This window comes from Zingiber officinale, chromosome 2B (genome assembly GCF_018446385.1).
Source record: "Zingiber officinale cultivar Zhangliang chromosome 2B, Zo_v1.1, whole genome shotgun sequence".
In the NCBI taxonomy this organism is placed as follows: Eukaryota; Viridiplantae; Streptophyta; class Magnoliopsida; order Zingiberales; family Zingiberaceae; genus Zingiber; species Zingiber officinale.
Genome location: NC_055989.1, coordinates 114,706,897 through 114,778,985, shown reverse-complemented (window position 1 = coordinate 114,778,985; position 72,089 = coordinate 114,706,897). Strand labels below are relative to the sequence as shown.

The window sequence follows — 72,089 nt, the reverse complement described above, 5'->3', positions numbered from 1 at the left end:
TCGTAAGGAGCAAGGCAATTGGAAAGTCCAAGTGTGATCTTGGCAAGTGAGAAAGTCCTGGTAAAGAGCTAGGCAATTGAAAAGTCCATGTGTGATCTTGGCACAGGTTGTAAGTCCAAGCATGTGGTCTCGGCAAGGTAAGTCCTAGTGTGACTTGGCGAGGAGAACTCGATAATTAGGATGAGGCCGATGGAAGCTCTTGAAGGCAAGGCGTGAAGGATGGGGAGATATCCGAGGGAAGCAAGGCTGATGGAGGAGGCTAGAAGGCTAGTTCGAGGTTGGTCGAGTGTGGTGGTATAATCCGACAACTAGGATGAGGCCGAAAGAAGCTCCTGAAAGCAAGGCGTGAAGGATGAGAGGTATCCGAGAGACGCAAGGCTGATGGAGGAGGCTAGAAGGCTAGTTCAAGGTTGGTCGGGTGTGGCCAAGTGCTAGGCATGGAGACCCAATAGGTCATGGTTGACCGGGAGTTGGGTTTGGGAATTTGGACTTGAGTTTGAGTCAAGTTCAGGCTGGTCAATCGATCGGACAATCGATTGAGCCAGAGTCCAATCGATCAGTGGATCGATTGGAGTGTGCTGCGATTGTGGGAAGGCCCAATCAATTAGTCGATTGATTGGAATGTAAAATCGTGAGAACATAAGCTTTCCCAATCGATCGGGCGATTGATTGGGAGCTTCCCAATCGATTGGTCGATCGATTAGGAAGGGGAGTTCTCGCGCGATCGCGAGAACACAGAACGCTTCTGAATCGATCCACCGATCGATTCAGATGTTCCCAATCGATCGGTCGATCGATTGAGATTCGACTGTTGGGCAGGATACAGGTGATGGACGGCTGAGATGAAGCGGTGCTGACGTGACAATCTATTGGGGATGAATTGGATCGATTGGGAGCACTGTTTAAAGCCTGGGCGGAGCATTTTCTTTGCAGATTTTTGCGATCTGTATTCTACGATTTTCAGCGATTCTTCATGAGCTTTCTTCGATCTACTCACACCAGTTCTTGAAGGCACTTGGGGAGTTTCTCCAAGGTTTAGAGGCGATGACAATCACAAGTAAGCAAGAAGAAGGGTGTATTACATTGTATTTTTGTTTCTTCTTCTTGTGTTCATGTTTGTGTTTGTGTGTGAGTATTGTACGAGGCTTCTCCGCCTCCGGTTGCGACCGAGAAGGAGGTTTTCATTAGTGGATTGAGCGTGTCATGTGGATCCTTGGATTAGTCACCTTTTCTTGAGGTGGATACCAAGTAAATTCATAGTGTTAGCGTTGTGTGTGTCTTGTGTTTATTTCCGCTGCACATTATCAAGACGAAGCAACCGACAAGCGCGACGAAACGCTATTCACCCCCCCTCTTGCGTGCATCAAGGTCCTAACAGTCAGTTGGTATGAAACCAATGTGAAGGTCATCACCAGTTCCAATGGCGGGTCATTGTGGTGGTAGTCGCGGTTGCAACAACAGGCAAACTTTGATGGAGGAAGCAAAGCACCATGGTCGTAACATCCATGACAAAATGACGATTGGGGATTTACAGAGACAAGTTGCAGAGTTAACCCAGTGTCTAGTGTCGCAGGATCTCGATGATCATGGATCTAAGTCTTCTTTCAAGACCATATCATAGACGGGATGCGCCTCAGGAATGTCCTGCTAGAGACTTCAGATTTTAGGACCTACCCGAAGTTTCTAGTTCATTGCGAGCAGAGGACTTCATTGACTGGATCAATGAAGTAGAGCGAATTCTGATGAGCTGATGCCAGAGGATCTTCCTTCTGGGCTATCGCCTTTGGGAGATATCCCGCATCAGATTGACCTTATTCCGGGATCAAGTTTGCCTAATCGGCTAACTTATCGCCTTAGCCCTAAGGAAGCTAAAGAATTATAATATCAAGTGGTGCAGTTTCTACAAAAATGAGACATCCAAGAGAGCATGAGCCCCTGTGCAGTTCCTACCTTACTAGTGCCAAAGAATGACGACTCGTAGCGTATGTGTGTTGATAGTAGAGCTATCAACAGGATTATAGTAAAGTACTAGTTTTCAATTCCTCACTTGGATGATATGTTGGATCAGCTATCTGATTCTAAGGTCTTCTAAAAAATTGACTTTAAAAGAGAATATCACTAGATCAAAATAAAGTCTGGTGATGAATGGAAGATGACATTCAAGATGCAGTATGAGCTATATGAGTGGATATTCATACATTTTGGACTATCTAATGCACACAACACCTTCATGAGGTTTATGCATAAGATCTTGTGGACTTATATGGGAAGCTTGTGGTGGTATGTTTTGATGACATCCTCATTTACAGTCCAACATAGGCATCACACTTTAATCATCTCCGTGCTATATTCGAAAAGCTAAAAATGTAGTGCTTATTTGTAAACAAGAAGAAGTGTTATTTCTTTACTACATTGATAACTTTCCTCTACTTTACTGTGCCTACTAATGATGTACACACAGATCAAACAAACATAGATGTAGTCTTGGAGTGACCTCAACCGAGGACCTTGCATGATGTCAGAAGTTTCCATCAGAAATTACAGTACTCTGATTGCTCCTATCACCAAGTGTCTCAAGGGAAGGAATTTCAATTGGTCTGAAGAAGCAGAGGCTAACTTTCAACTAGTCAAACAAAGAATGACCGAAGCACCGGTCATGTTGGATCGAGATACATGTGAAACGGAGTGAATCATGTGGTTTTAGAAAACTTTATTTTTTTAGTTTTGAAGACAAAGTTCGTAGCAAAAAAATTAAACACGAAAACAAAGCAAAAAAACTTAAACTTGGTCGATTTTACTTGGTTCGAAGTTTTTGGCGACTCCTACTCCAAGACTCTGATCCCTGGATCTATCAATGAGTAATCTATTAATAATCTCTTTCAGAACCATCGGACGAGGGGATCAAATACAATAAAAAATTAGAACAAGTGTAACACGCTACACTTTCCTTCTTTGTAGAAATTAACTAAGAAAAGAACTTCGTTATCCAACACATTCGAAGATGATCAGATCAGACTCGATGTTGGATGGCTCCTAAGTAATAGTTGGGTGCACTAATGCCATAACATAACAGTAGCACGAAACTAAGGTAGTTAGAACGTCAAACGGATGCGTAGAAGTTGGTAGAAGAATTGTGTTTGAGATGCTGGTCAGATGCTCTTTTATTGAGTGTTGAAGGCGCCTTCCATAGCACTGAAGGCGCCTTCAACCTCAAAAGTTTATCCCCACAATTTCAGCTTCTTATCATCGCCGAAGTCTTCAGCGTTATCTGACTGAAGGCGCCTTTCAAGCTCTCGAAGGTGCCTTCCATGAAAAGTACTCAAGGTGCCTTCCAATGGCTTGAAGGTGCCTTGAGTACTGTTCACCCGAGACATTTTTTACTCTTTTACCTTGCAAAATGTGTTAGTCAAATACAAACAAAATATATCCTGCAAGACAAAGTTAGCACAATAAAAATAAGTAGTTTAGTAATTAGATTCTGTCTACCCAAGATCAGGATCTAGTCATATTCTCAATTTAGGTTTCTAAAATGGACCTAAATTGGACTGACGCTTACTGTCCCTTCAACCAAGACACATCCTCATTGAGTCACTCTCCACGAGTGACTTACCTTTGTTGGTCCGGGTAGGCCAGCTGGAGAGGGTTGAGTTGCCTGAGACACTAAAAAACTCCTTTCTCATCTTTCGACTTAGATTAGTAAAGCAATTAAAATAGAAATAACAACTTAAAGGAAATAAGTAAAAGACCAAAAATTACTTTGTTACAACTTAGATGGTTGTTAATCCAAGGCAGATAAAAGCTCACTAAGAATCTCCTTCGCTGAAGGCAGAGAAGCCTTTTACATACAATGAAAGTTCAGAAAAGACTAGGAAAGTGAATACAAATGTTATTACATTTTTCCTAGGTCCAGGGGTCTTTTTATAGCCCTTGGAAAGTCTTATCCACAGGCTGAAGGCGCCATACATAGAGTTGGGAGGCGCCTCCAGCGAGGCCAAGGATAAAATTTTATCCTTTTTCGCAACGACCAGAATTGCCTAGTCGAAGACGCCTTCCATGGCCATGGAAGCTGCCTTCCATGGCTGGTTGAAGGCACCTTCAATGGCTTGTTGAAGGCGCCTTCAGCCATTGAAGGCGTCTTCTGCCTGAAGGTCGCGGAGGCGCCTTCAACTCCTGTTGAAGGCGTCTCTAGCAGCTCCATAGCTTCACTTTAGTTCTTCCGTTGCTTCGATCGCCTGGATGATTTCGATCAATTGAAATAGAGCTCACTCGAACCCAATTTCCGACCTTCTCCTCAAGCAGGCTTCTACTCCGGCTTCTCATCCCTTGAACATCGTGCACGCCCTTCTCGTCTATCGGTGTACTCTTCCGCAGCATCTCATCCCTCGGACGCACTGAGCCCGTCGGCTCTCTCCCGTACCGTCCTTCTCGCTAGCCGCGTCTTCCGCTCGACTTCCTGTGTTCTTAAGATCTTGCACACTTAGACACAGGGATCAAACCAAAACAGGACCTAACATAAACTTGGTTGATCACACTAAAAATAGCCATGGGGTTCCAACAATCTTCACTTACCAAGTGCCAAGTTATCTCCTTGACGTCAATCTGACCCACTAGGTCTTTCTGCCAGAATCGCACATCCGAACTTCACTAATCCTGAATCGAGCATCCCGACCTCCTACCAAAATTGCACGTCCAGACTTCAACCCATTGGGAATCAAACATCCCGACCTCCTGGTAGAATCTCACATCTGGAATTTCTGCCCGGTGTTTGGTCCTCTTGACCCATCAAGTTAGTCAACTCTGCACACTCGGTAATAAGGTTAGATCAACAACACATCTAAATTTATTCCATTTATCATTTATCAATACTCAAGCTTGATAACTGGTGCCAACTGCATCAATAGTTCTAGCCCTTCCTAATTTTGACAAATTATTCGAGGTCAACTATGGTGCATCTGACATAGGTATAGGAGGTGTTCTTTAGTGAGAAGCTCTCTAGGTCCAAGAAAACTTATTCTACCTACTACTTAGAGTTCTATGCCATTGTGCATTCCTTGAAGCATTGGCGACACTACCTAGTACAGAAGGAGTTCATCCTGTTTACTAATCATGAAGCATTAAAGTACATCAATGGTCAACACAAGTTGAGCATGAGGCATGGCAAGTGGGTGGCTTAGTTACAAGAGTTCACTTTACTCTAAGGCACCAAGCTGGAAGTTTGAACCATGTCACAGATGCCCTGAGTCGGTGTTCTTCATTACTCACCACCATGAGTACCAATGTTGCAGGTTTTGAGATTTTTCTAGATATATATGCAACTGATCTATCATTCAGAAGGATATTCTAGGAGGTACATGACGATCACCAACATGATTTTATTTTGCATAATGGTTATCTGTTTCGTGGATTATAGTTGTGCATTCCAAACTTCTCTCTAAGGCATAAAATTATGAGTGATCTTTATAATAAAGGGTACTTCAGATGTAATACGACGTTGACCCTCATCTCTATCAATTTCTATTGGCTCAAGTTGACCAGCGATGTGGCTCACTTTGTTGACCAATGTTTTGTATGCCAACAGTCAAGGGGATCCTCACAAATGCAAGCTTGTACACTCCCCTACCTATTCCTAAAGCTCCTTGGTTATATGTCAGCATGAATTTGTATTGGGATTACTCCACACCCAATGAACATTAGATTCAGTTATTGTTGTGGTTAACAGATGCTTCACACCCAACCCTCAAGTTCATTTCATAGCTTGTAGGAAGACTATAAATGCTTCCCGAATTGCTCATCTTTACCTGAAGGAGATCGTGCTTTACATAGTGTTCCTCCGTTCATGACTTCATATCGAGATACTAAGTTCATTAGTCACTTCTAGAAGAGCTTATGGGAAAATTGGGTACGCAATTAAACTTTAGCAATGTTTACCACCCTTAAACAGATGGACAAACCAAGGTGGTGAATCAAAGTTTGGGCAATCTTTTGAGATGCCTCATAGGAACTAAATCAAAGTAGTGGGACTTAACATTACTTTAAGTAGAGTTTACCTAAAAAAAAAATCAAGAAACAAGACCATAGGATTAAGTCCTTTTGATATTGTCTATGGATGAAATCACTTAGAGGTTCTAGACCTAGCCACTATTCCTCGTGTAGGGTGAATTAAGCCCTTTTGATATTGTCTATGGATGAAGTCCTTTATTATGTATGGAAGTGTCCCAACAAGAGGGATCATATCAAGTGACATCCTAGATGGATGATCATGATTTTTACAATGCCTAGATAGAGATGCATGATCCCTTAGTTTAGGACAAGATCAAATATACATCTCACAAAGAACTATAAGGTGACTTGTATGTGTTTTAATACACGTTAGATACAAGTGAGATGTTAGGATGGTGAACAAAACTCAAGATGTTGATTTAGTGCATCTTGTTGAGTTTTAAGTTCATCAAAACACATAGTTATGCGTTTTCCAATCATTGGGAAAGCTAATGTACAAGTCATGTGCATTGAGCCCAAGGAATATAGTTGGATATTGATTTTGAAAATGATTTTAAAATGCTTTTGGAAAACCTTGGTGAAGACTATCTTTTGATAGTGATCATCATTAAATAGTTAGACACAAACTTGAAGAAAACACTAAAGTTTTTATAATTTTTTAAATTTGTGTCAATCTTTGAAAATAAGAAGTATTTTCATATAAAACTATTTTCCCTTGATAGCATATATCCTAAGTAATATCTACAGGAAATTTCACCATTTTTGGAATTTTGTAGAATTTTTGGAAAATTTTTGAAGTTGGCTGAAGTCAACTTTCAGACATATCAGGCATTCAATCGATCACCCGATCGATTGAGCTGCCTCAATCGATCGGGCGATCAATTGAGAAGGTGTTTTACGCGAACAGAAACGCAGTAGATCGATCCACTGATCGATCCACACTGCTTTAATCGATCCATTGATCGATTGAAGTGCAGGTTTTGACTGAAAAAGGTTGTTTTCACCATTTTAAACCAACTTTAGTCTATAAAACCATTCCTAACCCCTTGAAACACCTTTATATACATTTAGGGGGAGTTTTCATGATGAAAACAAGGATGGATTGGTTAAGGAAGACTAAGTAGAGGTTTAGGTTGAGGTTTAGTTCCAATTTTGAATCTTTGAACCTCCAAACTTCTCAATTTGGGGTTCCTATATGTTTAGGGTTTCCAAGTCATTGAATGCATGATAGAAGTTTGACCATGTTTTTAGGGGGAGCTACTCCTTGAATGCATAAAAATTTAATTTCAAGAACCTTGGAAGGGGGTTAAACCTTCATGATGGATAATACTCAGGGTCGAGTATTGGGGAGCAATGGAAGATTGGTTATCTTCGTTGTTAGGATAATAAATGCTCTCGGATGAACATTGTGGAGTAGATTATTGCTCAAGGGGGAGCATTGAGTTAATGAAGGGGATCAGACCTTCATTGGTAAAGTAAAAATGCTCTTGGATGAGCATTGAAAAGAAGATTATTGCTCAAGAGAGAGCATTGGGTTAATGAAGGAGATCGGACCTTCATTGGTAAAGTGAAAAATACTCTTGGATGAGCATTGAGAAAATGATTACTGCTCAAGGGGGAGCATTGAATACAATGAATGAGAGTTTCATTGAGAAGTTGATGCATGCTCTAGGATGAGCGTTTGTTTTCAGTTTTTGATGTGTGACAAAGGAGGAGAATGGAAGGTTAAGTGAGGTCTTCATCCCAAACAGGGGGAGTTTGCCTTCTAGGAAAGGGAGAGAATGAAGGAAACCTTCATTCATGCCTTGTCATGAAGAGGTTAAGGCTATGGGATTTAGCCTTGGTATAAAGAAGATGTTAAGGTTATGAGATTTAACCTTGGTATAAAGAAGAGGTTAAGGCTATGAGATTTAGCCTAACTTAGAGGTATTGTCAAACATCAAAAAGGGGGAGATTGTTGGGGCAATTTCCCTAGGTCAAGTTTGATCAGTTTGACTAAGCTTGAGTTGAGTCAAGTTTGAGTCGAGATTTGAGTTTTGATGTTTGACAATATAAGGAGAATGCTAGAGCAATTGTCCGGTTATGGAGATGGTCAAAGGATTGACCAAGTTGATATGAATACAAGTCAAGTAGGTCAAGGTTGACAGGAGACTTGACTGAGAAAGTCCTAACTAGATGTTAGGCATTAGAAAAGTCCTAGTGAGGAGCTAGGTAGGAGAAAGTCCTGGTGAGGAGCCAGGTAATGGAAAGTCCTGGTGATGAGCTAGGCAGGAGAAAGTCCTGGTGAGGAACTAGGCAAGTGGAAAGTCCTGGTGAGGAGCCAGGCAATTGGGAAGTCCTGGTGAGGAGCCAGGCAACGGGAAGTCCAAGTGTGATCTTGGCAAAGGTTGTAAGTCGAAGCATGTGAGCTTGGCAAGGTAAGTCCTAGTGTGACTTGGCAAGGAGAATTCGATAACTAGGATGAGGCCGAAGGAAGTTCTTGAAGGCAAGACGTGAAGGATGGGGAGATATATGAGGGACGCAAGGCTGATGGAGGAGGCTAGAAGGCTAGTTCGAGGTTGGTCGAGTGTGGTGGTATAATTCGACAACTAGGATGAGGCCGAAAGAAGCTCCTGAAGGCAAGGCATGAAGGATGAGAGATATCTGAGGGACTCAAGGCTGATGGAGGAGGCTAGAAGGCTAGTTCGAGGTTGGTCGGGTATGGCTGGATGCTAGACATGATGTACCAACAGGTCATGGATTGACTGGATGTTGGTTTTATGGAGCTTTGGACTTGATTGGGCAAGTCCACAGGAGCTGGATCGATCAACCGATCGATTGGCTCATTCCCAATCGATCGGTTGATCGATTGGGAGAGCACGCGCGACAAAGGGTTCTCCCAATCGACCCATGGATCAATTAGGAGCCTTTGCTGATCGCACAGAAAGCCTCCCAATCGATCGGCCGATCGATTGGGAGCCTCTAATCAATCGACTGATCGATTGGGAGGTTGGATTTTCGTGTGATATCTCTGGAAATCGCATGAAACACAATGAATCGATTGGGCAATCGACTCAGGGGATTTCCAGAGAGCACAGAGGCGCTCTGGATCGATCGACCGATCGATCCAAAGCCTCCCCAATCGATTGGGAACAATCCAATTGATTGGGATTCGACCGTTAGCGCAGATAAAGGCATTGGCGTGCGATTTCTTCGGCAGAACTTGATTCTTTTTCTACACGAGCTTGCAAGGGCGATTTCCACAGCTTCTCCACAGCTCTCCCCGCCAGTCTTGAAGATTCTTAGAGGCACATCCAAGTCAAGAGGCAAGTTAGACAAGAAGAAGAAGAAGCTAGAGTTTTATTGTATAAAATCTTGTAAGAGTTGTTTGTATTTGGCTTCCTTTTTGCTTATTGTTGTATTGTGAGCTTGTAAGGCTTCTCCGCCTTCGGTAGTTACCATAAAAGAGGGTTTTCATAGTGGAGAGTGTGTGAGTGTGTGGATCATTGGACTAGTCACCTCTTCTTGAGGTGGATACCAAGTAAATCTACGTGTTAGCGTTGTAGTGTGTTGTTTCTTGTATTTTCCGCTGCACATCATCACAAGAAGCAAACCGACGTAAGCGCGACGAGGTGCTATTCACCCCCCCCTCTAGCGGGCACATCGGTCCCAACACTTAACTCCTTACTCAATTGATATTGATAAAGCTAATGAACTCGAGGACGAGTTCTTTTAAACTTGGGGAGACTGATGCAAGCTCAACTCATGATGAAGCCTAATATGACCCTTCAAACTTCAAAAGGGGATAATTTTTGACTCGGGACTCAGAATCAGGTTATGTGGATGACCACCTGTGCAGAATTCGAAAACCTACATTTATTATGAGTGAAACCGTAACCACCCAGTTTTGGCTCCAAATTCCACCATTTAAACCCTTTTTAGAACCTTTTTGTTATTTTTGATAATTTTTATTTTTAGAATATTTAGGATAATTTTGATATTCTTAGTATTTATAGGAAAGGATTTATCTTGATCCGTGTCCTATTCGACTTAAGATCATTCAGTAGTCCTATTTTGACTTAAGATCATTCAGTTATATATTTTTCTTCCACCATTTAAACCCTTTTCAGAACTTTTTTGTTATTTTTGATAATTTTATTTTTAGAATATTTAGGATAATTTTGATATTCTTAGTATTTATAGGAGAGGATTTATCTTGATCCGTGTCCTATTTGACTTAAGATCATTCAGTTATCCTATTTTGACTTAAGATCATTCAGTTATATATTTTTCTTTTCGAATAAAAGATCTATTTTCTTTCTTTACAATATTGGAATTAAGATATGTTAAGTGTAATTTCTTTACTTTATTTGAGTGTTAGATTGTGGTCTATATAAGAGTCTTGTTTAGATATTAAAGAATTACCCTTTATTTATAATAAAATTTCTTATTGTAGTAAAACTCAAAGAACGGCGTATTTCTTTTTATTTTAGGAAGATCCTCTTTTTATTTTCTCTTCAATCTTCCTTTCTTGGTAGCTCGTAGAATAATCACTATCTTGCCCAGCGTCAGATGTACTGAGAGGTGAACTATAGTCTCACACCTATATAATTGGATTTAAGTCTCATTATTTTCATCATTTTTCCATTGACATTTTTCTAACAAACTCTTCTATATTTTCAAATAAACATATTCCGATCCCATCTGTATATTCTTCCCTTCGCTTTATATTTGCCAAGCTAAGTCATTAAGTTTCTGTCTCCTTTAATAAACAGGGCTTAGGGTGTGATAAGATGACATAAGAGTCAAAGTCTCTGCAGGCTGGTTTCTTGCTGTTCGAAGATCTCAGAGATGACGTACCGTCCCTGATTTTTGTGGATTCAGATGTTTCCGTTTCCTACTAGTAAAGCGATGCGTGAACCTAGCTAGGACCGCATGCTCGATAATTTTTTTTCACGTTTTGGATTCTATTTTTTAACGAAATGCTTCAGACCAGATATTTGCTCAGCCGTGATTCTGAGACGTATAAATTATAAGGCATACAAACGAGCAAGGTGGCTCAAGTAACACCACAGCCAATGTGATCCAGTGAACGCAACACCAGATATCATTTACACGTCTCCCAAAAAGAACGTAAAAAAAAAAAAATCTTGTAAAATGCAACATAGTGCATTTCTTGGATCTTCCCTTAGCCATCAACGTATCTCATTCGATTACTGAAACACTAAAAAACAAAACCGAGTGTATTTTGCGTGCCGAAAGCATTGACAAGTTTTGAGTCGATAGGCAACTTCATATTGAAATTGTCTACTAATGTGCTGCCAAACCAAGTCAAAAATTACAGGCTCATCTACCGTGTTCATTGAATACAGTCCATAAGCCTTCAAGAACTGAAGGACCGTATTTTTGTTTGTTTTCCCTCGTAACCGGTTGCCAATCAACGATTTTGCTCTTCCACTCGTTTATTAATTGTGTAGATAGCTGCTAATTAAATTAAACTAACTCATTTGGCTCGCATAGCCAAATTTACTTTCTCGCTCGACTTGCCTTGCTAGAGTAGACAAGCTACGACACATTCAAACCAATCTAACCAATTTGATATATTATTTTAAAAGGAACCAAATACAAATATTCCATCCTGTAGTAAACTAAATTAAAGAATCATTATTTTTCAAGAACGTGGATTTTATATTCTAAGATGTGAATATTCATTTCATAAAAATGTATATATTTATTTTTATGAAGGAAGAAGAAACATATATCTTGCTCATAAATTGAGCCAATTATCCATCAAATCTAACGGTTAAATCCCTTTCCATCCAAAATTCTAGGCGCCGGCAGCCAACTACTGTATCTGTCTGTCATATATACAACTCGCCGTCTCGTGTACATCAGGGAGCGCGGCCTGTCCTCGTCGGAACCCGAATCTGGAGCGGCCGCGCGGTTCCCGACCCACCGCAGCTCCTGCAGACCATCTTCCCCGAGCCGGAGCAGGAGCGGCACCCCACGTCCCCGTCGGACCACCGCGAGCACAGGCACGTCACGCGACCGGTGCCGTTGCACGTCTCGCACCGCGGCCATCCCCCGGCCATCGGCCGTCCGCTCTCCATTGCCGACTTCACCATGGCGGCACCGACCAGAACTCCCAGCCCGGTCGCCAGCTGAGAAACCAGCACCAGAGGACCCATCGTCACTTCAGAAGAGGAGGAAGGCGTTCGATGAAATGCCTGGATGACAATGGGGGCGACGCAGGACGGAAAGATATTTATGGCGAGAACACGGAGAGACGTGCGCGTTCGTGGCGAGTGCAAGAACACGTTGTCGTGCACGACTGGGTCTCCGGGACTCAATCAACCAGCGGCTCCGATTCGGAGACCGCCGGATTGGACGCTCCGGATGGCCCAGACCTTTCCAATTTAATTACAAACTGTGTGGACTACCAAAATTTGACCGCGTTTTCATATCTTTATTTGGACGGGAGAAAAAGTCCGATCGATTATGCCAAGGTTGAATTGTTAAATGCCATCGTTGTTTGAATTAGGGAACTAAAATATGATTTCCCGACTCATTCAAATTGGGAATCCGGAGGTGTCGTAAAAAATGATCGTGTGCCAGACACTCGTTGACTTGCCAAATTAGAACAAGCAAACCTTTTGATTCACATATTAGAACAGCAATGAACGTGACTGAGTTGAAGAAAGATAAATTTCTAATACTAAGTCTCGAAACTCGAAACTTATTTTATATATTTTATTCGATTAATTGATCACATAGTTCTATCTGCTGAATTCAATTAGATACCATCGTGTTCGCCCTTGATTTTCAATCGACTGACCATCTTATTAGTAGATTGAATCTTATTTCTTTCCTTATTAGTTCGATTTAATCAGATCCAATCTTGTGCAATCTACTTGATCGTCTGACCTATCCTCCTGATTGATCGATTGAATCCCAAAGCTTCTTTTGCTCTCTGATCTGATCACATTCGATCGTTGGTTTCCATATGCATGTGTTCAGCCAACTAATCCTTGTTATTGGTCAATCAAACCTTTGTTTCTTTCTGAGTTCGGATCTAATCTGTGCTTATTCTCTCAAGATCATTCGACCCTTTAGTCACAGGAAACTTTATTTTTTTACAAAATAAAGTTACCATAATAAAAAAAATAATAATCATATAAAATTAAGTTGGAAACAATTATATGCATGTATGATTTATTTTGACAGTGTGATTGTGTAATCTCAACTTACAACTCCAAGAAGGTTTCTTACTTGAATCATTGCCCAAGTGCTTTGTCCCAATTGGAACACATCCTCACTAATAGTAATCCTACAAAATAAAGTTAGAAACAATTATATGTATGCATGATTTATTCTCACAGTGTACTTGTTTGATCTCGACTTATAACTCTGAATAGGTTTCTTAATTGAATCATCACCTAAGTGCTTTGTCCCAATCATAGTTCAACAAATTGATTTAAGTGATTAATTTACTGATTTAATTATTGAATCATTAAATCATAGTTCAAAAAATTGATTGATAGATAGATCTTCATTCAATGAAGAAATTTCTATAATGCAAATAAGAAATCTAGACGATTACTAAAGGGGGAAAATAGATGAGTATACTATTTATGGTTATTTGGATTATTTTAGTACTTAGTTTTTTTTCATATCTTATAGTTGTATTATTCGAGTATGAGAAAAACCTTTGACTTGAAAACAGTTAGAACGACCTACAATACAGGTGTGTAATTTCTTCTTTGATCTCTTTAGATATTTGATCTTAATGCATGATCTTCTTTCATTTATATTGATTAGGTAGCATTTACTTGTTTACCCGAACTCCACTCTATTTGTTTCTTGAATTGATGCTGAGTTGCTTATCCTTATTTTAATCTATTTAATATTCATGCAGTCTCGTTGCTGTCCATGCTATTTATTATTATTTATACATATGTTTATATGTTAGTTATATCATAGTATAGCTTGTAGAACTTTACTCTTAAATGTGATTATTACTGCACCTAGATTGTTTGTTCTTATACTCATATAATATGTACACCCTATTTGCCCACAAGATTTATTCATGGTAGCATATTATTGCGTGGAAATAGTGGTCTTCCTTATACTTTGACTGCCACGAGATCCATTCGTGATAGTATGTTGTTGCATGCAGTCAGTAGCTAGATAGTTTCCTCACCCTGTCAGCCCTTGAGACTCATTCGTGGTAGCATGTTATTGTGAGAAGCCAATAGCCACGTTTATATCTAACTGCACATGAAAATCATTTGTGGTAGCATATTATTTCCCACAGTCAGTAACTAGCTAGATAGCTATGTACACATCCTGGTTGTCCATTAGATTCATTCGTGGTAGCATATTATCGCCTGCAATCAGGACCTGTTATGTGTAGGATTTGTATTGGTTGTATGATTATTATTGTTATTATTATACTTGATGGATCAAGTTAATGACTGGTTATATTGACACACTTGATATCAGACAATAGGTTAGATAACTTGAGATCGTGTTATTTGACATACTTGGTTGATCAAGGTTGTAGACAATTACGTTGTTGCTTTTGTTTTTGTTAGTAGATGTTTATATTGATGCTCTTATTTATGTTAAGAAGTAACATTAACTGAGACTGTGTTACAAAGCCGCAAGTGCACGACCACGTCATCAGTAATAAAAAGATATCGAACCATAGACACAATTGATTAAGCACTAGTTGATTTCACAAAGCGAATTATCTAGACGATTGGAGGTCGAGTTGGTCACGAATGCTAGAGAAAGAGAGGGAGAGAAGGGGGGAGAGAGAGAGAAAAAAAAAAGAAGAAGAAGAAGAAGAGTTGGTTGAGGGAATGATTCTAGGATTTCAATTTCATTATGATGCTAGTTAATGTCCCTAGTACATGGTCACTTTCTTACCCTTAATGTTTATAATCATATAGGGATTCTTACCTAATTATAAGTAAGATATCATAATTCCAACATCATTTAGTAAAGAAGTAACTCCTGAAAGTCCGGTTAAAGGGGGACCCTCTATCACTAAGGGTCCTCCGGTCATATAATCCCTAGAGTTATCTAAGTTACTTCCTAACGATGATTAAAGGCTACACCAGAGTATCTACATCATTATCATTTAATGTTACTATGTAGGAGACGCAAGATAGAAAGTTTGGTTAAAGGGATACACGAGGAGCCCCTGGTCATACAATCGCTATATTACACAAGTCACTTCCTAATATTAAATTAGTGTAAACCCATTAATCTCTTAGTTAGCTAATCTCTTGTGGAAGGTTATCCCCCAATTCAAGGTGATAATTCGAAAAGTATGATTAAAGGGATATCCCCTATCACTCGGTCCCCCAGTCATACTATCCAAAGTACCTCCTCTACATGGTGACTAATCCCTCACATCTACATGTTTACATCATTCACACATTTTATCAAACACTTACAAAGCACAACATGTATAGAACATGACATAAACACTTTATTGAAGAAAGAAATAAGTAAATTATAGTTCATACACTAATATCACATAATAATTACTCCTTACTTCTAGAATCTAGAGGTCTACTCCATAGCAAAGAAAAGGCAAACCAAAGACACAAAATAAAATATTTTTACTACCAAAGTCTAAGAATAAAGAAGAAGAGATGCTTACCGATGCATTATCAATGTCTTCAAAGTGTTTTCTTGCTTTGGAGGAGAACAGATCAGGTGGATTGGCGAAGATAAAGCCTATAGGATCCAGGGGAAAATCCTTCCCCAAGAGGGGCCCAAGGAGAGGGGTGGAGTCCTAAACCAAATATAGAGTGAAAAACGGAGCAAAATCCCCTTTTATAGTAGGGGCACGACCCCCTCATTTTCTCCGTCATACGGTCGTGTTTCAAGACATGGTCGTGGGGTGTGTGTCGTGACCCAGGGCAGGCACGACCATGCCTCAAGGCATGACCAAGCTATGACACTTGCTAGAAAAATGAGGCACGGTCGGGCGGTGTGTCACATTGGGAAGAGAGACACGGTCGAACTGTGGGTCTTGGTTGGAGCGAGGTACGGCCTACCCATGTGGACTTCTGAGGGCGACTCTGGTGGAGGCACACGACTTGGGTTGCTAATTTGCTCTGTCACCCAATTCGCTCCATTTTTACTCCATTTTGCCTCAAAATACATCCTATAAATCAAAATTAGCAAAGAGAAGATCCCGACCAAAAGGAATAGAAGTATGATAATATAATAAAATAGGGTGCAACAAACATAGATTATATACATAAAATAAAGTAGATGTACATCAAATAATGCCTAAAAACATATAATTTACGCACATCAGTGCTTCCTTAGATATCCTTATACTATGTAGTTCATGCATTATCATTCTTATACCCGCTGAGTTGTTGTACTCACTATCCCTTGCTTTTTTTCTTTTCAGGTTAGCAAGTAGATGATATATTGTGTCGCTCAAAGGTCCTGATTATCAGTTACACTTGTGTTTAGATTCTCTTTTAAAGTTTTTTGTTTCTTTTCCACCATCTCTATTTATGATTTTCTTTTCTCATTGAATCTTTGAATTATGTATAACTTTTATCTTGTTTTGTTAATATGTTCATATGTACATGTGTATACATTCATTATCATTTAGAAACTTAGTGATTTTATATTGTATTGGTGTTTGTGTTGGATTTAATTGGTTTGATATCAATTATTTCCTATATTATCACTGAGGGGTATTGTCCGGTCCTATGAATAAGTATACCCTCAGGGCGTGATAATTTTATTAGTATTAGAGCATGGTAAGTTCGAATGATGAGTTTTGTGCTTTTGGGATTTCCATCTAGTTTTGATTTATGGTTTTTGGAGCTTGGGACGTCAGGCAAGCTAAAGAACATCTTTGAGCTATAGGAAATTGGTGCGTCTTTAGTTGTTTCTATACATTTCTATTAGGTACTAACTTACTTGGTTTAATAGGATTACACTTAGTGCGTCAACCTTATTCACAGTTGTGATTGGGGTCGACTACGGAAGCGACCATTTGACACTTTGGGACTCAAACCTAATGTAGAGATTGTAGATTATTCTCTGTGCCGACTGATACAAGTTGGAAAGCAGGGGTCAGTCTTGTAAACAACCTATTGGAGATCATGGAACACAATCTCAAGAAACATCAATAACAATATTCGCCCTCGCCACTATCAATTGTGAAATGGACAAGGCGTTCATACCAATACTGGCTTTGTTAATAGAGGATTGATATTCTCTATTCTACGGGAGACTAGTTAGATAATCTCAAAGATATATTTGGATATATAACCCACAGTGATATAAAGAAGGTGGAGATAGCTTCTTAACACTTACAAGAGCCATTTGGTATGTGGTGAAAATTATAGAAGACGATCTTCGAGGAGCAAAGTATCAATTGATAGTTATTTCAGAAGATTGTTCAAAGATGGTGTTTCTCTACTTTTGTGTAGTTCGTCATTAAGAGTTCTTGAACCTTAAGTGAGGCAACCATAGCGTAATCATTTACAAGGAGGAGTTTAGCCACTTGTGGAACATTGTCCCCCACCTACTAGCTTATGACCTTGACTATATGTTCTATTCATCGAAGGACTTGAAGGCTACATTCATATCAGAATGTTTGGATCCTTTGTCAGTACTTGTCAAAGACGCAATAGATCGAGCATTTATGGGTAAGATTAAGAGAGTTCAATAACACAATCATGTGGATTAGCTATAACAATATCATCAAGGGAAGTATTGATTTTTAGTCAAGAAGTAAAGGGTTGCTCTTGGGCTTTGGTACTCATACCCTAGTTATAGATCTACAAGCATTAGGAATGGTGGAGTTTGACATCAGTCTAGGCATGGACTAGTCAGTAACTTATCATGCGATCGTCAACTGTCGAGCCAAAGTAGTAACTTTCAACCTCCGGACCAACCATTTTGAAAATTTGTTGGGACTAACGATGAAGGAATAATTTGGTTGTTTCGACACTATAAGCCAAGCAATTATTATTCTGTAGATGTTAGGGGTCCCTACTACCATTGATATGATCTATAAGGATATTACATCACTCCTCTCAAATGTTTGCATCGTACGAGAATACCCTAACACATTTTCAAATAAACTTCTTATTTTGCCACCCCGAAGGCAATTGGAGTTAGAGATTAAGGTATTTCCGAGGATGGCTCCAATGTCCAAGACATGGATCACATGACACCTAGGGAACTTGAAGAATTGAAGCTAAAACTATAAAATATTAATCTTAGACAAGGGGTTTATATGTCCTAGCATATGTCCTAGTGTTTCCCCATGGGGGAGCTCCCGTCCTTTTTATTAAAAGAATGATGGATCGCTAAGATTGTGTATCGACTATAGGAAACTAAATGGGGTGACCATCAAGAACAAGTACCTCTTATTGCTAATAGAGATCTGTTCGATCACTAAAGGATACTTGTGTGTGCTCTAAGATCGAGTTATTATCAACTTAGGGTATAGGATGTAGACATGAAAAAGATAGCATTACACACACAGTAAGGTCATTATGAGTTCTTGGTGATGTCATTTAGACTTACTGATACTCTTGCCGCTGTTATGGATTTGATGAATCAGGTGATCCTAGAGTAGTTGGATCGATTTGTCATCATTTCCATTGGTGATACCCTGATATATTCAAGATTAGAGGAGGAGCACAAGCAATATTCATGTAGTTTTAGAGATGTTATGAAGAGAACATTGATACATGAAGTTCAGTAAATGTGTATTTTTTAGCTATCCCCCATGGATTTCTCGGTCATATGGTCTCTAGCAAAGATATTTCCATAAATTCTCAGGAGGTAGAAACTATTACTAGCTGGGAAGTTAGAGTATTTATTGTTGCCCTTGGTGGCTTAGTTGTCCTTAATCGAATGGATCAAGGGAGTATAAGTTGGTGATCAACACCTCAAATTCTATAATGAACTAGGGATGAGATTCAAGACTGCAAATATATTTTTTTTTTCACACGGAGAAGATGAGACTATCCGTTTCAAGGAAGACCTTGTGTCTCAAGACACGCCTGATTAAAGAAAACCACACTGAGAAGTGTATGGTCACAATTCACGTGTAACAACCCAAATTTCTTCATTTCAAGTCCTAAAAGTAATTTAAAAATACTTAGAAATGTTATAGGAATATTCTAGAGATTTTTAGAAATTTTTAGAGTATTTTTATGTAATTTTTTGAGGTCATTTGGTACTTTTACTAAACGAAAAAAGTTTCGACAAAAAATGTCCAAGCCGAGATTCGAACTCGTGACCTCCGGCCAAGCCAACTCTTAAACGAATCCGGCTAACCAAGTGGTCCAGCGGTCATTACTGATCAAATAGAGGATGAATTACATTTAAGCAGTAGTTAGGAACATTTAAAATAAAAGGAGAATAAAAAGGCTCGGCTGAGGATTTGAACTCGCGACCAGGGGTGTCAACAGAAACGCAGCTAGCCAACTGTTCTGCAAATATTTCATGAAAGAGTAGGGCGTGAAATATTCTTAAGCAATAGTTGATAATAAAAACCCTAGTTACAAAAGAGAGTTAATTATTCCTGAACCCTAACTCCCTTACCTCACCTTTCTCTCCCGACGGCGCCTTCTCGTCTCGGACGAAATGGCAGCAGCAAGCAAAGGTTTCTCCGGTGCCGGCGAAAGGCTTTTTCCGGCCGGTCTTCACCCGTGCATGACCACCTCGACGAGGGGAGCTCGGAAACACAAAGAAGCCACCGAGATTTGAAGCTTCTCCGAATCCTAGAACCTTCCTCTTCCGGTTGTAAGTCCCAGAAGCAAAGGTAAGTTGCTACTCACCTGTGGTAAGAGTAGTTCCGAATTTGCTTTGGTGTTTCCTTTTTTTTTTTCAAGTTTTGCCGTGAAGATTTTTGGTTTTGCTAGCTGCCGTGAACCCTAAAGAAAGAAGAGAAGGATTAGTTCAGTTTAAGCATGATTCCGATTTTGAGTTAGATTTATCTGTGGTGATCTTAATGGGCATGATCAGTTCATATGGAGTTTATGGGTTTCGGATTTTCACTGCTAGACAATGAAAATAGGTGTTATATGGGTTTTAGATTCATTGATTTCGTAGTATAGTATTTTAGTTACAGATTTCTTAGTAAATCACATTTAGCAGTAGCAAATTCTTTCCTTATGCTTGTTATGTTGGAAGTGATTCATATCACGTTTCAACTTGTGATAGCAGTAGCAATTCTGTCCTTTATGCTTTGCTTGGTTGGAATAAATTGAGAATAAGTAGATCTCCCAAGTTCTGTCCTAGTGAATCACGTTTAACAGCAACAACTTCTCTTTATGCTTTCCTTAGTTGGAAAGAATTTAGAATGTGTAGACCCATTAAGTTCTGGTTCTAGTATATCATGTATCAACTCTTTGATAGCAGTATCATCCTTTCCTTGAGGTGTTTGGTTGGTTTGTACAGAACTGGAATAGCTAGGGATTTTAGTTCTTTCCTTGCTTTCGGAACATGTTGTACAGATTAATGGGGTTGCTAGAGGTTTAAGATTAGCTCCTAGATTTGCTTGCTGCTTTAAGTTCTGTTGTAGCATGCTTAAAGAGGATTTGATGGCCCCTTTGTTATTATTTAGTTTACTTCCTTGAAGCCCATATGTAGCAAATATTATACATGGGAAAGAATTGACGTGGTTACAAGATTGAGTATCATGGAAGAACTGTGCTTCTCTGTAGAAATTAAAAAGCAAATTATGTTTTCATCATTAAAGAAGCAAGATAAGGCACCTAAAATTTAAAATGTCACTGAGAGGAATAGTGAATTTGTGAATGTTGCCGATGACAATAACTGATAAAGGTGAGATGCCTATGAAGTTCATTACACATTGAAGGATTCATTTAGAGAGATTGCTAGTTTGAGATTGGAGAGGCTGACAAGATTCATGTTCTTAACTTATAGGGTATATTTAAAGCTATACCTGATCTCTAGCTTTTAGTTACTTGATTATTTGGTTATTTATACTCAGAATTTAACTTGTTAGGAAATGACTAGTGAAAGTTTGAAGATCCCAGTAGGTTTTTAGCTTGAGTTGGGGTTTGCCGTGCAAACTGGTCATTCTTGACCATTAGGCAATGAACACGAGATGGTATAGATTTTTGTTTAAGCGTTTCAGTGTTGGAATTTGCTTAAACATTTTAGTTTTTTTTAAAAGAAGCATTCTTTTAGAAGTATTAACAAGTATAAGAAAGATAAAGAAAAGAAAAAAAAAGGTCAAGGCCTTAAGTAGATCCCAAAGTCAAGACTTTAGGGATTTTGGCACACAATATACTTATTAAAATGCCAAGGCATTTAAAGAAGAAGTAATTAAGATAATAAGATATTTTACTTTGAAGAGGCTAGTACCCGACTTTCAAGGTTGTCGTTAAACAAATCCAGATGTCCAATCCCAAGGTCTTGGCCCTGGTAGACCAAGGTCTGCTCTTTTAGGATTTGTGGCTCGCTACCCCAATTAATTAGGGAATGCGCATAAGATGGTACTACGCCTGGGCTCAAGAGAAGTTGATTACTATTTTGAAATATTATAAGTATAAGCTTTTGAACAAGTAAAATAAGTTTCACATAAATATAAAAGTATTAAAGTATAAGTTGTAAACAAGTGGAATAAAAGAATAAGTTTAGAACAAATGAAATAAGTTTCATTTTGTTTTAAATCAGCAAGTTTAGTTTTCTTTTATGCTAGCATGTTAATTAGATTAACTTACTGTTCTTTGCTATTAGAAGAGCATGAGTAGCTTTACATGTTTAGCATTTCAGCCTGTTTGATTCCTTTACTATTGGATGACCATGAGTAGTCTTCAGTAAGCATTCAGTTAGTTCATGTTATAGATATATGTACATGCATATCAAGATTTTTGTGAGTTAGATAGCGCTTACTAAGCATTTTGCTTATAGATTGCATTTCCTCTTACTGCAGATACAGGAAAAGAATAGATTTAGCAAAGGAAGGCGACAATGAGGTATTCGATGATGTGTGATGCCAAGACTATGGGAGAGACTTGGGATGTTATTGAGTTTTCCGCATTTTAGTGTATAAGAAGCATTTAAAGTTGTACTTTAAGATCTATGTCGTTTGAGATTATTTTTGTGTTAGATTGCATGCTAAGATAAACTCAGTTTAGAAGGTATGTATTTTTTGGTTTTAACACTTATTTAACTGCGTGGGTGTTTGATGTATGTTCCAGCCGCCTGTGGCTGATGTATACTATGTATGTATTTCAGTATATGGTCACCGGTACAGGGGAGATGTTGCCGAAATTTTTCGGTAGAGACTCCTCGTGGTTTCGATCATACCGGTTAAGTAGAGTTAGTAGTTAAGTAACGGTCACCCTTAGAGAGTAGTATAGTAGTGAGAAGGGTGATCGTTACATCACGGTTCGTCTGGGAGATACCCACATGTGTCAAGATTTAAAGGGCTCCTATTGGTGGAATGGTATGAAGAAGAATATTGTGGACCTTGCAGCTCGATGATTAGTGTGTCAACAAGTAAAGGAAGAATGCCAAAAACCAATAGAGTTACTTTAGAAGATGTTTTACTTGAATGGAAATTAAAACACCTCACTATGAATTTTGTGGAGGGGTTACCCAAACACGGAGAGGGCATGACTATATTTGTTATCATTAATTGATTAACTAAATCTTTCCATTTCTTACAGATATGTAAGAATGACTTTTGGATCGTTTGACAAAGTTTCCAATGAGCCATGTGTACAAAACTTCATTTTAGTGCAGCATTTCGAACGGATGGACAGACTGAGTGTACCATATAAATACTAGAGGACTTACATAGAACATGCGTGATGAACTTTGGAGGTAGCTAAGAAAGATCATCTATGTCTAGGAGAGTTCGTCTACAATAACAGATAACAATAGCTATCACTTAGTATTCAAAATGACACCTTTTGAAGCCCTGCATGGTAGGACCTATAAATTCCCTACTTTATGGAAGGAGGTTAGAGAGTGGCAACTTGTGAGCTCATAACCCACAAGATATCCATCAATACATAAAATTAGTATGAATCATCCAATACAGATAGTGGAAGACTCAAGATTGACAAAAGAGTATGCAGACCGCATACGTAGACTTTACAATGGGTGATCACATGTTCATATGTGTTTCACCCATCAAAGTAGTCAAGAGATTCCACATGAAAGAGAAGTTAGCCCTAGCTACATGACCTTTCAGATATTGAAATTGATAGGTGTAGTAGTGTACCATTTGACTACCTCCGAAGCGTCACAAGAGTGTATTATGTTTTTCATGTATCCAAGTTGAGAAAGTTTATACCACCTCCTACTCATATTATAAAGGATGTCTCAGTCTCACTATAGCTAGATGCATCCTACAATAGGATTCCATTGCGAATATTGGATCACAAGTAACGTTAGCTGCGAAACAAGATAGTCCAACTTGTGGAAGTCGGATGGCAATTCTACAGTGATGAAGAAACTACATGGGAGTTAAAAGACCATTTAGATCTTGTGAATTTTGGTGACAGTAATTAACTAGATAGCAATATCTAGTGGAAGTACAGTATACTCATAACCCATGGAGTAATGATTATCTATTTTAAAAATAAATCATCATGTAGTGTTGTAAAATACCGAAAATAGGCCAATATTAATAAGGGAATTTTTCGAAATTTTTGAAAAATTTTTGGGAATTTTTCATAGCTCGTACGGGCGAGTTAACGGGGATAAGAACGGGGCCCGGGAAAAGCCTGTTTAGGCTACCTATTTAAGAGAGGAAATGTTTATTTTATATTTCCTTTTTCTTTATTTTTCTTTCTTCTTTATTTCCCTCTTCGTCATTTCTTCCTCCCCGCGCGCCGACGCCATTTGCCCTAACCGTCCTCACCGAGCCGCAAACCGCAGATGCCTCTGCCGATTTCCTCCTCCATCCTCCCGAGCTCTTCATCCTCCACCCGACGACGCCACCTTGCTCCGCCACCTCGCCGAGCCGCGCGCCGATTTCCATTCTTTTCCGACCACACCACACGAGCGTCGGTCGATTTCTCTTTTTGCCCTAGCCGACCACCACTGTGCTTGGCTGACGCCGACGCCCTCTTCGTCTTCTCTGCCCGACGTCACCGCCGACGACGCCGGGGAACAGAGAGCTGACCAACTCCCTCACCCCTGCGCTCGCGCCACAGCCGACGCCTCTCCTTTCCCGAACTCTCCTTCCTCTTCTCTCTGTTCTCTCGCGGACGAGTTGAAGCCGACAGACCTTCGGCTATCTTCGACGTCGCCTGAGGAGGAAGCCCCCTGAGCTCAGATCCATCGCCAGCCATAGGGCGTCGACCACCCTTCCTCTGCCCTAGCTTCACTCAGCGCCGCTGCTTCTTCGATTTCGTTGTTGCTGACGTGCCGACACTGAGTCTTGATACGCTGTGCCCTAGCACCGATCTGCCAGCCGTCCAGTGCCAGCAGCCACCTTTGTATAGGCCTGAGTCTCTGGTATTAGGGTTTCCAGCAGCAACTTCATCGGGTTCTTGGTCATCGCAGGCAATTAGAGGAAGAGGTAAGGTGCTCAGGTTGTTCTGGAAATTTGGTTATTGTTTGGATGTCGATTTCTTGAGCTTCATTTTGATCCAGACAGTGCATTGCAGGGTGTTTCTTGATTTCCAACGGCTATCTCTGTCCCGACAGCAAGTTGTCTTTGCTATGGATTTGCTGGGCTATGGATTAAGGTAAGAAGTAGGGAAATTGGTTTGTATTGTTGATGAATTAGGTAAGGATTGAATTGGAGATGATATGGATTACTAGATGGTTAGGATATCACTAGTGGATTCATGATTAGTGTGATTGAATGGTTAAATGTAAGTTTTGATCTTAGATGTAGATCATGGTTGGATTGATTATAAAATGTGGAGTGTCTTGGAAAGATTAAAGGATTCATGGATGATTTGATTAGGGTTTTCCCTAATTAGGTTGAGTTGAGATTTAGCTAATTGTTGCAAATGTAATTTAGCTAAATTATAATCATGTGATTTGCAGGACTTTGATTCGAGACGAGTATCTCGATTGTCGGATTGGACCATTTCGATTGGAGGCGGGTACTTTTGACTTTATATCTTTGATATGCATAGTAGTGAATTTAACAAGTAGCAATAATTATGTTCTCTTATTTGTTTCGGTTAATCACTACCTGATACCTGTTACATGATTGGTTGATTGCTTGTTTTGCATCTCATATATTCCTTACCTGTTGATACATGTTATAGGGGTAGTGATATACCATGCTTCACCATGTTCAGGACCTAGGTTTTATACCTTCTGTGTACCTTTGATTTGATTCGTTGACCTGGTGCACTTTTATATATATATGGATTAGCTCAGGATATTTTGTGGTTAGTGTCATGCACCATTTGCATGATTGCATGTTGTGCGATAGTCCGCTTCATTATTGTTGAGCACATCGCCAGTTATATGGATCTGCACACACCACCACTCATGTGTTAGTGGTCGATTCAGGCAGTGTGTGTTGCAGCAGGGACTTTGTTTGGCTCCGTTGGTCTGCTCATGGTTAGCGTGATGCAATGTGTTAGCCGACAGGGATTCCTCCCCGTCATCGTGTACCGGGAGTTGAGAGCATTGCGCTCCCCCATTTATGATTTGGGGTAGGAGGATAAGTGTACTCCGACAGCATCCCGTCCACTCGGTCACTCATCAGGAGTAGTGACGACAGAGTGCACGGTTGTCACAGCCCTACCCACTCGGCCTCACTATTGTGTGTGAGATGATCGACTGGAGTCAGGGGTGACCAGGACGCATCATTGGCATCATATGCATGATGCATTTATTGCTTGTGTTTGTGCTTGCTGCATTTATATGCTGTATATTGTTTGGACGCCTATGCTTGACATGCATACAGGATTTCTATGCCACTCGGACTGTTTGTCCTTATACCCAAGTCCTGGTTAGTACAGTTTTTCTCCTGTTTACTTCAGTTGCATTTCATCCTTTTATATCAGGAGACTGTACGCATGATTAGTGCTAGATGTTATTTCCCTACTTTGCATATCAGTTGTACCTGCTGAGTGTTGGACTCACCCCGCCTCCATTGTTGTTATTTTTCAGGTTAATGCTGTCAGCAAAGAGTTTCAGTTGTTGGTCCCCTGTAGACCACGAGGATTTATTGACCTTTTAGTTTTTCTTCTTATTTGACTATGTTTAAAATTGGTTTATTTTGATACTTGGATAATGTATGGATTGTATTTGTCGATGGATTTTTATTCGATATGTTTTACTACATACCTGCCTGGATGACAGAAGAGGTGAGTTTGTCGGATTTGTGTTTTATAAGTGTAGTGGAGTAGGAAAAAAATCGGATTTGAGCTTTATGGGTGTAGTGGAGTAGGGTTGTTTTCGAGTCATCTTATTACTGCTCTGTTTGTCTACTATTAAACTGCATGGGTGATTGCTTATTTACTGTTATTATTCCAGCCGCATGTGGCTGAGGTATATGGATATGTAGAAAGTTTCAGATTGTTCGCCGTACAGGGGAGATGCTGTCGAAATTTCTTCGGACAGGGACTCCTCCGGGGCGTGACAAGTGTTATAAGAGAAGCTTGATCCCTAATATTTAGGGATTTTTCAAAATACTATAATGGATTAACATTAGGGATGTAAACAATGCGAGCTTTGGGATGTTCAAGCTTGTTTGATAAGGTAACCAAGTCGAGCCGAGCTTAAAATGAACCGAGCTTAAAATGAATCAAGCTTTTAAAATGAGTGTTCAAGCTTATCTTGGTTTATTTTTTATGAGCTTGAGCTTGTTTGAAACTTAGCTTGAACTTGGTTCGTTTAGATGTTATCAAACTCTTAATTCAAGCTTTGCTTGAGATTGGTTCGAGTGTAGCTTGAGCTTGGCTTAAGCTTGGTCCGAGTTTGGTTCGTTTAGATATTATCAAGCTCTCAATTCAAGATTGTTTGATTGTTTGAAACTTTTAGTTGTTTGATTAGTTATTGAGCTTGATAATTTAAATTTATTTATTTTATTTTATTGTTTATTTAACATATCAAAAAGAATTTTATTAATGAATATGGTTCGTGAACATTGTTCGTGAACATTGTTCATGAACGTTGTTCACAAACATTGTTCACGAACGTTAACGAGTTAAACACATGTGTTCAAGCTAGTTTATTTATCTTAACAAGCTGTTCAACCTTGTTTGTTTAATTAATTTTATGTATATTGAACGAGCATAAATAAATTGTTATCAAGCTAAACACCAAGCTTGTTCACGAATATTTGATTCATTTACAACCCCAATTAACATAGTATAACATATTGTCTAGTGTTACCCCTCAGATGAGGATACTTTAGTATTATAATTTAAATAGAAAATTTAGAGATCAAATTTTTATTAATAGGGAGAATGTAAATAATAATAAAATAATTAACAATAAAGAATGAAATAAATTTTTAAGAATATATAGAGTTTTATTAGATTTTTCAGAATTATAAAAAATATATAAATATTTTGGATAATATTGTTGGGGTTTGAGAAAAACTAGTTATCCTCTGATTGTATTTAAACTTAGGCTGTAATTATTAAATGCTAGGTTTTATTTATACTTTCTCTTTTCATTTCCTAGCCTCTCTCATATGCATTCGCGATGTTGTACGCTCGACCACTGCCTCCTTTGTAGGGATGATAATGGGTGGGGCGGGGCCAGATTTATCATCTCATCTCCATCTCCAAATTCTATCTCCGCCTTTATTTCTATTTTTTCGGGAAATCCTTGAACCCGAACAAATAGGATCAAACTCTCATCCCCACCCTCATCCTCACTCTCATTCCAAAATTAATTTTATATTATTATTATTATTTTACTATCAATATTAATATTAATTTTATTATTAATATTTTTAATAATAATAATAATATTATTATTATTATTATTATTTTCGGGACGGATTTAAGATGAGAACAATATCCCCATGCCCACTCTTAATCTGCCCCATCCCTAAAATAAATTTCTGAATATGTTTCCATCCTTGAATGAATAAATCAAGGATTTCTGTCCCTATTTCATATTTTTCCTTCGGACTCAAATCCGCGATATCCCTGATCCTTTGTCCCATGCCCTGCGTCAACACTGCACTGGCCGCCTCTCCCTGATCGCTGGTCGTAGCCCTGTCCACTCCCCGTCTCGTGAGCCCCACAACTACGAGTCACACTGTGTGCTGGCGACGTCGCGTGCGCTTGTTTTGGACAAATTTCTTTCCATTCGGCGCCGTCGCCGGACATCGCCTGCCTTTGCTATCCAAGCAACTCCGCGTTCAAGCCACCGACGCGGCCATACGTGTCATTGCTGCATTCAACTGTCGCTGATGCCATCTTCACCGGTCGTTGATACCGGTCCAGTGTCCACCGCCGGCGTGCTATTAAAGAAGAAAAAGAAGACAGGGTGACAGTTTAATTAGAATTTAATTTATTAGTTGATTAGTTGTACTTAATTGAGTAAATCTTGATTAATGATTTAATTAGATAATTATTTTAGAGTTTGCATAGTTATTTTTTTAAAATTGATTAAAGTGTAATAAACTGTATTAGCATTTAATAATAGGATAATAGATCAACTAATTGGTTAATTAATTGATAAATTAGTACCTGATTGATTAATTAAGTTTGGGTAATTAATTATTTTCATAGTTTTGATTGTACTAATTAATGGAATGCTAGAACAATTAATTGTATAATGTAATGATAGATAAATAAATTGTATTAGTTTCTGGATTAATTAATTTATAGTGATTAATTTACTGATTTAATTATTGGCTCATTAAATCATAGTTCAACAACTTGATTGGTAGATAGATCTTTCTATAATACGAATAAGAAATCTGGACGATTAATAAAGGGGGAAAATAAGTGAGTATACTATTTATGGTTATTAGGATTATTTGTAGTACTTAATTTTTCGTCGTATTCTATACTTGTAGAATTCGAGCTTGAGGCAGACAACTAGAGCAATCTATAAAATAGTTGGATAATTTTTTCTTTGATATCTTTAAATATTTGATCTTAGTGCATGACCTTTCATTTATATTTATTAGGTAGTATTTTCTTACTTAACTGACTCCACTCTATTTGTTTCTTGAGTTGATACTTAGTTATTTGTCCTTATTTTAATCTATTTGATATTCATACAATCTTCTTGCTATCCATAATATTTATTGTTATTTATACCTGTGTTTGTATGTTAGTTATACCAAAGTGTAGCTTGTAAAGCTTCACTCTTAAATGTGATTATTCCTGCACTTACTTAGGTTGTTTGTTATTATGCTCATTATTATATGTACACTCTATTTGCCCATGAGGCATTCATAGTAGCATGTTATTACGTGTAAATAGTAGTTTCACTTATACTTTGGTTGTCCACGAGATACAGTTATGGTAGCATGTTGTTGCGTGCAATCAATAGCTAGATAGCTACCTCACTCTGTCTGACCATAAGACTTATTCTTGGTAACATGTTATTGCGCATAGACAGTGGCAACATGTACATCTGATTGCTCATGAGAACTATTCATGGTAGTATGTTGTTGTCCACAGTCAGCAGGTAGATAACTATGTACACACCATGACTACCCACAATACTCATTCGTAGTAGCATGTTATTGCCCGCAGTTAGGACCTGTAATGTGTAGGATTTGTATTGGTTGTGTGGTTATTATTGTTGTAAGGGACGGAGCCAAAGGGGGTGAAGGAGAGACGAATGAGAGGCAACGACATGTCCGCCTCCCCTCAATATAAACACATGCCTTTTACCACTCGATATAAAATTTCTAGTTCCGTCCCTGTTGTTATTATTATACTTGATGGATCATGTTAATGGATGGATATATTGACACACTTGATATCGGATAGTAGGTAAGATAACCTGAGATCGTGTTATTTGACATATCTAGTTGATCAAGTTAGTAGACTGCTACATTATTACTTTTTCTTTTATCAATAGATGTTTATATCGGTGCTCTTATTTATGTTAGGAAGTAACATTACCTAAGACTATTTCCTTTAATCTCCTTATACTATGTAGTTCATGTACTATTCTTCTTATATCCACTAAGTCTTTGTACTTACTACTCATTGTTTTTTTCCTGACTTTTAGGTTAGCATGTAGAAGATATATTATGTCGTTCAGAGGTCCTAGTTGTCGGTTCCACTCGTGTTTAGATTTTCTTTTGGAGTTTTTGGTTTCTTTTCTACTATCTCTATTTATGATTTTCTTTTCTTATTGAATCTTTAAGTTCTGTATAACTTTTATCTTATTTAATTTGGTATATTCATATATACATACATACCTGCATTAGTTTTTAGAAATTTAGTGATTTTATATTGTATTAGTGTTTATATTGACTTTAATTAATTTGATATCGATTATTTCTTATATTATCATTAGAGAATATTGTCTGATTCTATAGACAAGTATACCTTCAGAATATGACATATTACTTGTATCAATTGCTATGGTTTGAGGAGGAGATCAACGGTTTGTAGGATATTGTATGATACATTTACATGAGATGCAGCAGATTGTGGGATCAGCGGTCTGACAGTTCGGGGATGGTTTGCAGATACTATGGGTTGACTCCTACCTACACAATATTTATCGTCGTAGAGGTCAGTACAAAGATCAACGCTATGTTGTACATCGACATCGGTGGAGGAGAGCATGGACAGATGGATGATAGGAGCCTACATGTTGATATCCTGATAGACGACACTTTAGTGGTTACTTTAGACTACCACTTACACATGGCGGTTTAGACTGTCACATACGCATAACAAACTCCGTCGATCGGTTCCTGTTGATGGTTCCAGGGGTGATTTCGGTGGAGGCTTTAGACTGCCACGTACACATGGCAGACTCGATCGATTGGTTCCGGTCCAAATATATTCCAACGTAGTTCAATGAAATAGTATTTTTAAGTCAATAGAAGCTCGTTTAATTTTTGCCCAAAAAACTAGGATCCCGATGGAAACTCCCTGCTGGTGATGATCTGATGGATAAGATGGAAATGTACGATTCTTTATTTGTAATGAGCATGCTGGGACTCTTGAAGGGCAAAGCACTAATGAAAAGGGTATTAACTGAGTTGGTTATGACCTAATATATTTGTAAAACTAAAGGGTTGAACCCTATGCAAATTAAAGAATTATCTTTTTGTATGTGATGGCTAATTTTAGTTTTCTAATTTACTCTTTTGTAATGGTATGAGATAGTCATGGGAGGATGCTAGATGGATTTCATCTATTTTTTACATAACTATTGAAAAGGGTATGTAATAGATTTTTAGATAAACTTTTAGTGGGTATAAAATATTTCATTGGAAGTCCAATCTTTCCCATATAAAAAGGATCGTTGCATTAGAATAAAATATCTTTCGTTATTTACTTATCTGTATCTAGTCATGGGGCTAAGGATATTGGATCGCTTCAGATGAATAATGTCATTTTATTTACACCACTATTGAAAAGGACACTTGGGTAATTGTTAGATACAATAAAGTAACATTAATAGATGGTGTTGATTATAAGTTAGAACTGTAATTTATCTTCATATAATTTGGAAACGGATTTTGAAAGACATCTGGGTGAGCATAATCATCTTAATTTGGAAACAAACTATGAAAAATATCTAAGTAAGCGTAATCATCTTTTCTTTCTTAATTAAGAAATTTTTTACTTTACCATTACAAAAAATATTGATGTTTTTTCGAAATGTAATGACTAGAAGAGCCATTGAGAATAATGATCCACATAAAAGAGAGACATAGCTTAATAACATCATACTTACGTGCATCATTAACCACTGAGATTGTAGAGCAGGTACTAATATTACGGATTGGTGCATTTCAGTTAAAAGACCCGATAGATGGTATTGATTGAGATCAAGGTGCACGTTAATTGAGGAAAGATGAACTATTTTTTTTTTTGTATATTAAAAAAAAAGGTAGTCTGGTGCACGAAGCTCTCACTATGCGGGGTCCCGGGGAAGGATTCATTGTACGCAATCTTATCTTATTTTTATATATTGTGTATCAAAATTTTAAAATTTAATTAATTTTTATATTATGTAATCTGATTTTATAATCTAATAAATTTTAAAATAAACAATCAAATTCCATATTCAATCCATTAAATAAATTTAAGATCAAAAACATAAAAGGGCAGTCCCAAATTAACAAAAATATCACATTGACACTCCTTTTTCCAACAAAGTCAAATGAGTAGTCTTTTTAAAAAATTGAGCGATCATTATCTTAAAAATACCCTTAGATTTAACGTTGATATTGAAGCTACTGACTAGCTTTTACATATTTGATCATGATTAAATAATAATAATTTGAAATACAATGAGTATCATGGAGTCTCCATCATTTGGTTTACTTATTAAAATATTATTTTAATCAGGTTATTACTTAGAAAATCAAAATCAAAATGATACAAAATCACCGTTGTAGAAACTAACATCTAACTTCTTCAATTACAATTGTAGAAGATATATGTTAACTTCTACATGTTGTAGAAGCTAGTTGTTAGCTTCTATACGTTGTAGAAGCTAGCAACCCACTTTTACATGGTTTAATGATCAGATAATATATTGTAGAAATTAGTTGCTACAACCGATGTTAGCTTCAACAATTGTAGAAGCTAGCTGCTATCTTTTTCACAACCGAATGATCATATAATGTAAATGTATTCTAGGCATGTCACTTTAAAAGGGGCGTAGAGAGGTGCTCATTTAACTTTAATAAAAAATGGGGTGCTTATCTAATGAAAATGCAAATGATGGATGCCCATTTTATTTTTGCCCTAAATTTAATAAGCACGATGATTTTTGACATGACATCTCAATTTCATCCGTAATTCAAAATTGAAATTATTTAAGAAATACAACATATCTTTTTTTATCATAAAATCCAATCATTGAACATAGAAGATTGTAGGGTCACCTGTCGATGATTTACTATAGCACTTTCGTGATGTATCTTTTAAAACCGGTGAAAAACTTCTATGTGGTCGAATAGTCATCTTCAAGATTAGTTGATGTGAATAAAGCAAAAATTACAAATACAATGCAAAAAATAACACATAGAGAAGGAGAGAAAAAGTTAACCATAAAAGGAGATTAGTAAATTGTATTATTAAATCTTAGGGTTTATAAAGAAAAGAGGGATGTAAATAGACAACAAAAGCAATAACAAAAAGAATAGTCCACCCTTAGATAATAATAATAAGTTATACTAACATTCCCCCTTAAACTCACTGCACTAGCAAAAAGCATAGAGAGTTTGTTAACCAAAAACTAAAAACATGTAGTGGAATGCATCTTGGTGAGCAAGTCTATAATTTACATGGAAGATAAGACAAATAGTAAGGTGATAGTGTCATTCTGATCGTGATGGTGAGTGAGACAACAATCAATAATCTTGATATGCTTGATGCGCTCATGAAAGATAAAATTGTGAGTAATTTGAATTGCACTGGAATTGTCACAATATATAGAGGCAGGGTCCAAGAGAAAAATACTCATATTAGTAAATAACCAATGCTACCAAACAATTTCAATAGTTGTAAAGGCTATAGTAATATATTATGCTTCCGTAGAAGAACGAGAAACAACATTTTACATTTTACTCTTGCAAGAGATAAGAGAGTCTCATAAGAAAATATATAATCCGATGGTAGATTTATGATCTATAGAATCACCGTCCCAATTTGCATCTGAGTAGGCACACAACTTTAAGGTAGAGGTGGAAGAATAAAGAAGACTATGAAACAACATACCTCGAAAATATCAAAGGATGCGAAGCACAACTCCCCAATGTACTGAAGTAGGAGAAGCAACAAACTGATTGACAATGTAGATAGCATAAGCAATGTCAGGTCTAGTGATGGTGAGATACACTAGACTACCAACTAAAGTGCGATATAAAGAAGAATTTGGTAAGAGAACACCATTAGTAGAAGAGTGCCATGCATAAACCTCAAGCAGAGTATCAACAATGCGAGTGTCAAATAGATGATCTTGTTCCAAAATGTCACCAATATGGATTGAGAGAGAAGATAGCCACAAGGAGAATAAGCTACTTTAATTACCAAAATATAACACAGAAGACCCAAATCTTTCATCTCAAACTCATGAGTTAAATATAGTTTCAACTTTGCTATTCCATTTATATCATCCCCTATGATAATCATGTCATCAACATAAAAAGAGAGTAACATGTGACCTAACAAAGTGCAATGAACAAAAAGAGCAAAGTTATGTTGGCTAGGAAGAAAGCCAAGAGATGCAATCACAATAGAGAACTTGTCAAACCAAGCTCGAAGAGCTTGTTTAAGGCTGTAAAGAGCCTTCTTCAGTCTGCTTTAAGGTCGTAAAGAGCCTTCTTTAGTCTGCAAACTTCACCAGGGTTGTGAGTGACACCTGGTGGAGGCACCAAGTAAACTTCTTCTTGAAGATCTTCATTTTAAAAAGTATTTTTAACATCCATTTAGAAAATGGACCGTTGATGAACTGATGCAACTGCAATGAGAGTATGAATAGAAACAAGTATTGGACCCCGTGGTAGTTTTGATGTGATCAACCAAGTTGATTAAGTCCTGCTGTGTTTGATCCCTGTGTCTGAGTGTGCAGGAGCTTAGGAGCACAGGAAGTCGAGCGGAAGACGCAGCTAGCGAGAAGGACGGCACGGGAAGGGAGCCGACGGGCTCGGTGCGTTCGAAGGACGAGAGAGCTGCGGAAGAGTACTCCGGTGAGCGTGAAGAGCGTGCGCGGCGTTCGAGGAACGTTAAGTCGGACAGAAGGCTGCTCGAGGAGAAGGCCGGGAATTGATTTCGGGTGAGCCCTATTCCGGTTGGCCGCAATCACCCAAAAGAACGGAGCTTCGGAAGCCAAAGCGAAGAAGAAAAGGAGTCAAAAGAGGCTGGAAGTTACTGTAGCAGAAGTTACTGTAGCTTGAAGGCGCCTTAAACAAACTTGAAGGCGCCTTCAAGCCTGTTGAAGGCGCCTTCAAACCTGTTGAAGGCGCCTTCAACAGGTCAGATTTGACCGTTTGCGTTGCGGATAATGTTTTATCCGATGACCGAGCTGGAGGCGCCTTGGACCCTCGGGATAGACTTTCCAGGAGCTATATAAAGGCCCCTGGAGCTAGGAATTCAAGAACAACTCAAGCATTCAATTTGTAGTGTTTCCTAGCAATAGTTCTGAGCTTTTGAAAGTGTAAAAGGCTTCTCCGCCTTCAGCAAAGGAGATTTTTTTTTTTACTGCGCTTTTTCTATTGCCCTGGATTAACAACCTCCTTGGTTGTAACCAGGTTAATTCTTCTGTGTCTTTCTTTTACTGTTTTATTTTACTATTGCACTAATTGAGTTGAAAGTACGAGGAGGGTATATTTATTTTTTCAGGAGCAATTCACCCCCCTCTTGCCGGTCTCCGCTGCACCAACAACAAGCTTGGAAACAAGAGTAAAAGTTTCCTTGTAATCCATAACATAATGTTGGGAAAATTCTTTAGCAACCAAACAAGCTTTATACCATTTAACTGATCCATCAAATTTTGTTTTGATTTTATACATTTAACAAGAATTGATCGCATGCTTCCCTAAAGGAAGAGGAACAAGATCCCAAGTACCTATTTAATACAAGCAAAAAGTTCTTTCACCATAGTCTGCTACCAAAGAGAATCAAGAGCAACCTCTCAATACGAGGAGGGCTCAGACAATTGGTGAATAGAAACCAAAAAAGAAGAGAAAAAGCCCGAATAAGTAGAATACACAAAATTATATAATTGAGTGGGCTTATAAGATCATTGAGGGTAACAAGGAGGAGGATCCACTATCCCAAGAGCATCATGGGGAGCAATAAGAGCAGGGGGATCATCGGTAATCTGATGACTAAAATCTCTATGAGTGTGAATCCTACAAGTAGCATCATTAAAAGAAAGAGGTGTTAGGGTGTCTAATTATGGGGAAACATCCGATAGCATATCATCAGAGTCAATGCAAAAGGGATCAATACGAGTGAGATCATATTTTTAAAGATTAGATATGTAAGAGGGAATGGAATAGAATGGAGTGTGTTTAAAAAAACAACATGACACAAGACATAAAATTTTTAACTAACTAGATCATAACATCTGTATCCTATTTGACCCTCTTCATAGTCAAGAAAACACAAAAAGCGAATCGAGAACTAAGCTTACTATACTAAAAATGAGGACGTAGGACAAAACATATGGATCCAAAAACACTTAAGATAAAATAATCAGGAACATAACCATATAGTTTTTCAAAAGGGGACAAACTTGATGTGTTAAAAGATGGAATTATATTGATAGAATGGAATGCAGTAAGAATAGCTTCCCCTAAAATTTGCTAGGAACATATGCAAATAATAGGAAAGAATGTACAGATTCAACAATATGTCTATATTTTATTTTAGCAACACTATTTTGATCCAGAGTTTAAGTACAAGATGTTGGTGCAGGAAGCACCAAATGATTGAACCTAAGTTTTGATTATGGTAAAGGGTTCAAAGCTAATGTTTCTTGTTATCTAACAAGTTGAACTAAGTGTGCAGAAAAGTCCTAAGTGATCTTAGGCACAGGAAAGTCCTAGTTGAGGCTAAAAAGGTGGAAAGTCATAGCTACGATTAGGCAACTAAATCTTGGTTCAAGGGGCTAGGCAAAGTCTTGGCGGATCGAGGATATTGGACGAAATATGAGGATGCTATGTGAAAGTCCTGGGGGTCGCAGACACCGGACGGAAGATTGGACGGGTCAGGGATCGGACGTCCAGCATGAAATCCTGATGTCTCAGACGCTTAACAAAAGTCCAAACGGTCTAGAGGACTGGTCTGGTAAAAGGCAATCGCTCCTGAGAGAAGTATGTGAGGAAGTGTTCCCCGAATAGAGAACAATAGGTGTTGGTTTGACCTAAAGCTTTAGAGAAACTCAAATTCAAGATCGGATAGTCCAAAAGCTGTCAAAACTTATTATGTTTCATATATTATTGTCTGAACTAACTTTATTTTATAGGAAGAAGAGGTTAAAAAAAGTTAGTTCGAGTGCCCGGAAGGGATCTGGGTGCCTGGGAAAGTTTCATTGAGGGAGAGCCCTGGGAGGGTGCCTGGCCAGGTACCCGAGCGGTCCAGGTGCTCGGAGTTGCACTAGGTGGGCAGCCAAAAACTCATCAACACGCTGAGCTGGAGCGTGATGACTGGCTGACCCTCATCAGTGGTCCAGGCGTCTGGACGCGGATAAACTTCGAGGATGAACTTTCGACAAAAGCCTGCCACGTTAGCATAGTCCAGACGCCCAGGAGGAGATCCAGGCACCCAGACGGGGCTATAAAAGGAGGCTTTGACCAACAACTTAAACACATCATTCCAAACATCTTCTATTTTTGCACGCTGCTCCAAAAAATTCTCTACGATGCCTGAAAGTTGCTCTAATGACAACTACGCTAAAGATTTCTTTCTCTAAAGTCATTGGTATTTTTTATTGTTCAAATTACTTGTAATCATTTGAAATTATACTTGTTTTCTTTGATTGATTAATGATTGGCCAACAAAAGCACTCTCACGTGCGGACCTTGGAGTAGGAGTCGCCATATGCTTCAAACCAAGTAAATCTTCGCTTTTTAGCATTGCTTTATTTTCCATCTTCTTATATTCTGTTGTGTTTTACTCAATCGTGTTTTAAATGAATGTAAAAGTCATGAACGCTATTCACACCCCCCCCCCCCACTAACGCTTTCGATCATACAATTGGTATCAAAGCAGGATTGCTTTGAATTAGTGAAACCACGGTTCAAGCATTTTTTTTATGGTATTTTTTGAAATTTTCGGAGTCGATCGGAATTGATTCTATCACCCTTTCCAATCAGTTTTTTACAATCGAGTTTTTCATTTCTCGAAGTTGGTATAACATCAGTCAAGTTCTTAGTTTTCTTTTTATCACGCACTACTAATCCAAGACTCAGTCTTGGAACATTCACTGTTTTTTTTTTGTGCAAGGTTTTCTCTCAATAGCCCACCAAGAAGGCTACAGTCCTCTTGTCCGCATCTTTTCTCACACAAGGACTTTAGTTCCTAGAAGGGCCGTATGGAATACCATCTCAAGATCCAAGTGAGAATATGGATCATAATCCAAATCAGATTCACATTTCCCACTGAAGACGGAGTTCTCATTCCTTGCGATAAGTGAGATGCACCAACAAAGAAAAAGATCGAGGATGATGCAAAAGTGACTAATATTCTCTAATGCAACATGACCAAAGAAGAGTTGAATTGAGTCAGCCCATTCTCAAGCGTAAAAGACTTATAGGAGAAACTAATCGAACTGCATGAGGGTGTTGGTGCAGTTTGCACTAACAATCTAACTCAGGTTTTAATAAATGATAAGTAAGTTAAGTTAGGTGTTTTATGATCTAATTGTGTTACCAACTGTGCAGGAATTGATAAGTCTAAAAGACCGAACACCAGACTAAAATCCAACTAGGTCCACAGGACCGGATAGATGGTACAAAGTCCAGATAGGTCAACGGACTGACCGATATCTGGCAGGAAGTCCGGTTGGGTCCGTGGGATCGGACAACCGGCAGAAGTCTAGTTAAGTCTATAGACTGGACAACTAGCATGAAGACATGGTGGGTCATAAGACTAGTCAATTGATTGCAAGTTGGTAAGTAAAGGTAAATCACTGGAGGAGAGTAACTTTGTGAGAACGCGTCCCGATTGAGGGACAGTAGGCATCGGTCCAGGTTAGGTCCATTTTGGATCCCTAATCTAAGGCATTGACTAATTCCTGGTCATAGGAGGATACGAGCTAATTACTACTTATTTTTACCGTGCTAATCTTGTTTTGCAGGTTAGATATTTTAGTTTTGGACTAACACAACTTGCAGGACAAAAGGAGCAAAAAGCCTTTAGATGAATACTATTTAAAGGCACCTTCAAGCAGTGGAAGGCACATTCACACTGTTCATGGAAGGCACCTTCAATGGCTTGAAGGCACCTTCCAAGGGATAAAATTTGGACCTCGTCACAGATAAGGCGTAGTGACTTCGGGATCATATTTGACCCATTAGAGGCACCTTCAATGCCTATGGAAGGCGCATTCCATGCCCTATTTAAGGCAGTCTCGACCAACCTTCATACAACAACTATTATACGAGCTACTACGTGTCAATTCAAGATTCTGACTGCTCCGACTTCCTGCTACGACTCTGCTGTAAAGCTGCTACATCCGACGACTGCTTCGAGGACCTCTGATCACGGTCGATAGACCAACACTGACACAAGAGCACTCTCACATCGATCCTTAAGTGTTGGTAACAAATTTTTTGTACTTAATTATTGTAAAAGGGAAGTGTAGCGTGTTATACTTCGCCTAAATTCTTTGTACTCGATTCTCTCTTCCGGAGGTACTGGAAGAGGCATTTTAGTGGATTAACCATCGATGAGTCCGCGGAACCTGGGTCTTGGAGTAGGAGTCGTCAAAGGCTCCAAACCAAGTAAAACCAATGGTGTTTTCTGGTTTCTTTTTTTACTTAATTTCCGCTGCGTACTTATTTTTCAATTTCAAAAAGAAATGAGATTTTCAAAACCACGTGATTCCCCCCCCCCCCCCCCCCCATCTCACATGTGATTCGATCCAACAAGTGGTATCAGAGCAGGTCCTGCTTTGAATTGATGCAACCACCAATCAAGCCAAGAGGAATTATTTTTATTTTCTTTTCAAATTTTAGTTTTTCATATTCAATTTGAATTGGTAGAACTTACTCTTTCAAATAATGATTTTTTGTTTAATTTTTAACTCGAAGTTGGTGCAACACCACTTGAGTTCCTCAAAATTTTATTCTTCTTCTCAAACTTTGCTAATCCAAGACCAAGTCTTGGTACCTTTCTTCATTTTTCTATCTACAGTTCTAAATGACCCAAAACGAAGGGTACAACACCAGTCATCCCCCACTCTTCAACGAGGATGATTTCTCATACTCGAAGAAATCGATGGAGGTGTACCTGAAAACTAACTTCGACCAATGGTTCGGCGTCACCAAAGGGTACAAGACACCAGATGACAATGTTGGAATTCCAATAGACCCAGAAAATTGGAATCCGGAAATGAAGAAAGCCCAGATTGATTTCAAGGCCCTCAACACATCCAGTGCGGGTTAACAAAGGAGGAGCTGAACCGCGTCGGTCCACATGAAAATGCTAAGGAGCTATGGGACAAGCTCATAGAACTATACGAGGGAACCAACGACACAAATGTAACGAAAAGAGATCTATAAAAATGTAGGAATGTGAGATTGCTAGTCAGCTACACGCGAGGATAAAAGATATTCTCAACGAACTTCACACGATCGACCACCAGATGGAGAACCAGGATCTTATAAGGTATGCACTAAACGCATTTCCTTGAAATGCACTATGGGCATCCATCGTAGATGCCTATAAAATTTTGAGAAACTTATCCAAGTTAAAGTTAGATGAACTTTTTTATAAATTGGAGCTACACGAATAGACTAATGCCAAACCCGAGAAAAGTATTGCTTTTATTACAGGAACATCAAAAGAAAATACCATAACCAAACCGGAACCTGAAGTTGAGTTTGACTAAAACTCAGATGATGAAGAATACCTAGTGAACCTAGAAGGAAGATGTTCACCAAGAGAAATAAGAATTTCACAAAAAGGGACCTGCAGAAGATCAACTCAACCTAAAACTCCAGCAACAATAAGACAAACGTCACATACTTTAGATGCAATAGAAAGGGACACTACAAGAACAACAGACCGAATCTAAAGAAAAAGAAAGACCTCAAGGCAGCTTGGGACTAATCATCCATAGAGGAATCAGATGGTGACGAACCGAAGCACACTAACTACCTCGTGCTGATAGCTTATGACCCAGAATCGGAAAGTGACTCAGACGACGGGTCCGAACCTGAATCAAACCACAAGTTCACACTCGTTTTCTGATGAGGTACAATTTACTTTAAGTAAGAAGTTTTTTAAAATAATAGCAAGTTTAAATAAAAAATTAACTATGTTTGAAAATAAAATAAATGAACTAAATCTATAATATAAATTACTTAACGAGCAACTGAACTCAAACTCAATAGTTAAGCCATTTCAACATGAACCCCGACTCAAGTTGTAAAACTTGAGGAGGATAATTCTATATTGAAAGGAAAAAATACTTCAACTAAAAGAACTACTAGAAAAAATTTACAACTAAATCCAAGTACTTTGACATGATACTTGGATCATAAAGAGCTGTATACAACAAGTTCGATCTCGGATACAAATTCAATTCGACTAACAAAACTTTTATATCACTTATGGATCAAAATAAGAAACTAACTAAAACTTGGGTTCCGAAAGCGTATCTAACCACGCAAGTAGGACTCAATCAATTTTATGTACCTAAAAATAAAATCACTATCTAAAACCAAATCCAACTAAAATTATAAATTTAAAACCGAACCTAAAAAATAATTCAAAACCAAACCAAAATAAAAAGTTAAATTCCAAAATAAAATTAAATAAATCAAACCTAAATCTAAAAGGTAAAATAAAGTCAAACTCAAACAGATAAAATAAATTCAAATCAAATAACTTAAATTACCATCAAGTCCACTATAATTATAAAAGTAATCGACATAAACTCAAAATCTAAAAAGATTAATAATTTAGGGGGGATACTCTAAATTAGCTGGCACATCTAAAATAAAAGTTTACCTGACTAGGTAATTAGGATTAGTCAAAAAGGGACAAAAGTTTAACTTGATCAATGGTACTAGTGAAGTTTTGAATGATAGTAGGTTAGGAAAATTCTATCTATGCATGTCTAGGAAGATATGACTCTGACCTAGTACATTTAGCTTAGTGGAACTAACTGAAGCTAACCTTACAAATCCTAACTGGTTGGACTAGAGTTTTGTTATTAAGTTCAGTAGATAGGACTATTTGGAAAATCTCGAAGGTATGGTTACTCTAATGATGTCTAGGTGACTCACCATAGCTTAGAAGTTTATCCGAAGAATGTCTATTTGTTAAACCAAAAGCTAAATTTGAATCTAACACAAAGTTAAACCCAATCATAAAAATTCCATCTAAACTCATCTTATAAAATTATAGGAACCCGTGATTGAAAATATAGATCAGGTGAGATGACTAAGGATTTAATTCAAAATCAATAAAATTAAATTAACTTCAAATAAAATAAAATAAAATTTAAAATAAAATAAATTAAATTAAATTAAAATTTAACTTTAAATTAAATTAAATTAAATTAAACTCAAATTCAAACAAACTTAATCTTCGATTTAGTTAATAAGTGACTCCTACCTTTTGTAAGAAACCAAGTGGATATTGGATAGTAGTTGTTCCAGACATATGATTGGAGATCACACCAAGTTCACTCATCTAACATACAAAAGCTTAAGAACAGTTGTCTTTGGAAACAATAGTAAACTCAAGGTAATTGAGATAGGTAATATCGAACTTAAAACTGACTTTATTATTAAAAAGGTGTTATTGGTTGATAACTTCAAATATAATCTACTTAGCATTAGTCAACTGTATGATTATGGATATAAGATCAGGTTCCTATTTTCTAAATGCTTAATCAAGCACTTAGATAACCCTAACATAAACCTAAAAGGGTTCAGGAAGAACAACATCTATGCAATCAATCTAACTGTCTCTTCACTTAAGTATCACTTGACACAAAAAGAAGAAACCTAGTTATGACATAGAAGAATATCTCACACAAACTTTAGAAACTTAACAAAATTAAATGGTAACTTAGATTTAACAATCTGTAATGCTTGTCAACAAGGAAAGCAAACCAAATCAACCCATAAATCAACTAATCAAATTCAAACTAATTCAATACTATAATTATTGCACCTGGACTTGTTTGACTCTCATGGAATCAAATCCATAAATGGGAGTCTCTACTGCCTAGTAATAATAGATGGTTACTCGAGATTTACATGAGTAAAATTCTTAAAAAATAAAGATGAACCATTTGAAGTATTCAGTAATTTTTGCAAACAAACTGAAAATGAAAAAGATTAAAAAAATCAAAAGAATCAGAAGTGATAACGGAGATGAATTTAGGAATCATAACTTTAATCAATTTTGCCTTGAAAATAGTTATCATCACGAATTTTCATGTCTTAAAACACCCCAATAAAATGGAGTAGTAGAAAAAAAGAATAGAACCCTACTTGAAGCCTCCAAGACAATGTTAAATGAGTATAAACTTCCAAAATATTTTTGGGCAGAAGCTGTTAGCACAACCTGCTATGTACAAAATAGAACCACAATAAATAAAACTTATAATAAGACCTCATTTGAACTCTATTATAATAAACAACCTAATATTAAATATTTTAAAGTATTCGGATGCCCAGTTTATATATTAAATGCAAGAGATCACTTAGGAAAAGTTACCTCAAAAGTAGAAAATGAAATTTTTGTAAGTTACTCACTAAATAGTAGGGGGTACAAACTATATAACAAGAATACACTAAGAATCGAAGATACCACAAATCTAAAATTTGAAGAATCCAATCTGAACCTAGAACAAACTCATATACTACCAATTGACTTTATTAGAGGTAGCACTAATCTAGGGGGAGTAACTGACGAAGAAGAGCATCAACCACAAGAACAACAAACTAGAACCATAAGGGTTAACTGTAACACCTCACCCTTCTCACTACTAGTTTGTGAGGGTGGAGCGCCACTGGACTACTAACTATGCTTAACTAATGTTGCTCACATGAAAATATCTACACTTAAAATTCTCAAAAATGAGAAACATACAATATGTAACAGCGGAAAACATAAATAACTCATCTATACATACTGCACAGGCTTATCTAATAGCAAAAGAAACAAAACATATATTAATATGATCATGCATGCAACAATAATACAACTCTATTAATGGAACTAATGTTCATAGCAATTAAAAGGAAAAGTTCTAAAACATAAAATATTCAATACAAAATCTTAATGAATTTTAAGCTAATTCCCAAGACTTCCATAGTCCAAACATCACACTTCCATAGTCCAAACATCACACATCCATCCGCACCTCCTTGTCACCTTTCTTCGCTATAGCTTTTCCTTTCCTTTATCTGCAATAAGAGGAAATGCAACTATAAGCAAAATTACTTAGTAAGCACTATCTAACTCACAAAACTCGAATATGCATGTGAATAAAAATAAATCTAAAACTGAATGCTTTAAAGGAAATACTATACATGCTCATCTGATAATAGAGGAATCAAACATACTGAAATGCTAAACATGTAAAGTTGCTCATGCTCATCTAACAACAGTATGAAAATCTAAACAACATGCTAGCATATCAGAAACTAAACTTGCTGAACTTTAAACTCATGTGAAGCTTATTTAACTTGTTTAAAATCTTATACTTTTATACTTTAAAATAATAATCTTTTGGGCCCAGGCTTAGTACCATTGCGCGCTCCCTAATAGCAACTGGGGTAGCGAGCCACCAGTCCTACGAGGGTAAAGACCTTGGTCTTACTAAGGTCGAGACCTCGGAAACGGTCACCTGGATTTGTTTAACGACAACCTCAGAAGTCGGGTACTAGCCTTCTCAAGTAAAATACTTATACTTGTTAATACTTCTAATAAAATAATGCTTCTTTAAAACTGAAATGTTTAAACAACTTCTAACATTGTAATGCTTAAACAAAAATCTGCATACTAGCTCAACAAAAATCTGCATATTATGCTAATCAAAATTCTGCATACTAAGCAAGCAAAATTCTGCATACTATACAAACAAAATTCTGCTGGTTAAAGGATTAATGACAACAGGGTTGTTCTTGCCCGTGGAAACACAAAAAGGAATGGGTTGTTCTAAGCTCCAAATGAGGCTGTTTCTATCTCATACGTAGCACAAATAAATTTGAAACCTGCTGAAATTTAAAACCCATATAAGGCAACAGAAACTTTCATAAAGCAACAGAAAATTTTAAAGAAAAACATGCTGCAGCAGAAATTCAAAGCAGAAGGAATTTCTTGAACTCCTCTTAAACACCTAAAGAATTTAATGAAACACCCGTTCTTATAGCAACAGATCTTAGGTTTTTCATATGGCAACAGAATTCTTCAAGCATGCTTCAAAAACAACCGAAACCACCATCCATTCCTCCTGTTCAGTGCTACGGCAGGAAACCAAAAGAAACGTAATGCTCCACATACTTAACTTTTCATGTTTTTTTTTTCAAACTCACGGCAGAAACTTCAATTAAACCACTGCTCCTTACAACAAGCTTCGGAAAAACAAGAAACTAACATGAATTCAAAACTACTCCTACCACAGGTGAGAAAGCACTTACCTTGCGTTCTTGGACTTACTACCCAGCAAAACGACTTCTAGGGTTTCGGAGAACTCAAGATTTCAACCCCTTTTTTTGTGCCTACGGACTCTCCTCGACGAGAGGACCGCGAGGAGGTGATAAGAACTCTCGGATTGGACCCTTGGTCGGTCGTCGGAGACGAGCCCTAACTTCCCTTTATTTTCCGCCCGAGCTCCGCCATCGCACGCAGAAGAGGAGAAGGGATTAGGTCACGAGCAAACAACTCAAACTCTCCTTTTAATACCGTTCTGTTAACCATTACTACATAAATATATTTCCGACCTCTATTTGATCAGCACGGCCCTGCTGGGTTCTTGGTCATCACGCTTCGCTTAAGACTCGGGTTGGGTCGGAGGTCGTGGGTTCGAACCTCGGCCGAACCTCTTTATTTTTTAAAACTTCTTTCTTTTGGTAAAAATACCAAAAAAACTCTGAAAATTACATAAAAATACTCTAAAAATTCCTAAAAATCTCTAGAATATTTCTAGAGCATTTCTAAATATTTTTAAGCACTATTAAGACTTGCAATGAGGAAATTTGGATTGTTACATTAACCCAAACCATCCACTTGACCAAGTAATTGGTGACATGAGAGTCTAAATTAGATCAACCTTAAGAAACTTAAGTCAAATAACTTTAATCTCTAACATCAAACCCAAAATAATAAAAGAATCATTAAGGATCCAGATTAGATCTTAGACATACAAGAGGAACTAGCCCAATTTGAAAGAAATGAAGTATGGGATTTAGTTCCATTACTATAAAATAAAAGGATAATAGAAACCAAATGGGTCTTTAGAAACAAACTAAATGAAAAGGAAAAGTTGTTAAAAACAAGGCCAAATTAGTAGCAAAAAACTTTAGTCAGGTTGAGGGACTTGATTACGATGAATCTTATACTCCTGTCACTAGACTTGAATCAATTAGAATGTTATTAAGCTATGCAGCCCATAAGGGATTCAAATTATATCAAATGGGCGTTAAGTTAGCCTTTCTAAATGGACTAATTAAGGAAGAAGTATATATAGGTCAACCCCCAGGGTTTGAAAACCTAGAACACCCTAACTATGTCTTTAAACTAAAGAAAGCCATTTATGGCCTAAAACAAACCCCTAGAGCTTGGTATAAAAGATTGACCACACACTTAATCTCAAAAAGCTTCAAACAAGGTCAAGTAGACCCAACCCTATTTGTCAAAATAGTAAATCAAGATTTCTTTATATCCCAAATCTACGTAGATGATATAATATTTGGATTAACTAATTTAAAACTCCTACAATAATTCATAACATTGATGGAACAAAAATTCAAAATGAGTCTAGTAGAACAACTAACATTTTTCCTAGGTCTACAAATCAAACAAACAAATGAAGAAAATTACGTTTATCAACAAAATATACACTTGAATTACTTAAGAAATTTGGTATGGAACACTCAAAGGAAATTAAAACTCCAATAGCCACCAATATAATCCTAGACAGTGACCCAAATGGAAAACCTATAAACCTCAAATATTACAGAAGCGTTATAGGAAGCCTACTATACCTAACTGTCGGTCAACCTGACATTCTATTTGCAATTAGTATGTGTGCACGGTACCAAACATGTGCCAAGGAATCACATTTGGCTCATGTTAAAAGAATTTTTAGATACTTAAAAGAAACATTCAACGTAGGTATGTGGTACCCTAAAATGACCAACTTTGAACTCATAGGGTTCTCTGACTCAGATTATGCCAACTGTAAATTAGACAGAAAAAGTATAAGTGATGGTTGTCAACTACTTGGCTCACCACTTGCCAACTGGTTTAGTAGAAAATAACACTGTGTCGCTTTATCTACCACTGAGACAGCATATATAGCAATAGGAGAATGTGTTGCACAACTATTATGGATGAAGCACACCTTAAAAGACATGAAAATTTTTGTTCTAGGACAAAGCATTTATGGATGTTGCCTCCATGAACACTTCCCAATTTATCCTAACGACCGATGGAAAATTTTCGTGTAGTAGGGTCGATCACCTCTAGGATTAGTCGGTTTAAAGAGATGGATACTTGGATTACCTAATAATAATAATAATAATAATAATAATAAATAAAGCAATATACGTACCAGAATCAATGGTCATTATATCCACCATTCAAAATGTAGTCCTGAATGTGAGAAACATTCGCTCAAAGTTTCAAGGTGATTCAACTATTGAAACTCAAGAAAATATAATTCTTTTGCAGTTGTCTCAAAGAATTTTGAAAATAAAATTCTTTTCTTTCTTATTATACAATGAGATGGATTTGCTCGGATATCATGTGAATAAAACAAAGAATGCTAATAGAATATAAAAGATAACACAAAGAGAAGGAGAGAAAGAGATAATCGTAAAAGAGACTAAACAAATTTTATTAAGTGTTAGGGTTTAAATTAAAAGAGAGATATAAATAGATAACAATAATAATAAAAATAATTAATCTGCCCATAAGTAATAATAATAAACTATACTAACAGTTGGATAATAAAAGTTGGACATCTTAGTTTAAAAAAATGATTAAAAAAACAGAGAGATGAACTATCACAAGGTAGGGTTAAAGGTATCAATTAGACAATGCATTGTATATCCAAAAGATAAATGATAGCTCGTCTATAATCCCTCTTAAAGAAGTGAACTCTAAGAAAGGAAAAATTCTATTCTTAAGTAATGAGAAGTCTTATAGGAGTGAACTCTAATCATGGAAAGACCCTAGAAGAGTGAACCCTAGATAGTGAGAAGTCTTGGAGAAGTGAACTATAAGCAAGTGTGACCGAACATTTTCGGTCTATCGTGCATAATCGACCGAACCAATGAATCTTGAATGTTGCTAACACTGCTTTAATTTACTATTTTATATCTATTATACTAACTTAGTGTTGCAAGAAAGTCTTAATTGATCAGGCTAATCAGACACTAAAAAAGACCAAATAAAGTCCAAATAGGTTTGGAGGGCCAGATGTTTAGCAGGTAAGTTGAGGTGAGCTCCTAAAGTGGAGTGGTAAGGTCGTGTCCTAGTTGGGACAAACCTTAAGTATTGATTCGACTGAAAAAACTAACAGGGGTTTCTAAATTAAGATCAAGATAATCCTAACTATCATATTCATGCATCTCTATTGTCTATTGTTTAAGTCTATTTTGTAAGATCATTATTTATATTGTTTCTGTGCTAACTTTATTTTGCAGAAAAAGGGTCAGTCAACTAAACAAGAAGAAAGGTTCAGTCAACAGATCCAAAGGAATAAGCACAGGCAAGATTCGAGATCTATCAAAGAATGAAACATGGTTCAGTCGATTGATAAATATGGGTGATCAGTTGATTGAAACCAAATTTGGTAAGAGATAAAGGATTTGATCGGATCGCATAAGAAAGGAAATTCTTTGGGTTCTATTGATGGATAAAGTGAGCAGTCGATTGAACAATGTAATTTACGAGATCAATCAGATTAGATCAAAGCAAACAGGGAAGGTTGCGTTGATTGATCGACGGATAGAATGTTCAGTCGACGAAATAGATTTTCAGTTGTCCTAATGGTGGCTATAAAAGAAGGCCTCGGAGTCTGAGTCAATTATCAATTCACTCATTTGTTTCATCCTATTCCTTCTACTTCTGCTTGTGCAAATTCAAGCGATTAACGATCGTAGATCCTGAAGTAATAGTTACTGGACTACGAACCAAGTAAAACCGACTAAGTCTGTTGGACACAAACAATCTGTTGCCGGAGATATACAAGGTATTAGCCGAATTTAAATACTCGAATTAAATTCAACTTACAGTTGAGATGACCTGAGTTGATAATCTCAGGCTGCTAGTAAGGGTTGGCAGAAAGGCTGACCGAGCGGGCAGACAGGCCTGTTGAGAAGCAGGCCGGCCAATCTGGTGTCGAACGGACAGACAGGTCTGGTGAAAGACAGACCGGCCGAGCAGACAGGCAGGTCGGGTTGTCTAGTCTTTGACTAGCCAACCGGGCGAAGATCTCGAGCGGGCAGAGAAGTCTGTCGGTTGGATAAAGAGACCGACTGGGCAAGCTGACCGAGTCCTGCGAGTCGCAGTTTCCTTGAAACAGATTCGCCCACCTCCGGGTGTACTTCGAGGCTTACAAGGGCCATTTGTTTGCCAGGATACAACGGCCGACCGTGAATCCGACGACGAGCTGAGTGGTACCCGAATGCTACCACGGGCACTCCGCCGAGCAGGAGAAAGAAAAATGGAGAGTCTTTGCTTGTTGTGATCGGAGGAGCTCGGATCAATGGCTAGCAGCGAAACGGCCACCGCTTCACTCATTATTACTTGGCAAAATATTGGTTGTTCTACTTGGGCAAAATTTTTGCCCCGACCAGTCCGGCATTCATGTGCGCAGGTCACGCTCGCACACGAGTCAACTTGGTTCAGTGCAATCCGGGCCATGGATTTGCACCCCCACTGCGCACCCACACGTGAGAGAGAGCTTCTCCCCATGCATTTGTTCACATCCTCAATGTATGTAAATCAATATAAACCAATAAAAATACCTTGAAACTTTCAATATGGGACTAAAGTCTCATTCACAATGGAGCATCTCTCCTCTACCATTTCTTCTCCATTCACTTATATTTAACAAAATCTTTGTCTCTCTTTTTATTCAGCTACTATTTACTTTGATTCAGTTTTACGAAATGAGAGAACAAAAGAAAAGATTTTTAAAACGATCAAAATTTACCCCCCCCCCCTCTTGACTTCTACGATCATACAACGCAGTGCATGAGATTTTTCCCTCGAGTGAAAAGGAAACCTAAGAATGTTGGCCATTTGAATGAGCCTCCATGAACGTTTCTCGATTTATCTTGATGATCGATGGAAAACTTTCATGTGGCAGGGTCGATCACCCTAGAATTAGTCGATTTAAAGAGATGGATACCTAATAATAATAAATACATAAAGTAATATACGTACCAAAATCAACGGTCATATTTTTTTATCGTCAGGTGGATTTAAAAGACTCAAAATTCGATCTCTACCATTCAAAATGTAGCCCTGTACGTGAGGAACATTTGTTCAAAGTTTCAAGACGATTCAACAGTTGAAACTCAAAAAAATATAAGTCTTCTACCGCAGTCTCAAAAAATTTTGAAAATAAAATTCCTTTCTTTCTTGTTATACGACGGCATAGATTTACTCAGATACCATGTGAATAAAACAAAGAATACAAAATAGAATACAAAATATAACACAAGGAGAAGAGACTAGCAAATTGTATTATATAACAATAATAATAACAAAAATCTAGTCTATCTTAAAATAAATTAATTAATTAATAATAATAATAATAAACTATACTAATAGTTGGATCATAAAAGATAGACATCTTAGTTATAAAAAAAACAGAGAGGTGAACTGTCACAACGTAGGGTTAGAGGTATCAATTAGACAAAGCATTGTAGACCCAACCGATAAATGATAGCTCGTCTGTAATCCCTCTTACTCCAGACGAATTCAAATGATAAAGAAAAAGAGTGTCTTCCTTACCCACTCCCTTTCTATTCTATCTGATCACCCAGGTAACTAGGCGTGACCTAATAATCAGCAATGAAATTAAGATAAATAAATAGATAAATATTATTTTTAAATTTGGGAGGATGCATCGCCACTTCTATTCCTCCTCTTCACCACCATCGGCAGCCCGCCGGCCATGTGCGCCGTCAGCAGCGGCACCAGTACCGGCGTTTGCTCCTCCGCCATCCTCAGCTCGTAATCCCAGAGCATTGCCGCTGCCACATACTTCATCTGCACCATCGCCATCTCCTTCCCAAGGCACGCCCTCGGCCCCGCCTGGAACACTGGGAATTTGTACGGCGACGCTCTGGCCGCTACCGACCCTCCGCTCCCGTCCGCCTCCAGCCACCTCCTGTGGTCGAACCCCCCGCATCCTTCCCCCCAAATCTTCTCCATTCGCCCCATCCCGTAAGGAAAGTACGTCACTCGGTCCCCCGCCTCCACCCTCGTCCCGTCCGGGAGCACGTCGGCCGCCGCGGCGTGCTTGGAATCCCACGCCACCGGGGGAAAAAGCCGCATGCTCTCGCACAGGCACGCCTCCAAAACCCTCATTTCCTTGATCGAATGGTAGTCCAATCGCCCTCCGAGTCGCTCCAATTCGTCCACGATCTCGCGTTCCGCGTCCGGGTGGCGCGGGATGAGCCAGAAGAACCAGGTGAGCGCGGCGGAGGTGGTGTCCCGCCCGGCCATTAGGAAGCTGATCACCATGTCGCGAGCGTACTCGTCATTCTGGCCGCTGGAAATCAACCTCGTCAAGAAGTCGTCGTTGCTACGTTCCACCACGCCCTTCTCCATCTCCGCTTTCCTCGCCCGGATCAGCTCCATGATTTGGGAGTGGATCAGGCTCACCGCCTCGCGGAGCTTCCGCTCCGTTCCGATCCCTAATGCCCGCTTTAGCTTCCAAATCATGGCCACCGGTGCCGCACCGCGTCGAGCGCTGATTGCCGATGCCACCTCGAAAGCCCGCGCTAGTTCCGACTCCGGCAACAAGGCGTTTCTGCAATAATAAATATTTATTAAAATAGTATAAATGTTTTTTTATACTTACTTAATTTATCAGATCAATTATTGATTTCCAAATTAGAAATGAAATAAATACGTAACCTCCAAATTGGGTAATGCGTACAAACCTCGGGTCGCCTTCGAGGCACCTGGGGTCCATCCCGAGTGAGACTTGGCAGATGACGTCGAAGGCGAACCGCCGGAGCAGGTCCTGCACGTCTACGTGGCGTCCGGTGACGCTGGCGTCCCGAAGCCGAGGCAGCAGTCGGACGCTGGTCTCGGACTCGAGCTCGGTAATAAGGCCCTCGCGCATCGACCGCGTGGTGAATTCGCGACTGGCGAGCTTGCGCTGGGCGTGCCAGAGCTGGCCGTCGGCGTTGAAGATGCCGCGGCCGAGAAGGTCGCCGAGGATCTCGGTGAAGGGCTTTCCCTTGGGGTAGTTGGCGAAGTTGGAGCGGAGGATGTGCTCGACGCAGGCCGGGTCGGCGGTGAGCACGGTTCGCCGGGCGCCTAGCCGGTGGACCACGACAGTCTGCGTGGGAGATGACGCGAGGAGGTCGGTGTACCAGTCCAGAAGTCTGTCGCGGTTCTTGTAGAAGTCTACGAAGCATCCGATGAGGGGGTAAGTTTTGGGGCCGCCGCCGGGATTATTGTTCTTCTTATGACAGAAGATTAGTGTCGGAAGGATTTGTAAAAGGATGAGGAAGACGGGGAAGAAGAGAAGGCATGTGACCATGGTTTTGGAAAATCAAGAGATGGGAGTGAATTATGTTGGTGTTGGTGTTGGTGTTGGTGTTGGTGTCATGGTGTGGATATATATAATGATTTTGGATTAAGTCGTCAGGAGGAGGAATGTTTGTGCTAAATCAGACAACGGTTGTGTGTGCGCGCGCGCGCGTGAGTCTGTGAGAGAGAATGTTTGTGCTAAATCAGATAACGGTTGTGTATATAGATCTTGTTTAAAATTAGGGGAGATGACGCATTAGATAAATACTGTTGCTATTGACGGTAAGTAGCCTTTGGACCGGAGAAAAGATGACCCTAGGTACTCTAAATGGATGGAAGTTGAGTCACTAGTAAAGAGATGAAGAACCTTAAGCTCACAAATTATATTACGTGGCAAAAACAAGAACTAGGAGAGGAAAGTGTTAGTCATCGGGCTAGAGAGGGGGTCCCTGACACAGGCACTCTGACATTAAAATTAGAATAGTAGTTGAGCGAAAAGTGAAAAAAAAGATAAACAATTGTACGTAGATCCAATAGCGTAGATGCATGTGTGTATGTAATGCAAAAGTTAAAGTTTCAATTCCAATTTAAAAGTTATCTAGCCAATTGAAAGAACCCTCTTTGAGAGCTCCCTTTTTATACTGACTCTCATAACCTTCGTAATAATGAGGAGTGAGAAAATATCTGATGTCAAAATATATCGAGTAATGAAAAATATAGAGACACCCTTTAAGGAAGGTTTCATTACATGTATATGAATCATCTTTCATAACCTTTGTAATAATGAGACAACTGAGAATATTTGATATTAGAATATGTCAGGTAATTGAAGTTGTATAACCACCCTCAGAGGCAGGTCTCATTGTATGTGTATGTTATGGTAGTGGAATATTCCCTGACGAATAATTATTATTCTCTGATAGGTTGTTGTGATTCTTTGATAATGTTATCTTTTGGAGGCAGTCCGACCGACCTTATAGCAGACCGACTGTATACTGGGAGACTTACATATGAGAAGTGGGGAGCTAGGCTCCGTAGGTCTGACCGACAATTGAGTCGACCAAATATATGTTGTGTGCTTTGGCATTGAGAAGTCGAGAGCTAAGTTCTGTAAGTCCAACTAGCTCTTGGGTCGACTAGCCATAAGTTGGGGGGCGTGCCCCTGAGAAGTGAGGAACTACACTCTGGATGTCTGATCGACTCTTTATCCGACCGACCGTATACTATGAGACTTGTCCTTGAAGCATGAGGAGCTAAGTTAAAAAAGGTGGCCTTGAAGATCGGGGAACTAAGTTCCAAAAGGTATGATCAGCACTTTTGGTTGATCGATAATATGCTGAGAGTTGCCTTGTAGAAGTATGGGGAGCTAAGCTCCAAAAGATCTGACCGAGACTTTAGGCTAACCGACTATATACTGAGATCTTTGGTGTTAAGAAGTAGAGAGCTGAGCCCCGGTGAGAGTGACTTGTTCAGCTGCATATACTTTGACCCTGACTGTCACCTCACCTTGACTTTAACTGCCACATCATCTTGACCATCGATCCCACATTACCTTCAGGGTCACTCACAACACACCGTATCACTAGCCTCCTCTTCATGTCTAGTCGAACGAGGTGTGAGTCTGAGTTCTGGCCAAGCTTTTTTCAGCCGAATCACACTCGACTGGCTGGACCAAGCTTGACCAGAACTCGCCTGATGTTTTCCGATTGAGTTTTGTAAATTGAAGTTGACTGATGTCGGAGTAATGTTCTATTTGAATTTTTGCAAACGTCAGATTTGAAGGAGGCACGAGGACATGCTTGCTTATAACTCAGTCGAGCAGCATGAGAGTTTGAAATGTGGACACAAGAGCATGCTCACTTATAACTCCGCCTTGCAGCATGAGAGTCTAGGACTCGAGTGCGAGGGAAAGCTCACTTATAACTTAGTTAGGTGGCACAAGAGTTTAGAACTTGAGAGCAAGGGCAGACTCGCTTATAACTTGGCCGAGCGACATGAGAGTCTTGATCATGGGCGTAAGGGCAGACTCGCTTATAATTTGGTCGAACGGCACGAGAGTCTGGAATTCGCGCTCAAGGGTATGATAGCTTATAACTCGACCAGGTAGCATGAGAGTTTGGGACTCGAGCATGAGGGTAGGCTCACTTATAACTCGACCGAGAGGCACGATAGTCTAGAACTCAAGTGTGAGGGCAGACTCGCTTATAACTCAGTCAGGTGGCACGAGATTTTAGAACTTGAGTGTGAGAGCAGACTCGCTTATAAGTCAGTCAGGTGGCACAAATGTCTTGATCATGGGTGCGAGGGCAGGCTCGCTTAGAACTTGGTCGGGCAGCACGAGAGTCTAGGACTTGAGTGCGAGAGTAGGATTGCTTATAACTAGGTTAGGCGACACGAGAGTCTAGATTATGAGCACGAGGGCAATTTCGCTTATAACTTGGCCAAGTGGCACTAGAGTTTGAGACTATAGCATGAGAGCATACTCTCTTATAACTCGGTCGAGCGACATGAGAATCTGGATCATGGATGCAAGGGCAGGCTAGCTTATAACGCGGTCGAGAGGTACAAGAGTCTGTGACTTGAACGTGATGCAAACTCGCTTATAACTCGTCCAAAAGGCACGACACTCTAGAATTTAAGCGCGAGAGCAGACTCACTTATAACTCGGTTTGGCGACACGAGAGTCTAGATCATTGGCGCGAGGGTAATCTCGCTTATAAGTTGATTGGGCAGCATGAGAATCTAGAACTTAAGTACGAAAGCAAGCTCGCTTATAATTCAACTGAAGAGAATGAGAGTTTGGGACAACCGACCATATGATCATTGGCAATTTGGAGGCACGGTGTTGGAGGCACAGTATATGACCCGAATGTTTTAAAGCTTGGAGGTACGATGTATGGCCCAAATGCCTTAAAGCTTGGAGGTACAGTATATAACCTGAATGTCTTGGAGATTGGAGGCACGGTGTATGACCCCGAATGCCTTAGAGATATGCCTAATGCCTTGAAGATTGGAGGCACAATATATGACCCAAATACCTTAGAACTTGGAAGCACAGTGTATGAGCTGAATGCCTTGGAGATCAGAGACATAGTGTATAACCTGAATGTCTTGGAAATGGGAGGTATGATGTATTTCCCAAATGCCTGTTCGGCCTAAACTCCCTGCTTGATAATGATATATTTTATAATTTGAATTATAAAATTCAAGTTCATATTTATCTCAAGTTGGCTTGATCTGATAATCTAAAACTGCCAAGCAAGGCGAATCGGCCTTGAAGAGTGGCAAATCAACCTTGAAGAGTGGTGAATCAACCTTGCAATTTTGATCCTTGAAACCACCAATTGAATGTTTGGTCTGAGTGTTAATTAGGGCCCTTCCACTATGTTCTTGAAGGAGATCCTTGAGAAGGGACCGAGGCTAATCTTTTATTTGCTCCTCCTGAATCTACCATTCGACGGAGCCTCTTGGTATATTCATGGCATTCACTGGTAGCATGACGATGGGATTGATGGTAATCACAAAAACGTTGGTGTTTTTCAGGAATCATCTGGTCTGACACGATAGTTAATTCTAGGGCATCTTCCACTTCCTGCAGTCCTCTCACTTCTCGGACTGGCGGAGGGTTCGACTAGGGGACTTTAGGGTGCATAAGAAGTGGTGATGGTTTCCGATCGGCTTGGCTGGTCGGAGCTAGAACAGTCACCTCCTTCTTTCGAGTGAATTGTACCTCCTCTACGTTGATATACTTGGTCGATGTCTCACGGGGGCTTCTTAATCAGACATTGGAAGAAGTCCCTATCAGTGAGCCCTTAGGAGAATATACTCATTATAATCTATGGGATGGCTAAGGAAATATCCATGACCATTTGATTGGACTTTTTAATGTACGCCCTCAACGTATCCTTAGGTCCCTGTTTGAGGAAAAATAAACTCAGCATAGTCTTGTGATATCTACGACTGCTAGTGAAGTAATGAAGAAATATTTTTCGAAATTTTTTGAAGCAATAGATGGACTCGACTGGGAGTCAGTTAAATCATCTTTGTGTCAAGCCTGAGAGGGTGGTAAGGAACACTCGGCATTTGACGTCATTCGTATACTGGTGAAGGATGAAGACATTCTCAAATTTAAGGAGGTGGTCCTCTGGGTCGGTCGCCCCTCCATATTCTCTTATCGCCAAGGGTCAGAAGTGGAGAAGAAGATAAACAGTAGTGTAGATGCGTGTATGCGTGTAATGTAAAAGTTAAAGTTTCAATTCCAGTTTAAAAGTTACTTGGCTAATGGAGAGGACCCCCTTTTTATACTGACCCTCAGAACCTCCGTAATAATGAGGTGTCAGAGAATGCCTAGTGTCAGAATATGTCGAGTAATGGAAGATGACAGTCACCCTTTGAGGAGGTTCCGTTACATGTATATGAACCGTCTTTCATAACCTTTGTAATAATAAGACGGCTGAGAATATCTTATATCAGAATATTTCAAGTAACATCAGGTAATGGAAGATGTACCACCACCCTCAGAGGAATATCTCATTGTATGTATATGTTATGGTAGCGGAATATTTCTTGATGAATCAATAACTATTATTCTCTGACAGATTATTGTGATTTTCTAATAATGTTGTCAATTGGAAGCAATCTGACAGGCCTTATAGCTGATCAACTGTATACTAGGAGACTTGCATATGAGAAGTAGGGAGCTAGGCCCTGTACGTCCGACCGGCAATTGGGCCGGCCAGATATATGTTGTGTGCCTTGGCGTTGAGAAGTGGGAAACTAAGCCTCATAAGTCCAATTAGCTCTTGTGTCGACCGACCATAAGCGAAGGGTCGTGCCCCTAAGGAGTGAGGAACTACACTCTGGATGTTCGACCGGTTCCTTATCCAACCGGTCATATATTGTGACACTTGACCTTGAAGCCTGAAGAGCTAAGTTCTGGAAGATGCTCTTGAAGAATGGGGAAGGTCCGATCGACATACACTTTTGATCAATTAATTATATGCTAAGAGTTACCTTGTAGAAATATAAAGAGCTAAGCTACGGAAGATCTAATCAGCACTTTAGTCCGATCCATTATACAGTGAGCTCCTTGGTGTTAAGAACTGAAAAGTTAAGTCTAGATGAAAAATGACTTATTTAACTATCTATATCTTTTTGACTCTGATTGTAACTGTATGCGAGAGTGAGAGTAAAAGTGAGTGATTACGTGAGAGTTTGGAGTCGGCAGGAGGATAATTGGTTTGTGCTGGCTGAATCAATCAACCAAGGAAAATGAGATCGGAGGGGCATAGGTACAGCTAGATGTTGGATACAGCTAGATGTGGCTGCCTACTTTTTTGTCCGCTTTGTATTGTGGCCAAGATGTTTGAGATATACATGCTGTCGACAGAACACGCTTACAGCAATGGCATTAACGATGTCACCGTCATTTATCTGCAACAAGTCCTCTATAATTTATCTATATTTTATTGGAATCGATGATCCTAAACGATGTCATTTTTTTACTCTGATAACATTAACTATGTAAAAAATGGATATCACTATATGAAATTCCTGAATGATTTTATTTCAATAATTGGTTGGATAAGATCAAATAATTTAATTTTAGAAATGACCTTTTATACATACTTAAAAACCTATTTCGTGTTTATTAAATATAATATATATTAATAAATTGTTTAGGTATATTCGCGTGCTTTCAGTCTAATTTATTGTACGTTTAATATTTGGTCAAGTGTAAAAAATATGTAGCTACAGATATAACGATTGATATAATTAAAGTGGAAGTAGATTAAGATTGATAGATGATTTAAAAACATAAATTTAGGAGGCTAAGGATATTTATATTGATTTAAATGTTAATATATGATATTTCTTCAAATAGCATACCATGAATTATTATATTAACATATCTTTTTTTGTTAACACACACTTTTATTCATTTTAACATTAACAATATTAACATTTATTATTTGTGTGTCTCATTATTCATTTATTCATTTTTATTCTTTATATCTAAATTTATCTTCTTAATTTTTAAATTTTTTTATATAAAATTAGTTCATTAACCGCATTCAAAGAATTGAACGCGGTTAATGTGTGAGTGTTATAACAATCATCTCTATTGATTTGTAATACTATTTAGTTGTTATAACACTCACATATTAATACCAATATGGATGTTCTAATAGATGAAGAAGTTATACAGAAGTACAATGAGAGTTGATTAGATAATTGGCAAGTTATATAAAAATTCAAGAGATCTTAGTAATATGCTCCAAAGGTTAAGGTTGATCACTAAAAGTATTGGAAGGTGTTTGGGAGTTGGAAGGTTCATATGACTAGATAGGTGTCAAGTTGTGCTTACAAACATAACTAAGATGTTGGTTGGATGGCTTAGAGGCTCAAAAAGAGATGGACTCAAAGATAAGGTGAAGGGTGACATGGACAAATTAAAGCCCAAAAGGTTAAATCCATCTAAGGGATCGAAGGCTTTGCAAAATAGACTGAGTGAGAAGCATAGATGACATTGAATGTGAGGTTGAGAAATTAAAATGAAATATAATTTTGGATTTATTTTCAAGTAGAGACCTACCAAGACGTGTGTATTCGATCAAGGTAAGTTTTCTGAGTCATAATTAACAGATGATTTAATCTTAAGTAAAATTGAGATCCTCGATTAGATTAGTCAATTAAAGAGATGTTTAGTTTAGTTGATTAGGTAGTCAATTATGAGAGTTTTCCTCGTGAATGAAAATTTTCTAGTTTGGTAGCTTGAGTTGATTGAAAGAAAGTTCTGGGGATTAAAGTAGCTTAGGTCATATAGGCAGTTGACTATCGAAAATAGGTTTATCTCTATTTGAATTGAGTCAACTGAAAATGTCTTAAATTGATTTTAAAAGTATCCATTGGATGAGTACATGTGTCGTTAAAGCCAATTGAGTTGATTGGAATATGCTATTGATTCATACCGATATGAGTCGACTAGAGACATTATATATTAGTAGATAAGCTTGCAATTTTATTCGGGATTTGAGTCGATTGGAGAGTAACTATTAGCATATAAGATAATATTAAACTAGATAACATTGAATTTAGGCTATCAATTTAGTATTATAGAAGTTTTTCACCGACTACTAATATAAATTAGAAAGTGCTTGTGGTAGGCGGCCCGGAAACCTAATATCTCATGATTGCGCACTCTATTTGGAAGAAAAATCTCTGCAAATATGTTGTAGCTAGGATCGAACCGCGAATGTTTAGATAACAACTTGGTATCCTTCCATTGTATCATAGTCCCGGAGGCAACTATTAGCATATAAGTGGCAAAAGTTGAAGCACTCGCCCCCAACGTCCCTGTCGGCTTGTCCCAAGATAAATACGGAGAAGGTAAACCACAGTGACTGAGGAGGCAAGTGGATATGAGGGTGAGTTATACAGGATACAGAGATTTACACCCTAGTAACCGAGATTTGACTTCTTAACCTCAAATGGTAAACTTCCATCCATTTACTATCTTAACTTTATCTATGGAGGCACAACTATTAGCATATAAGTGGCAAAAGGCAAATACTCTCACCCCCAGCGCCCCTGTCAGCCCGCCCCATGACCAATACAGAGGAGGTAAATCACGATGATTGAAAAAGCAAGTGATAAATGAACTATTAGTATATAAGGCTTTTATGGTAGGTGTTTCTGTCAACTAAAAAATGATTGGATCAACTATGTTCAAACAAAATGGGGAATGATTATAGATGAATGAAAATAATAAAACATATAAAACAAAATCTTAAAGAGTTAACATAATAATTTGTTATTGCAATCATTCGGTTAAGAATGTAGTTTTGATGTTTAAGTAAAAGATTAAATTAGATGATATTATAGCTGCTGATGTTGTGTGTCAAATGTGCAAGTAGAAGTTACCTAATATTGAGATTGTGGTCCAATGGTTGGTTAACAAGGTCAAAATTGATCAGACACTTAACAACTATAAAAGTCCAAGTAAGTTGGGATTGACTATTTGGCAAGTGCAAAGCCTATGCAAGTCACGGACGACTAAAGGCTTGGCATATAGTGGTTTTGACAAATTAAGGTTGACTAAATACATGATAAATGAGGAAGTCCCAAAGGCAAAATCTCTTAGCATGAAAGATCCCGAAGAAAGGCCTCTTGACACATAATTCGGACCAACTACTTAGCCTTGCCTTGGATCATGTTCTTGAACTCGTGTTTGATGAAACCTTCCTGTTCTTGAATGGCTTCCGAACTAGATATTGACTAGTTCTGAGATGATCTCCTTGTAATCTTCTGAATCTGACATGTCTTCAAATTCAGGTTCCACTCAGGATTTGGGCTTCGCCTTAGTCTCCTTATCTTGATTTTACTTGAAATCAAAGTAATACCTTTTTCGACAAGAGTAACATTAGATTGTTCATACAGTTTAAATTTAGAAAATAACTCATCCAATTTTACCTTTGAAATTAAAGGTCCCTCAAAACTTTGTAGGCATCGACCATGGATGCCCACAAGGTGTTTCTCAAAAACACTTTTAGGGTATACCTGATCACGCCATGATTTTCGATAGGTTGTCCTATTGAGTGTATGTCGGTGAGTAGATCTTGGATCAAGGTGTAGAATTAGCTCACTGATTCTCCATCCCACATTTTAATATTGTACAAATTATTTAGAAGCAAATTTCTCTTACATATATACCTTAGCGTCAGAGGTTCCTTTGTGAAACTCGATCAACTTGTTCCAAAGATCCTTTGCGATGTTGAATGGTCCAACTCGGTTTAGTTCCTCTTTAGTCAAGCCGCACTATAAAGTCCGAGTAGCTTTCGCATCCACCTCAATTTGTCTTTTAGTGGCATTGTCCCATCTTTCGGAGAAGAGTGGTACTCCTTCAATAGTGGGGAGCGTTAATCCTGTTTGGATTACAATACACATCTCCACTTAGGTTTTCAAGTGGTACTCCATCCGACTATTCATGGGCCATCAAAAACAAATAACTCTTTTAAGAAAACAAAACAAGAAAAAATGTACCAAGACTTGATCTTAGATTAGTAATACTTGAAAAAAGAAAATAAACAAAAAATTGATAAAATAAAGTGAAGGAAAAAATGCTCGAATGATCATTGCACCAATTCAGAGCGCCTTCACTCTGATACTAATTGTGTGATCGAAAAGAGCTCTAGAGGGGGGATAACAAGTGTCACTTTTTTACATTTTTCGCAAGTACACAGTAGAAACAAAACACAAGATCATGTTTATTTTTTACTTGGTTCGCAGTCTGTGCCACTGGTCCAACATTCGTAGTCATTGACCTCTTCTGATAAGCAATCCACTAAAAGCCTTCTCCTCTAAACAATGATTCAGAGACAAAGGTCCAGTGTTACAAAAATCCGAGGAATGGTAACTTGTTTACCGCTACTTACAATTTAAAGCACAAAAGAATAAACCAAATAATTGAACAATTAGTATACCAAAGACTTTAAAGATTCGAGGCTGAGTGTGGTTGTTGAAGTAGCACATGGATGTTGTATCAGAATTTCGGAGGAAGATGAGAGTTGGAAGTCAATCAAAAGTGTTGTGAGAGGCTGCTATCTGTAGCTTCTTTTATAACCTTTCCAGTTGCCCATATACCCCCCAGGCGACCATAGGTAGGCCTCATCCGATCCGACTCTGTCGTGACTTTATCTTCTTCCAGACACCTATATTCTTTCCGGTTGCTTGGACTCCGGTGGCCTGAATCTTATCTGGTAGCTCAGAGTACCCTAGTTCAGCCAACTTCTAATCTCAAGCTCCTATATCACAGAGTTAGCATAGCATACATAATATGTAAATTTAAATGGTGACAGTCTTACAACTGTCCAGTCTTAGTCTACAACCCGACTAATCCTGGAGTACAATAATCAGACCTCACATTCCTTTCACCAAGCAAATCCAAAAAGCGAGGCAACTCCTGACGCAGCAGCCATGTGTCACCAGAAATTTGATCACCTCAAGTGAGCCTTGCTTGGAAATTGATCCCTCGCTACTTGATAGAAATGCCAAGCGTTTTGACACCACACCATGCCGTGGGGGTGCTATCATTGTGATTTAGTAGATTGAGATGTTTTCAGTCAATTGGAGTTGATTAAAAATAACTATGGAAGCTTATTTGTGTATGAATTTGAGGCTATAAATAGATGAATATAAGGACCTCAAACAGCATCAACTTACAATCAACACAATACAGCATTCCTTTTGTTCCTAAGCTCTGTCGATGGCTCCTAGAGCTTTGTTTATTGTGAGGATTTTATCTTTGGTATTGTCCTTTCTTTTCTCTTGTGCTTACTTATATTTTTTGAGGAAAAAAGAATGCGACATTAATCTCTTTGAGCAAATTATTTTTATCTTATGTTAAAAAGAGCAATGTTTTATATCCTTCTTCATGGAGATTTTTTGTAGAGGGGTTTACGAGAGATAATTCACTTAACAAATCAATCAATCATGCAGTAGCATCAAAGATATATTCTTTTGTTAGAATTACTATCTTTTCTCTCTGTTTGCTTTAATTTGATCTTTTACTTGCAAGAGAAAAAGGATTTTTTAGATTTTCAGATTACTTGCTGCTATTCATTCCCTCAATTGGCCATTCAGTCCTACAAAAGAGATAGGAGAGGAAGAGGAAAAAGGCCTGCCAAGTGGGGAGCATGTGGTGGCGTTGGTTAAAGCAAAATGAAGGAAGAACTTAGAAGAGAAAAAAAAGAATTTGAGATTCCTTTCTTTGGGTATGAGGTATCTTTCACTTGTTGCAACGTTATTAACTCAAGCTAAATTTCAAGCTCTCTTGAGTTCGCTTGTGAACATTAAAGCAACAATTTTTAGAAACATATTTAACAACTGAAAACTTAATCTAAAAACCAAAAAATGCCAAGTTTTCAGTCCACATGGAGATGGAAGCACCCCTGTAATCAAGCATTGAGACCCACACGGGAATGCAATATGATGGCCACCCCACTATGATTTCACTTTTTGCCCCACTCCCACCACTCATCAAATCTTCCTAATCAATTCTTTCTTCAACGTCACTGTTGCTTTACAATTCATCAAGCCTCCACTCCTCTTGTTCCTTTACAACGACTTTCCACTTGCAATCTCTTGCTTCACCATTTATATTAAAGACCCCCTTCAGGCCTTCAATCTCGGAGCACTTCTCACTTCTCTTCAGGCCATGAGTCTGCTCAATGTGGAGGCCACTGTGCGAGGTCTGGATTCTGAGAGAAAGCATTTGGCATTAGGTATGCTTCTCCTTTCCTTCTTATGACTTGTTTATATTGTACAGAGTGATCAAGATTTATTTGATGGTTAGATTTGATTAAGTAGTTATCATTGTTAAGCCATATATCAATTAAATTGAGGACAGCTCCTAATCTTATGCTGATAATTAAGACTGATAGTTTTATAAGAAAAAAGATTTAACTTTGTTTTAAATGTCAATGAAGAGAGCTACCTAATCTCATATCAGATGATATTTTCCATCACCTGACCAAGGGAAAAACTAATAGAAATTGGAAATCAAGGACATTTTTGGAACTTAGAATGCATTTGGCAACATTAATTAGAGGGACAAAGAGGAACTTACCCTAACTTGCATAACCATTACAAATGTTTGAAAAGGAGGATGGCCATATTTCATTGATACTTTGAAGGCAGTAGAAATTTAGATCAAGGCTGCATTATATCAAGAATTCTCTTTAGTGTTTTTATTTATATATTTATTATATATGTGTTTTTTGAATGTGGCTGGCTAAGTTATTTAGGTTATGTATTTGCAGAGAGTAAAGAAGAAGCCTTCTTTGATTCACAAGGGTGGCTGGATTCTGATTGTGAAGATGATTTTGTCAGTGTGAATGGAGGTAAAATATTTGGTAGTTTGCATCCAATGCAACAACAACAGTGGACATAGAAGGACTTTAGAGCCACTCCATGACACCTCTCTCAATTAGACTTTCATTAACAGAGGCTTTCCTTAATCTAGACTTTCACTAGGCCAACACCTTCCTTAATTTAGACTCTCTCTAGATCAAGACACCATTGGACTAAACTTCTCTTAGCTGAGTCAACCGCCAAGTATGCTTGCTTACTTTACCATGATCTTCCTTAATCATACTATGTAAACCCTCAATGCTAGAGACCTAGTGAATGATACAAGCCAAGCAAATGCTTTTAGATCCCCTCTAGAAGAGCTACCCTCTCAAGATTATATGAATTTAGTTCAAAGGAGAAATTAACTTCTACCTCACCCTATAGATAAAAGCCTTGGGTGAAAAAAAGTCCCTAATAGAGACACTAAAACCAACCTACCAAAGCATATGAGTCAATCTAACCTTGATTTCTTGACCATTAGAACCCCAACGAATACTTTAGATCAAATTACCAAAATCTCATAGGCTACCTCAATGGTAGTAAGTTGACGTAACAAAACTTGTAGGTTGATTCAACTTACATTTTATAAGCTAGCTACCCAGACTGCTTATACTAAGTCAACCATCAATGTACTTAGGTTAATCTAATCCTATGTCGATCTACTAAAAAAGTAAGGTTGAGACTGCCTTAGTCCTTGGTTACTTAAGCAACAAGATGAGCTTTCCTACATAATAATCACTACTTCAAAGTTAAATCTTATCTTTATATTCATAAACAAAATAATTTACAATACCACACTACATCTCTGAGCTTTTTTACTTCAAAATTTATTGTCAAACTATTAATTCACTGCAATTTCCATGCATTATCGCAACAAATGAGACCTGAATATTAAGTAAGACTTGTTAAGATGAAAAACTATGGAGATAGGAGATTCCCTTTGGAGAGGCTGCACCCACATAACCAAAACCAATGAACCAAAGCCTTTAATGGTCAATATTGAAATTCAGTGATATCTTTGTCAATGGAAATATGTGAAACAATGGTGGAAGCAAACTAATTAAGTAGGGCTTAAAATGTATGGGAGTATTTAAACAATACTGAAACTCTTAGAGATTTTACAAACTAGAAAAGGTGATAATTTATTTTTCTAGTTGAAACGAGACTTTGTTTTAGTTGCTACCAAGCTTAATTACCATTAGTGAGAGGTTGATTTATGTTCTCTTCAGACCTGACTCCTTCCAGGTTAAGCAGTCCAAACTTCCAAATGAACAAGCAATTCACAGTTCTTAATTCCACCATCGAGTCTTTTTCGCCAGATGCTGCAAAAAGGAAGCTCTCGGAGCTTCTTCGAGACAATGAAGTTGTACCAAACCAAAAACAAGTTCCAGAATTCCTTGAGGTCGATGCCAATACTCTCCCACAGCTCAATCATCAGACCTTCAAACTCTCTGGAATCACTTCCTGTTGCTGCAATGCGGGGAAGCCGAGTGAAGAATTCAAGGAGGAGAAAAAGATGAAGGCTAACACCTGCTGCTTGCCCAGTTTGGCATGCAGTTTTAGATTGAAAGAAAGAAGGAAGCAGAAGATGAGCTCTGTTGGCTAGAGTGCTTTTGGTATTCTCACATTTGTTCAACTACTTGGAGGTCCCGGCCATGTATACTTTACCTGTTTCTGCTACTGTGTAGATAGATAGATAGATAGATAGAATACAAAGTTAAATGTTAAAATTCTATTAATTATGACTTGCCAAAATCTTGATTCAGTAATGAACTATGCTTTCATTATTAATAATAATATTATTATTACTCATCACGTTGTTATGGTTACACTGCACAAACAAAAACCAGAAGGCCCAAACAAAGATGTTTGCTGCCATTGTGATCCAACTGGAGCACCTGGATCATACAACAGAGTTTTATATCCAGGGAATTTACTCATCGAGAAAAGCAACAACTTATTGTTCAATATCCCAAAGCAAAACCCCACAGCCGAACTCCCTGAAACTGGCACGGAAACACTGTGCCATGACTTATCGACCGAATCAAAGATAGCCAATTTACGCTGGTTTTTCCACTCCATGCAGATCAGTTTCTCGCCTAACATGGCATGAGCAGTCACCATGACACAACCATTCTTCATCTCACACCAAGACTTTTTCTCTGGGCTATAGATGTCGACCAGCTTGGAATTCCCAATTGTGAAGCTAGAACGGCCACCCATCACGTAAAGCATGCCGTCGAAGCTACAAGCAAAGCAACCCCACCTCGGCCGGCGAAGGCTTTCGACCAAGCTCCAGATGTTCTTCCCCGGGTGGTAAACTTCAACACTCGATAAGATTTCTCCATTGGATCCAACTCCTCCGACAACATATATCAGGCCATTCACCTCAGTGCATGCGAAATTGTAACGGGCAACGTTCATCTTGGCTAGCGAGCTCCATCTGCAACAACAAAAAATTAGAAACAAACCGATCGATCGAGACGTGAACCAGGAAAGCAATCTGAAAATCGAGCACCTGTTAAGCCGCGAGTCGTATTGATAGACATCGTCCGACACGTTTTCCGAGCCGCCATCGACGACGGCGCCGACGTATCCACCCGCAACGACAAACTTAGACTCCAGTACGGCGACGGCGAACCCGGTCTTCACCGGGCCAGGCATCGGCGGAAGCACCTTCAGTTTCTTTCCTGAGGCTCCCCAGACCTCCCAACGCCTCTGGCTCCTTCCGGCATCGCTAGTCAAGACAAACATCCATTCCTCGAGCTTATTTCCCTGCTTTCGAATGGCAAGAAATTCCTCGCTCTGGATAAACGACCTCCACGCCTTGCAAACCGCCGCCGCGAGGGGGAAGTCAATGCGGGGAAGAAGTGCGAGGCAGCGCTTCGCCACATCGTCAGGCAATCCAGGAATGATGGGGCGATGCCGAATTTGCAGGCTCAGAGCGACCGAAACTTTTCCAAGAGCAGCCATCGTATCCTGGATCGGAATGTCAAATTGTGATCTCGGACCAACGAGCTCAGTCACCGATAAACCTATCATCGCGCTGAATCCAAGATCTCTCCGAGATGCAACGACCGCTGAAAAACTTGAACCACAAAAAGGACAGAGCAACAAGACTGAGAGACGAGAATTCTTCTTGGATAAGAAAAGACGACAAGTTTAGTGCTGCGAAACAACAGGGATTCATGCCACAAAGCAAGGAGGTAAAAAGATTACCTTGCGTTAATATCGATCGTCACTGATCATCCACCAAGATTTAGATGCGAGACAGGTGCACGTATCGAGGCAGTATATATTTGATTTGGCAGAGGAAGAGAGGAAGAGAGGATAGAACTGCCAGCCAAGGGGTCGGTCACCGGATCATTCGTGGCCCCAAAATAGCAAGTAATTTAATTATTATTTTTCTAAAAACATCAATTTTAGTGGATAATGTCATTATAATTTGAGTAAATGTAACGCTGACCAGATAGCAATTATCCCGACTAAAAGGGAAATAGAGGAGAATAAAAAGAAAAGAAAGAAAATATTTAAAAAAATTATTAAGAATTAAGCATCATTCATTAATAGACTAAAAAAGAAAAAAATTTAAAATTTTAGACGGCAAGTTTTATATGATCATATAAAGAAAGAAAAAAAATCTTACTAAAAAAAATTCATAATATAGATAGAAATTAATATGATATGATATTTCTAATCCCTAAATATTAAAAAAAATCCTCTAAATACTATAAAATAGTAAAAAGACTTAAAAAAAAATTTAAGTGGTGGAACTTGAGCCTAAAAATTAATAATTATGAGTTTTTTTTATAATAAATATAGATTTGTAAATTCTGTAAGCGAGCGTGATTGTTAATTCTGATTCTTAAGTTAGAAATCATGTTCTCCAACTAAAAATTGAATATATAAAAGTGGGTGAAAAATAATAATTTCAGACTTTCAGTCAAACTATTTTGAAAAAAATAATAATTATTATTTAATATTATTAAAAAAATGCAAAACATGAAGAAGTCAAGTAGATGGGCGAAATTGTTAGTTTTCAGGGTGAAGCTACTAAGAATTTTACATGCATTAAAGTATTCCCATTTGTCTTTTGAAATCTATCACATTTAATTTTCTTTTATGGTGGAATTGAATGTGCGCAATCACACAACTTAAACGAGTCATTAAATTACATTTATGAAATTAATTTCTGATCTTATATATGTTTATCATCCACCATAATAACAGACGTGGGTTGCGAATGGGTGTCCCCTCATATAGGACTAGTGGCTAGCGCATAAAGTGTTGTCATCATGAGGTCTGGGGTTCGAATCTCGACAAAACCGAGGTAAATGTCTCCCTTATGTGCTAGTCATTATTCCAAAGGCTAGTAGTCGTCTGTGATTTACCTCCTCCGTATTGGTCCTGGGACAGATTGGTGGGGGCTCTGGGGGCAAGCGTATTCACCTTTTTGCCATCGTGGGTTGCAAATGGGTCAACAATTGAACTAGGGGTATTCTGATTATGACATTGTTATTCATTGACTGAGGTATCAGGTTGGAACTCTCACCTCCGCAAGTTCTTATCAATTAAAAAGTCCCCAATTTAAGATAATGTTTACTGAGTGTCAAGTTCGAGCCCTCTTATCAATTCTTTATTCGTCGGATACGTGGTACTGAGGTTCTCAAAAAAATCCCTTCTGGGGTATGGGGTAGTAAAGCGGTGGATCCAGTCATGTTAAAAAGTTTATCCTATCTTAATTGACCCCCTCGGATCAATCTAATGATTAACACATAAGATATTATCATCATAAAATCTATGGTTCGATAAAATCAGGGGGCGCTGGGATTACGAATGGATCAACTAGAACGGAAGATTCACACGTTGGAAACGTAAAGGAGAAGATATTATCTTCGATTACTTAGTACGCGTTAATCTAATATTTACTCGCTTTTAAGTTTTTTTAAACTCCGTATAGTAAAATAGAATTAGCGTTGAAATGATCTCCTGTTCACATTATTTTCTTAATATATGTGGAATGGTTAAATGCTAATTTTAGAGTAACACGTCAGTTTTGGATTGACACGTCATCAAATTCTTACTTTGATTTCATTCCAGCTGACTTTTTACATTATCATGATAGAAAAATAAATACAATGGATCAATTAAAAGAGTATTCTGCAAGATAAACACAAGATAAAAAATATATAATCCATATCATGATGATGTTGAATAATTTATATGCACAATATAGGAAATAATGTTGTCCCATTGCAACAACTATAATATTTGAATTTCTCATGGATTGATCAATCGTTTATGAGTATTTTTTAATTTATTTTAATGGTTAATAGAAAATTTTTATTAGATTGAATCGGTAATTCTTAAGATTAATCAACATAAACAAGATACCAAATGCTAACTAAAAAAATAACTATAATATTTCTAGAGGAAAATATCTGATTTGGGGATTACTCCTCATGTTGATGGCTTTTGGCGCATGTACTTTTTGTTCTTTGTTGTTGGTTGTACTTATTTTAACAAAAAATATGGAACCGTCACATCAACGGTCCCCCTAGAATCGGTTTCATGGATATGAAGAGAGATAAATGTAGGTACATACTTAAAAGTATATAGTCGGAATGTTAACCCCAGACAATAATATCCTGAGGATCAAACTCTCAACCTCTTGATCATGAAACCATGTATCCCTAATTGTGCTGAGGACAGTGCTGATTCTAACTATAGTACTTTATGTGGTGAGTATCCCACGTGTATAACATCTATGCATTACCAAAGTGCTAAGCATTTGATGACATAAGTATATTACTAAATTGTAGAATATTTTAGTATGTTTATTCTAGAAAGAGTTGATATTTATGTAAATCCATATCATATTTCTCTCACTAATAATTTATTTCTAGCACTATATCATTCTTTTGAATCTTATATCATAAATTTAAGAGTCACAAATCATATAATACTCTAGAGAGTGTCGCCTAAGTATTAGTTGCCAGAGAGTCTATGTATATAAAAGATTAAATATCAAAATTAAAAAAGTTGGCACTTGCAAATAGAAATTGAATGGTGATAGAATCTTATTCCTACATTATGTCTTTTATGCCCTTGATATTCGATGAAAATTAATATTAATTATAGTACTTCTTAATTTAGCTTATGTATTGAGCTTTTTGAAGGTATCGATGATCTATGAAGACCAAAAACTAGAGGTGGGGAACAAATAGCAGTTGAATTTAAGTAGAATTTAAGTAGTTCAGAATCCTTAATTTCTCTTCCATGACTTATGAACTCTTGAATGAAGTGAGTTACCCTTCACAAATCTTATTAACTTTCTTCTTACTAGAGTTGAAGAAACCAAATACAAATTGTTCTTTTACAAATAAGGTCAAAAGTATACAACCAACAACTATAGAAAAAAGTAAGAGCTTAAGGGTTTTGTACCTAAATATGAAATACTATAACATAATAAACTTGACAATATGGAGGTATGAAATACTTTTGAATAATGACTTGATTATTGTGTTTTAAGCTCCCCTTGCCTCTCAACCTATACCCATCAAATAATTCTTAGTTAAGCTTCACCTAACTATTTTGTTTAATACTAGTAGAGTTAAATAATCCTCACTAGTCGACTTACATTGATCGTGATCCATATTTGCCAAAAATTGTCTCTAGTTGAGTCTTTTACAATCCAACTGGATTCTCATCTTTCGATACAATTGGATAAGATCAACTTTGAACAATCTTAGTTTTAAATTCAAAAGTATTTCAATCGGCTATTTAGTCAAATTTATTAATATATTTGATCTCTAGAATTTTGATATTTATTTAACAATATATTTAATTAAGTCTAGTCAAGATTAACCTAGTTAAGTGAGAAGTCTAGATTAGTCATAGTTGATCAGATGACTAGTAAAGGGAAAGTCAGTCAGGTCAAGATTGCCTGGATGACTAGCAAGGAAAAAGTTTAGTCAGATCAAGGTTGGCTGGATGACTAGTAAAGAGGAAAATCCATGCAGATCAAGGTTGGTCGGATGATTAGTAAGGGAGAAATTCAGATAGATCAAAGTTGATCAAATATCTGGTAAAGGAAAAGTTCAGACAGGTCAAAGTTGACCGAATATTTGGCAAAAGAAAAACCCAAGCAATCAAAGTTGATCGGATGTTTGGCAAAGAGAAAATCCTAGGGGAGCAAATCCTAGGTAGTAGAAGTCTTGGAGGAGTGAACATCAAGCAAGTGTGACCAAGCGATCGACCAAACCAACATATTTGAACCACTGAAGTACACAATTCACTTTTCTACTTTAATTTTATCTATTATGCTAACTTGGTGTTGTAGGAAAATTTTAGTGGATCAGGTCAATCAAACACTAAGCAGAAGTAGAAGTCCAAATAGGCCAGCTAGACCGAATATTA

The 72,089-nt window shown here is 38.2% G+C and overlaps 4 protein-coding genes and 1 pseudogene across 5 annotated transcripts; 2 read left to right on the top strand and 3 right to left on the bottom strand.

Annotated features, from left to right (window-relative positions):
* LOC122048592 overlaps nucleotides 1-1,621 on the top strand; it is a 23,445-nt pseudogene extending 21,824 nt beyond the window's left edge.
* Nucleotides 1,622-11,686: 10,065 nt separating this feature from the next.
* Nucleotides 11,687-12,465, bottom strand: LOC122049448. Its single transcript, XM_042610832.1, has one exon. The coding sequence runs from the start codon at nucleotides 12,165-12,167 to the stop codon at nucleotides 11,871-11,873; it is 297 nt and encodes a 98-aa protein (XP_042466766.1). The 5' UTR covers nucleotides 12,168-12,465; the 3' UTR covers nucleotides 11,687-11,870.
* Nucleotides 12,466-51,002: 38,537 nt separating this feature from the next.
* Nucleotides 51,003-52,770, bottom strand: LOC122048591 (cytochrome P450 94B3-like). Its single transcript, XM_042610141.1, has 2 exons — nucleotides 52,163-52,770; nucleotides 51,003-52,029 (listed from the first exon to the last, which is right to left on the bottom strand). The coding sequence occupies exons 1-2, from the start codon at nucleotides 52,768-52,770 to the stop codon at nucleotides 51,102-51,104; spliced, it is 1,536 nt and encodes a 511-aa protein (XP_042466075.1). The 3' UTR covers nucleotides 51,003-51,101.
* Nucleotides 52,771-63,835: 11,065 nt separating this feature from the next.
* Nucleotides 63,836-66,482, top strand: LOC122046869 (uncharacterized protein At3g27210-like). Its single transcript, XM_042607782.1, has 3 exons — nucleotides 63,836-64,042; nucleotides 64,580-64,660; nucleotides 65,900-66,482. Exons 1-3 carry the CDS (start codon nucleotides 63,976-63,978, stop codon nucleotides 66,274-66,276), a joined length of 525 nt encoding a protein of 174 aa, XP_042463716.1. The 5' UTR covers nucleotides 63,836-63,975; the 3' UTR covers nucleotides 66,277-66,482.
* LOC122046868 (F-box/kelch-repeat protein At1g67480-like) lies at nucleotides 66,434-68,018 on the bottom strand. Of its 2 annotated transcripts, XM_042607781.1 has the most exons (3): nucleotides 67,890-68,018; nucleotides 67,189-67,758; nucleotides 66,434-67,113 (listed from the first exon to the last, which is right to left on the bottom strand). In XM_042607781.1, the coding sequence occupies exons 2-3, from the start codon at nucleotides 67,710-67,712 to the stop codon at nucleotides 66,483-66,485; spliced, it is 1,155 nt and encodes a 384-aa protein (XP_042463715.1). In that variant the 5' UTR covers nucleotides 67,713-67,758; nucleotides 67,890-68,018; the 3' UTR covers nucleotides 66,434-66,482. The 2 variants fall into 2 exon arrangements, with proteins under 2 accessions (XP_042463715.1, XP_042463713.1); XM_042607779.1 differs by lacking the exon at nucleotides 67,890-68,018 and having other exon boundaries at nucleotides 67,189-67,881.
* Nucleotides 68,019-72,089: the final 4,071 nt, after the last annotated feature.

Excerpts from the sequence above, each read along its gene's own strand:
- LOC122046868 (XM_042607781.1), bottom strand. The coding sequence starts at position 67,712 with ATGATAGGTTTATCGGTGACTGAGCTCGTTGGTCCGAGATCACAATTT. Across the intron at positions 67,114-67,188 it reads TACGACTCGCGGCTTAACAG|ATGGAGCTCGCTAGCCAAGA; the intron begins GTGCTCGATTTT and ends TTGTTGTTGCAG.
- LOC122049448 (XM_042610832.1), bottom strand. The coding sequence starts at position 12,167 with ATGGGTCCTCTGGTGCTGGTTTCTCAGCTGGCGACCGGGCTGGGAGTT.
- LOC122048591 (XM_042610141.1), bottom strand. The coding sequence starts at position 52,770 with ATGGTCACATGCCTTCTCTTCTTCCCCGTCTTCCTCATCCTTTTACAA. Across the intron at positions 52,030-52,162 it reads TGCCTCGAAGGCGACCCGAG|AAACGCCTTGTTGCCGGAGT; the intron begins GTTTGTACGCAT and ends TTATTATTGCAG.
- LOC122046869 (XM_042607782.1), top strand. The coding sequence starts at position 63,976 with ATGAGTCTGCTCAATGTGGAGGCCACTGTGCGAGGTCTGGATTCTGAG. Across the intron at positions 64,043-64,579 it reads GAGAAAGCATTTGGCATTAG|AGAGTAAAGAAGAAGCCTTC; the intron begins GTATGCTTCTCC and ends ATGTATTTGCAG. Across the intron at positions 64,661-65,899 it reads TTTTGTCAGTGTGAATGGAG|ACCTGACTCCTTCCAGGTTA; the intron begins GTAAAATATTTG and ends TGTTCTCTTCAG.